This window comes from Dipodomys merriami, unplaced genomic scaffold (genome assembly GCF_024711535.1).
Source record: "Dipodomys merriami isolate MVZ:Mamm:240054 unplaced genomic scaffold, mDipMer1.0.p SCAF_16, whole genome shotgun sequence".
In the NCBI taxonomy this organism is placed as follows: domain Eukaryota; kingdom Metazoa; phylum Chordata; class Mammalia; order Rodentia; family Heteromyidae; genus Dipodomys; species Dipodomys merriami.
Genome location: NW_027202937.1, coordinates 21,506,436 through 21,567,383, shown reverse-complemented (window position 1 = coordinate 21,567,383; position 60,948 = coordinate 21,506,436). Strand labels below are relative to the sequence as shown.

At 40.7% G+C, this 60,948-nt stretch overlaps 2 long non-coding RNA genes across 2 annotated transcripts; both read left to right on the top strand.

Moving 5' to 3' along the window:
• The first annotated feature begins 355 nt into the window (after positions 1–355).
• On the top strand, positions 356–7,310 carry LOC138827866 (uncharacterized). Its single transcript, XR_011372184.1, has 3 exons — positions 356–453; positions 1,492–1,631; positions 7,225–7,310. It is a non-coding gene; the product is annotated as an uncharacterized lncRNA (long non-coding RNA).
• Positions 7,311–8,971: 1,661 nt separating this feature from the next.
• Positions 8,972–35,974, top strand: LOC138827865 (uncharacterized). The gene is made up of 7 exons (XR_011372183.1): positions 8,972–9,096; positions 9,708–9,793; positions 10,468–10,569; positions 14,943–15,059; positions 21,395–21,549; positions 34,737–34,904; positions 35,904–35,974. It is a non-coding gene; the product is annotated as an uncharacterized lncRNA (long non-coding RNA).
• Positions 35,975–60,948: the final 24,974 nt, after the last annotated feature.

The following is a 60,948-nucleotide window of genomic DNA, read 5'->3' as shown; positions in this document are numbered from 1 at the left end:
ATCCTCAGATCTCACCTTCCTGAGTAGCTAGGATTACAGGCGTGAGCCACCGGTGCCCGGCTTTATTTATACCCTTTATATATAATTTTTTTTAAATGCAAGATAGGAAGTAGAGATGAAAAGAGCAGGTTGTTTTATTCTCTGTGTTGAATATCTTCCTCTTCTTTTCTTGAGGCCATTGGCTAGTGAGGAGAGAAAATGAGTTCTTTCTTTGGATTAGACATGAGACATTGGAAAGACTGGAAATAAACTCAGAAGTTGGAGGGGGTCTGTATTGCTGGGGACTGAGGAAAGAGTGAATGTGAATGATCAGCCTTATCAAGATGTATTTCTCTCTCCATAGGAAAATGGGAGTGAGAGATGCTCTTCCCAAAGAACTCATAGAACACTGAGAAGAGAGGCACTGTCAAATGCGCAGCAAGGACAGAGAGCACTGGGGAGAGTATCAAGCCAGTAAGCAATGTTACCCTAAATTCCTTGTCTCCTTCCCATTCCTCCAACCAACTCTGAGGTTTTGTGAATCACCATCAGAAAGTTAGGGGAAGGAAATGAGGAAAGAGAGAGGCTACATAGTATTCCCCTATCCCAATGTATAAGTCTGAGCTGGAGCGGGGAGAAGCCTAACTTCAAAACCAAATTTGATGCTTTACTGTCACATGGATTTACATATTTCAGCTTCTGACATTTCACTGGACATGACCAGAGGAATGCAATTTGTTCTAAATTTCATGTAAGAGCAAGTGTTAAATCTGTACAATAAATCTGAAGTGTTGTTTTTATGATTTATTACTTCCCATGAGTCATAATTGTTCAATGGAATAGTTACATAACAATTCCCAAATGCTATTAAGCAGAACAGTACTCGGTGCCTTCTATATATTTTTTCCTTTATGAAGTTACTTCCTCTCTGTCAGAAAAGTGGAAAATTGTATATCAACTTGTTGTCATGGAGAATTTTTGTAATTTTTACTTATTGTGCATTAGCACTTATGAGAAATCTAAAAAAATGTATATGTTTTGTATGCATTAGGTGCTTGATTAATGTCGAATTAATAAACAAATGAGCAGGAAGTGAAGATGAAGTATATATGAATAGGCTTCTTTTTTTTTTTTTTTTTTTTTTACAAATCTGTGCTATTCAAAAATCCCTTTCTGCTAGAATAAAAAATAACCCAAGCTTGTGATTTCTAAGAAATTCCTAAAAGATTTTATGTTCTCTTTACATAAACTATAAACCTTCAGTATCAAATAGAAACTTAGGGGGTAATATTAGCCAATTACAGCATTAGCCCAGTGTCTTAATTTTATAGCTAAAAACCTAAAGAGACTAAATAATTTGATCAACCTCACTTTTTTTTTCTTTGATATGTGTCAGTATCAGGCCGGGCAACTAGTGTTTGCTTGATATAGAGCTTGCTTGGTTTCTGAGCCTCCTGCTAGCTTGGCTTTGAGTAACAGCTTAAACTCTCACTACTTTTCTCACCCATACAGAAAATCATCGCACCAAATCTGCATCTAATAATAAACACACACATTGCAAAGTTAACAGAATACTGTCTGAAGTCTTAGAAACTAAAAACCACAATCCTAAATATTCTAGGATCAAAGAGGAAATCTCAACGGAAACCAAGGTATCAAACTGAATGAACAGTAAAATTGTGGATGAAGCTAAAGCGGTACTGAGAGGAACATTTATAGCACTAAAATGTATATATTAGAATAGGTAGTGCTATAATTTGAGTGTGTCCTTTCAGAATTCTGGTGTTAGGAGGTGAGCTCTTTTAGTAGTATTGAAGATTAAATGAGATCATGAGTGTGGAGCCCCCATGATGGCATTGGTGGCTTTATGAGGAGGGAAGAGGTCTAGCTAGCAAATTTTAGCCGTATAGAATACTTTACCAGAAGGACTCAGCCAATGCAGAGTGGATGCTAGCACCAAGCTTTTAGATTTTAGAACCTACAGAACCAAGAGCCAAATAGACTTTTACTCTTTTTAAATTACCCCATTCTGGTATTTTATTATAAATGGACAAAGGAGAAATCTTTTTTTTTGGGGGGGGGGTCCAGTCATGGGGCCTGAACTCTGGGCCTGGGCACTGTCCCTCAGCTCTTCAGCTCAAGGCTAGCGCTCTATTACTACTTGAGCCACAGCGCCACTTCTGGCTTTTTTCTTTTTTGCTTATGTGGTGCTGAGGAATCAAACCCAGGGCCTCATGCATGCAAGGCAAGCGCTCTACCACTGAGCCACCTTCCCAGCCCCCAAAGGAGAAATCTTAAATCACGAATCTGGGGTTTCACCACAAAGAGGGAAAAAAGAAAGAAGCACATAAAACCAAATCAAGCGGTAGAGAGAAAATATTGAAAATAGGAACAGAGTCAATTAAATTAACCACCGAATCACAATGATACGCACAGCTTTGACTTCAAAAGCAGCAATAAAATCAATAAACGTGTCACACTTCTAGTGAAACTAATGAAGGGAAAAGGAGAGAACACATAAATGATCAACATCGGGAATGAAACATGAGCCATCACTACACACCCTGCAGACATCAGAAGACAATGGAGGAATACTACAAAAAAAATTGCACATACTAATTTGACAGTGCAGTTGAGAAGGCTCAGTTCTCAAACAAAAAAAAAAGCAGAAGCTGGTGGCTCAGTGGTAGAGCTCTTGCCTTGCTTGCATGAGGCCCTGGGTTCGATTCCTCAGTACCACATAAGCAAAAAGAAAAAGCCGGAAGTGGTGCTGTGGCTCAGTGGTAGAGTGCTAGCCTTGGGCTGAAGAGCTGAGGGACAGCGCCCAGGCCCAGAGTTCAGGCCCCACGACTGAACCCCCCCCCCAAAAAAAAGCAGAAGCTAGCTGTGTTCTGGTGCACAAAATTATTTTAAAACATTGTATAAAGATACTGTTTTAGGTTGTGTGTTTAGGTGTACACAAAACATAAGTGAATTTTTCATTTAGACTTGAGTTTCATCCCACAATATCTTATGACATATACACAAATAGTGCAAAATCCACAGTCTGAATTATTCAGATAGTCCCAGATATTTTGGATAAGAGACACCAATAATCCAAATCTAAAGTCTGGTATGTGTCTAGTCCTAGGCATTTTGGAAAAGATACACTTAAACTTTATACAAAGCATTCTATAGGGATATCCAGGGAACTTAGCTAAACTTTAAAGGTTATAACTGTAAGATTCCATTTTTAAAACACGTTCAAGTTAAAAATTGTAGAAATAAGAACATATTAATGGGTGCTCAGATTGAGGACAGGCTAAAGGTGGGGAGAAGCTAGAGTTGTTGTGTAATAAACTATACTTCTCACTCAGTGGGAAGATTTCCTACCACCTCTATCACATGTAGTCAACTAGGTCTGAGCCTTAGTTTTCTTATTTGTCAAATGAGAAATAGGTTTCTCAAAAGTCCCTGCATTTCCTCTGGCCCTTATAATTTAGAATTATAGAATATCTTTCTCTTTTGAGCACCACCTTGAAAATTTGTCTTTGTACCAAGGCTCTTTTTTTTTTATTGTGAAAATACTGTACAGAGGGGTTACAATTACATGGGCAAGATAATGAGTGCATTTTTTATCAAGCATTGTAGCCTCCTCCTTTGTTTCCCCTTCCCATCCCTTCCCATCCTCCCCCCACCCCCCCCACCCAATCCTTCTCCCCTTCCCTCCCCTCCCCCCCACCAAAGTTTTAAAGTTTGTTTTCAACATAACGATTTGTACATCTCATTGTTGCAATGGGTCCACCTGTATCCCTGTTTAAACGGTTGTTTTTCCCCTTCCCCTCCACAAATTATACCAACATCAAATACAGTGAAAGCAGGGGTTATACCATGGGGGAGGGACATACAAAGGAACAAAGAAATAATCTTATAAATGTGTTAGAAACAATTGCATGAAAGACAAAAAAACATTTGAATCACATCTGTAACCCTAGCTATTTAGGAGGCTGAGATCTGAGGATTACAGTTCTAAGTGAGCTCAGGAGGAAAGTCTGTGAGAGTCTTATCTCTAGTAAACTACCAAAAAGCCAGAAGTGGAGCTGTGGCTTAAATAGAAGGGCACTATCATTGGGCAAAAAAGCTCAAGGGCATTATCCAGGCCCTGAGTTCAAGCCCCCGGAGGTTCTCCTGTGATGGAGGCTGTCTTGGTCGTGGTTTGCAAGGTGTTACTACTAATGTTGGAAATGTGATTAAGGCAGGGGGAATCTCTGAATGATTTCTTACAAACGCATGTGCATCTGTAAGTATCTCAAAATAACAAAGCTGAACTGAAAAGAAAAGGTTAAGGTGTTGGCTAGATCATGCCAACATGTAATGAATTCCTTGGATGCCAGCAAGATTTGAGATTTATCTATTACATGCTTTCTGCCATCCCACCTGCAAGCTATCAGTGCTTTCCAAAATGGATGGGTTGAAGCTAGAGTTTATTAAAAAGACCTCTAGTCCCTTGATACTCTGCACCAAGGAGATAGGCTCCTGGTTCTAAGGTTCTTTGTATTCCATTTATCTGAATGTCTCTAAGCCCCAGTGGCCTAGCTTTGAGACAAAGAGGCCATTATTACTAGAGATCCCAAGACAAAGGACAAATGGCCAGGGTCATTTCTTCCAGCACATCACCAGCAAAAGGCCAGACTGAACTCCTTAGCTTATGGTCAGAGTATGCAAAGCCACTCAGTGATATCAGGGATACAATGCAGAGAAGAGTAGAGGTCTATGGACAGTTAGAGTAACTTCTCTCTCTCACCCTAGGACCTGTTTGCTTTCCACAGGACTAGTGTTTACCTGCAGAGACTGAGTCAGTCTATATTAACAAGGAATTAAACTTTGAACTAGCAGTGTTTAACAGGACGGGTAACTTAACTAGAAGAGACTGAGATATTGTTATCTAAGAAATCTTGATTGTCCCTAGGACTTAAGTGACTTTGGATGTCTCTTGATGAGGGAACAGAGGCTGAGTTCTGCTCGGGAGCCTAAGGGCATGAATACTAGGACTGCCCTGAGCCATGCCTCCCTAGGTCTGCCGCACTCACGCTCAGGATATTGTATTCTAACCTCATTTTCTCCATCCCAAAGTCCCTATCAGAAAACTAAAATCACTCAGTGGGAAGATTTCCTACCACCTCCATCACATATAGTCAACTAAGTCTGAGCCTAGGTTTTCTTATTTGTCAAATGAGAAATAGGTTTCTTAAAATTCCCTGCATTTCCCTCTGGCCCTTATCATTTAGAATGATAGAATGTCCTCCTCTTTTAAGCACCACTTTGTGTTTGCACCAAGGCTCTCATCTGTAACCCTAGCTATTTGGGAGGCTGAGGTCTGAGGATTGTAGTTTCAAGCCATCTTAGGCTGTGAGATTCTTATCTCCTGTAAACTATCAAAAAACCAGACGTAGAGCTGTGGCTTAAGTGGAAGAGCACTGGCATTGGTCAAAAAAGTTCAAGGGCATTGCCCAGGCCCTGGGTTCAAGCCAGGACTAGCATACACACTCAAAAAAAAAGTATAAAGACGATCATTCATCTTACATGGGCAAAACATCTTGAAGAAGATAGCATATCAATAGGTCATTTTGTCGGGAGTATAGTCACCCCCCACAGTCTAAAAGAAGAATGCAGATTGGAGGATATGATGAATTTCTATGTGTAAGAAAATGAAGGGAAGGATATTTTTGCCCCCTTTCCTCTCCCCTAGAAGAGACAAGGAAATTTATCATTGGAAATGAGAATGAGTGAGCAACAAGGTGAACACTTAAAAGAATTCTAAAAACAGTGATGTCTCATATTCTGGCAAGATGTGCACTTTACTAGGCTGTGAACCAATCTCTGTAACATCTTCACTAATAACTGCATTTCAGAAAGGCTTTATATAACTGGTGGTGGTGGCGGCAGTGTGTGTGTGTGTGTGTGTGTGTGTGTGTGTGTGTGTGTGTGTGTGTGTGTGTGTGTGTGTGTGTGTGTGTGTGTGTGTCTACGAACTGAGAGAGGAGGCCAAATTTTGGTGAAAGGAACAAATGGATGGTGAAAGATACAGGGTAGAACAGAGAAGATGATAAAAGTGTAATGAGAATTATATGTATTCCTCTCTCATTACTACTGGAGGCAGGTTAACAATATCAAGGAAAGAGATTTATTTAGCTTATACTTTTTGTAGGCTTATCACCCAAGATTGGGTGACCTTATTGGTTGGCCTCTGGGGAAGTCCTAATATGGATGACATCACAGTGGAAATACATGTGACAAGAGTTCACTTGACCAACTAGGAAACCAAAGAACAACTCAGGGGCCAGGCTTCTCTTAAAACCACTGTTATGATAGCTCAAGCATCCAGTGAGATCTATTTTAACCTCTCCAAAGGCCTATTTAGCTCTATTAAGCCCCACTTTTTGAGTTCCTCTATCTCTCAGCACTAACACACCAGAAACCAATCTCTGCAACTTGGCTGGGGATGGGGGCAGGTGGGAAGAGGGTTATACTCCAGCCATATCCAAACGGGAGGAGGGCACTGGCTTTTCCACAGGGCCTAGAGTCTGGATTCAGGCTAGTTTTACCTAGGATTTTTGGTTGTTTTGTTGTTGTTGTTGTTGGTGGTGGTGGTGGTTGTGGTGATGGTATGTGTGTGTATGTGTGTGTGTATGGTATGTGTGTGTATGTGTGTGTGTATGTGTGTGTGTGTGTGTCCAAGAGGTTGAACTCAGGGCCTGGGCAATGTCATTGAGCTTTTTTTTTGTTCAAGACTAGTGTTCTACCACTTGAGCTACAGCTTCTGGCTTTTTGGTGGCTAATAGGAGATAAGAATTTTACAGACTGGGCTGGGAATGTGGCGTGGTAGAGTGCTTGCTTAGCATGTATGAAGCTCTGGCTTTGATTCCTCAGTGTCACATACACAGAAAAAAGCCAGAAGTGGTGCTGTGGCTCAAGTGGTAGAGAACTAGCCTCAAGCAAAAGAAGCTCAGGGACAAAAATGCCCAGGCCCCAAGTTCAAGCCCTAGGACTGGCAGAAAAAAAAATAGAATTTTACAGACTTTCCTGCCTGTGCTGTTTTGAATCTCCATCCCCACATCTTAGCCTCCTAACTAGCTAGGATACAGGCAGGAGCCACTGGTGCCCAACTCTACCTAGTTTTTTCTTTTTTTTAAATGGTGGGAGAGTCCTGCCACTGTCTATATGTCTCACACCTGTTTGTTCTGCCCTTCACCATCTTTCTCGTAGAGCTACAGTTCAAGTGGCAGAATGCCAGGCTCGTGGAAAAAAGCCAACTGAGAGCACAAGGCCATGAATCCAAGCCCCAGTACTGGCACATAACAAATATTTCTATGTAACATCTTTGTTTGCCATCTATGAAATCTTTTCTCAGTCTTTTCAAATGATGATCTACCCACATTTTAATCAACTTTGAAAGGTACTCACCTTACCTAGCCTTGATTCATATTTATTTGTATATTTGCCTTGTGTAGTCTATAGGATTAAACACTCTATTTAGAGATTCTAGCCTTAGAATGGCAAGCATCGTAAATGCTCAATAACAACTTGTTAAATGGAGTTTGCTTCTTGGCCCTCCTCCTCTTTTCTCCTCCAGGCTTTTAGTTGGAATGAGTCACAATGCTGATACATAGCAAACAACAATAATAACAATAAAGGTGACAGTCAGGGGGGATTTCTCATTTTCAAAGAATTCTCTGGAGTGCTTGCTAGTAGGAAATCATTAATATTTGATTGGGGTAGGAGGGGGAGTGAGGTTTAACCATGAGCTCTGTCACCAGAGTTTTCAGTGACAAAGATCCACATGGAATCTGCATTCATCCCCATACAAAATTGTATGGCTGCTCCAGAGAAAACTGTATGAACAAACTTTAACCTCATGACTTCTATTCTTTGGGAATAAAAGGCTTAAAACCTAATGTGAGCTTTTTTTAGATGTGAAGCTCCATGTGAGTAGTGTGCTGTTAATATCATATTAATGCAGGGTGCCAGAGGAACTCAGCTCAGAATCTAAAGAAGAAAATCAGTTTCTTGCAGCTCTGATATCTGGCAACCACATTTAACTGGATTTTAATCTTCTGGGGAAAATGACCTTCCCCTCCCACAGTAATGCAGTCATCATAGATTTTGGCACTACTAAATCACTTATAATAAGGAAACTGAAAAGAGATGCTGCTGCTTCTGCTGTTGCTGCTGTTGCTGCTGCTGCTGCTGCTGCTGCTGATGTGTGTGTGTGTGTGTGTGTGTGTGTGTGTGTGTGTGTGGTGGTATATATATAAATACAAGGCCTGGTGCTCTTAGCTTAGCTTTTTCATTTTTCATTCATGCTTGGCACTTTACCACTAGAGCCATGTCTCTACCTCTAACTTTTTGCTGGATAATCAGACTTAAAAGTATGCCCAGGCTAGTTTGAAACAGAGATCCTCAGATCTCAGCTTCCTGAGTAGTTAGGATTATAGGTGTGAGCCATGGACACCAAGCAAGAGATGATGCTTTGCTAAAATAGTGAAGCTCCTACTGACTACCAATTAGTGTTTGTACTCCATTCCCTGCTTCTCTCTACAAATGAGCTTTCCCAGCATGTACACATTTTCCTGTCTCTCTGCACTGGAATATATTAACCCATGGATATTCCCAGGCTTCAGGTATCATGAGGTAATGATCTTGTATGTTGCCATTAAGAATTGACAACATGATATTGTCTACCAACTATTGAGCTTCCTTATATAGATCATAGAGCAAAATCAAATCAAAATCTTTTCCCTAAACATGCTTCAAGTGAGTTCTCTTAATTTCTCTCAAAGACTTCATGAAATCTGCACTGTAGACACGAAATTAGAATCTTGCTCTTCCTGATTATGGGTTGTTATCAGAATTGAAGCCTCTGTAGAGTTCCTTTCTGATTGTTGTTCTTGTCCAATCACTACCATCTGTGATAACAATTATTTTCTGTTCCGTGTCTGTCTTATAGCATTTCCTTTTGTGCCACTTAATTGAATATGGGTCTGAAAATAGGCAATTTGAAAAACAGAGAGGAAGAAGAGCGGTGAGACAGAACAACTGACTTCCAGGACACCAAAGAGGGGCTACAGCAGGTCATTGGTGAGCCTCTATCCTCATTGGAAACCTTTAAGAATGGGTGGGGGGAACAGAAGAATTTTCAGCAGCGGGTGGACAACCCCTACATCAAGAAGAGTATAGGTGCATGAAGAGACCTGCACACACATACTGTGACTAACATGGGTAGCTAAGATTACAGGTATGACCACTGGCAAATGTCCATCTTAACTTTTTTAGAAGAAAAATATGCTACTTCTACTCAATCCCATGACCTCTTCCACCTCATCTGGTCAAAGCTTCCTAGGGAGCTCTGTCTGCTATCAAGACTGCTCTCTAGGTTAAGATTCTTGATGGCACATGACCTCCTAAGGGTATTCAGTGCTGAGTATTCTCTAACAAACCACATGGCTTTCTTAGCTCTTGGCTCTATTTCTACATGTAAAAGTCCATTCTCAATCCAGAATTTAGTCCTCCCCTGAACTGTTTTTCCCCCATAGAAATTTGTGACTTTGGGGCCTAATGGCTATAAGTCTTGGACCCATACAACCTTCATTCAGTTTTTAAAATTAAAGCCCGCTGCAGGGGGAGGCATGTGTGAGTGATCTGCTGATACAAATTGTTGGCTCCTTTTCGCCTCTCCTTCCATCTGTCAGCCAGAAAGCTGCAAGGCAGACACTGGGTTGAAGAAAGAGACGATGGTTTGCCAAAGATGATGTAAGGACCCAGACTGGCCTGTGTCGTGAGTATAGCTGAGAACTGTTGTGTGTAGAATACATGTTGTAATCCACCATTTTCCCTTCCTTATTCTTCTCATGTTCCCCCACACAATGTCTTCCACCAAACAAGCAGGAGCAGGTCAGTATATTGCCAACAACACTGAGTCAATATTGCATGGAGGAGAATCTATCTACCTTATGATGGTTAAAAAATTGTTTCATGTTCTTCTACTGTAAAATCTATAGAGCACTTTTTTTTTTTTTTTGCCAACATTTACCAATGTGCTACCAACTGTGAATTTTTGTGAAAAAAAACCATGTGTAGCATTTCAGGGTGATAATTCCATATTTAACATTTTGCTAAAGCCTTCAGGAAAGTTTCAATAGCCCTCAATGGATTGTTCTCTGTAAACCAAGACCTAAAGAAGAGCTTGAATGCTAGGCTGGGAATCTGAGTTCGCAGAGATCCTTGGCAACTGAGAAGACTCTAGGGTTTAAAAAAATATATTGGGTAAGAGATTTCTACAGCTTCAGAAATTCCAAAGTAACAAGAAGAGATGTACTCTGAGTGGTAGGTCAGCTGTTATATGTCTATCATTTTAAGTGGGCCTTTCAGATAAACATTGAATATTTCATTTTAGATTGGAATATGAGTTTAATTAAACACTTGTTTCCTTCCTTCCCTTTTGATAATAAGCCAAACTGATTCAACAGAGACAAATTATTCTGCTTCAAGGATCCTGAGAGAAAAGTTGCCTTTACAAACAAATTCTGCACTGTAGAAGACTCTTATCAGATGGTAATTGCTGGGAATTTACCTATTCTAAATCCAGAACAGCTGCTTTGGGAAGAAGTCTTTAGATAGATGATTCACAAGATCAGATAACTTCCCTGGTCTCAAAACTGGCTTCGAATTTTAGTGGTCAGGCACAGTGGTTGAAGTCATGTAATTCCCAATGTTTCTGCCCCTTCATCTGCTCCCTGCCACCACTACAGACACCTATGTTGCTTTTTAAAGCCACATACTGATGGCTCACTCCTGTAATACTAGTTACTTAGGAGGCTGAAATCTGAGGATCATAGTTTGAAGCCAGCCAGGGAAGGAAAGTCTATGAGACTCTTATCTCCAATGTGTCAGTGTAAAACCAGAATATTGCTGTGGTTCAAGTGGCAAAGTGCTAGCCTTTAGCAAAAAAGCTAAGGGACAGCTCCCAGGACCCCAGTTCAAACCCTATTACCAACTCTCTCTCTCTCTCTCTCTCTCTCTCTCTCTCTCTCTCTCTCTCTCTCTCTCTCTCTCTCTCTCTCTCTCTCTCTCACACACACACACACACACACACACACACACACACATACACACACACACACACACACACACTGGGTAGAAGCTAGGTTTAGCTAAGAAATGCCCATGGGATCCAAGGAACAGAGGCCAGGGAAGTGGCTGATCTGGAATTAAGCCTTACATCTGTCCCTCTGCTTCCCCTTGCTTTGCCCTGACTGAAAAGAGCACTGGTGGACTGCAGCTGAGTGCTCAGCCAGAAACCTCTTGTTCATGTTTATTACTACTTCAGCTGTCTGCAGCAGGGAGACAGGATAGAGTCCTGCTCTGATTGGCTGCCTTTCTGTGACTTAACAGCCAGCCCAGCAAATCAATAGCCTGTACTCCAAGAGCATAAAGATGAATTGTAACAGCCAAGGCCCTGGAGGAGAGAGGAGAGAGAGGAGAGAGAGAGAGGGGGGAGGCAGGGGGGATGGAGGGAGGTAGAGAGAGAGAGAGAGAGAGTGAGAGAGAGAAGCCAAGAACAACTACCACCAAAACAAAAGCATACACACAGTTTCTTACAGGATGCCCTTTCTGCCCCTCCCCCCAGGTCTGTTTGTACCCCAACTCGTTGGCATTTGGCCAAGTTCATAGCATTTTTAAAGTAGGTCATTTGAAGTCATTTCAGCGGAGGAATAGGCTGTCACCAACAGTCAGCTGAGCCGGCGAGGAGGCCCAGACCTAACAGTGCAGGCAGTGCTGGCAACAGAATTCAGAGTCGCTGGGCAAGAGGTCGCCAAGGTGAGATGCCCAAAACAACAGGCAGGGAGCTCCCTTGGCCATTTACGATTGGCCAGCAGACTAACAGTGCTGGACAAACCTCCAGAGACCTTAAAAGGATAACATGAATGAAAATTCTCTCTAAGAGGATGATGTCACCTTTATTCAGCTTTTTGTTGTAGGTGTTCAGAAAATCCATTGTAATTTATAAGATCTGCGGGGGTTTTTCCTAGGAAGGCATTGCTGGTATCCCACCCCTGGGGAAAAAGGAATGTGAATCAAAAGGTAGAGATGCATGCAAAATTAACCTGAATATTATAGCAAAGATTGCATGTATAAAACAAATGCAGGTGTCCTTAAAGTCCTCCTACTTGTTCTTAAACACATAGCACATTACTATCCATGCAGTTACTGATAAAAAGGGAAACTCCACTCTCTTGATCAAGAACATGCAAAGACACATGCCAAACAAATGCTTGCAAAGGCTAGATTGTCTTTAAAATATGACCTACCCACAAGTATCGCTTAGGTTACCTTTGCTCTGCTTTTCTTCTGTCTCTCATATCCTGTCTCTCTCCTCTTCTGGCAAATCCTACTCACCTTGTAGGACTCCTCTTAAATTCTTCCACTTTAGATAAACCTTCACTGGCTCCTGATTCTTAGTGATTATTTCTCTCCAGCCAGAACCCTTGCAGCAATAAAAGTAGCTGATACCACACACCTAGGAATAGCTTATGTACGATGTGGTTGGTCTGTAATTGTTTATTGCCCCATTACTCCTGGAAAGCAGAGGCAGTGGCTCGGATTCAATTGTACATCACACGTACTTAGCTCAACCTATTGCTTTAAGGACAGCAGGAGAAGTGGAAGGGAGGAGGACGGAAGAAACAGAACATTTATTGAATGCCTAGTAGGTACGAGCTACTGCACCAAGATTTCTATTGATTTTTCTCTTTTTCATTTAAAACTCATAACAGCTCTAGAGTAGATTTGCTCTCTTCACCATTTTAAAGATAAGCAAAGAGGGGTTTAGAACAGTTATATAACTCATCCCCAAAGCAAACAGCCAATAAGAGCAGACTCAAGAATTAAGCCCAGCTGTCTGACTCCCTGCTCTTTCTCATATCCACTGACTGTCAAGCTTGGCTGATAAGCTTTTTAAAATTCCCAATGGTAGACCATGACCCTGAAGACTTTAGTTCATATTTCTAAGGTCAAGAGAGCAGGAAGTGTTTATTATATTATCAGTTGTGGGGTTGGCTCTGTCCTAGGTGTCAGTAAAGCTTGCTGAAATGAACAAGTGACTTCAGTCTATCTAGAGCAGTGGTTCAAACGCCTACCTCTCTATTCAAATCATCTGGACAAGGTGATGCCATAAAGCCTCCTTCTAGACCCATACCGGAGAGAGAGTCTGAAGCAATTAGCATGGGGTGGGGGTGGGGGGAGGAGCTTCCTGACAGGCATACTGGTTTTCAAAAACTCCCCAGGCCTTTTCCATGTGCAGCTCAGGCTTGAAAGCATTGGCCCAGAGTGAGATCATGACATCTGCAGAGTTTTAAAAGCTCCACAGGTGATTTTGAGCAGCAGCCAGGCCCTGAGAACAACCGCCTACACATCATGCTGCCTCTCTCTGGGTTTTATAAATGGGAAAGCATTACTTTCTAAAAATACTTCTGTCAACAAGTATGGGAGTGCTCACCCATGCACAGCAGTGGACCCCATTTGAGGAATGCATTACAGAAGAAACAAATGAGGCCGCTTCCACCTGATTTCTAATCTGTAACCAGTTCCATGCTAATGTGTTCTTTGATTCTTGTCTGTCACAGGAGCTAGTTGGAGAATGATTTATGGAAGTAGCAGATGAGGGTTTTGTTTTGTAGCCAGGAGGAGGGGAATTGAAGATCTTGTCTGTTGAGCCAATGGGTGGTTTTTACTCTCCATAAGTTTTGAGGGTAAATGGGGGGGGGTGGTTCAGGCACTGATGTCTCCTTTCATTTATGAACACAGGAGGGAGAACAAATCTTAAAAGATACAGCTTCCTGAAACTTTTGAAGAATGGGCAAAAGGAGACAATCGCTGCCTATTATATGAATTTCACACGTATTTCATTATGCTTTCATGATCTGGAAGTCGAGGGAAATTATACACGATGTATACGTTTTTAGCTTTAAACATTTCTCAATGTGCATTATCTAGAATGTGTAAGAAAACAATTTCATATTAGACAGATTATTATTATTCTGGGTAATAAGCCCAACTGAAAACTGATGCTTTTGACATTTCTGGAAAAGTCTTGTTGCCATTACACAATTATTATGAGCACATCATAAATAGCAACTACTGTTTGAGTCGAGGAATGAGAACACTTTAAAGAGCAAATTATTTTAAACTTACGGGTAAGTTTTTGTATGCATCATGCAATTTGTATGCAATTAAATAATAGGTGACATTAATTGAGCCTGAACTCTGTAAGGGAGTGTTTTATACAACTTTTTGTGTTCTCTCTCTCTCTCTCTCTCTCTCTCTCTTTCACTCTCTCTCTCTCTCTCTCTCTCATTTTGGCGCTAGTTCTGGGGCTTGAACTTGGGGCCTAAGCACTGTTACTTTGCTTTTTCACTCAAGGCTAATGCTCTACCCCTTAAGCCAAAGCTCCACTTCTAGCTTTTTGGTGACTAATTGGAGATAAGATTCTCATAGACGTTCCTTCTGTGGCCTGGCTTTTAATTGTAATCCTCAGATTTCAGACTCCTTGGTACCTAGGATTACAGGTATGAGCCGTGGGTGCCCAGTCATGTTTTCTTCTTTAATGTTTACAACAAAGAAATATATTAGGTACTATAGTAACACTCTCCTGTTACAGATAAGAAAAAGGGTCACAGAGGGGCTAAGTAACTTGCTGAAGGACACAAAGCTAGTCAGTAGTACTCATATACTTGAGTCTTGCTTGAGTCAGCCTTGGGCTTGTTTGAATCTCTTAGATAACAGGTGTGCACCCTCATGCCCAGCTAGGTACTATATATTCTTGAAGTACATTACCAAATCAGTTTTGGAATTTAGCATTTGTTGTTATGGCTGTTGTCACGTTATACTTCTGGCCTTTTCTGTGACTGAAAATTGTGTTTTCCCAGGGCAGCTACTTCAGGATACTCTCACATTGCTGCCAATGGCAGTTCTTTCTTTGGAGGCTATAAATAGACAGAGATGTATTAAAGAAAGGGAAGGCCAAGCTGGGAGGCTCCCTCGAGGTAAGTTGGCTCAGTTCACTCATTTTACAGATGAGCAAACTGAGACTGAGAAAGGTTAATGGTCTCAGCCAGAGAGAATAGAAGGGGGAACTGGAGAAGAGATCTCATTCCAATTCAGAACTCTTTTCATTAACTCAGAGCTTTAAAAAACAAAAGCTTCCATTCACTGAAATTATTTTTCTCCCAATGTAGCGGAATTAAGGAGCTTTAGTCTTAGCACCTTGTTACTATTCTTGCTGTTGCCAAATTCTGCAGGTTTTGGTAGACAACATTGACCCATAAGTCTTAAAGTGGAAATTGAAATTTGTATCTTTTCTCAACACAATCCGTAGTGGATTCAGCTAATCACTATCGTGCAAAAAGTGCTCCTGAGCTTAGAAAGACCAGCATGACCTCACTAAAAGTCCACCCTAGGTTGTATCACCTCAAGGAGAAAATCTGGAAAATTGCCAAGACTATTGCAATCAAGCTGTCATTTCACAACCATGTGACTAGAATGCTATTTTACCAAACTAATCTCTCTATTGGATTGTAGGAGATGCCTTTTAAAAGTGGAAATTATAGGTTAATTTTTATCCAAGGGAGGAGACACTAGATATGCGATTCATGTACAACAAGGTCATGAGAAAAGGGGTTCATTCATGGGGCCTCCATAAATCATCCCTATGGCCTACAGAAACCAACCAATGACCACCCACCCACCCTTTTGGGGTCTGAATTTTTCCTCTGCAAGAAATCTTTTGGTTCCAAATTGGCTTATCTGATATTGAAAGTGGGATCCGCTAGATGATTAACTTAGCCATGAGAAAGAGATAACTTCTGTTACAAACCACTTATTTGACATCATGGCATATGTGTCAGTCTCCTAGGATTAGCCAGACCTTGTGAATCAGAGTAAGTCTGCAAAAGAGAGAGAGAGAGAGAGAGAGAGAGAGAGAGAGAGAGAGAGAGAGAGAGAGAGAGAGAGAGAGAGAGAGAAGGAAGGAAGAAAGGAAGGAAGGAAGGAAGGAAAGAAAGAAAGAAAGAAAGAAAGAAAGAAAGAAAGAAAGAAAGAAAGAAAGAAAGGAAGAAAGAAAGGAAGGAAGAAAGAAAGGAAAAAGAAAGGAAAAGAAAAGAAGATAAATGTCCAGAATGGCCATGTTGAAAATGATATCTTGCAATGTCTTGATTGTTAGCCACTATTGGGTAGTCAGTGGTCAGTTTTGTGTCTCCTTTCCCTAGTCTTCAACTCTATATTAGTACTCTAAGTTACAAGGAGTTGTGCACAATGATGAGAAGGGGAATCTAAATTTTAATGGGATATTTATGTCTTCTGCTACTTTCTCTATCTTCCTTGCTCAAAGACTCTGATTTGCAATTGCTTCTCAGTTTATTATGGATGGTTAAGAAGCTTCTCCTTAGCCACTGTGAAAGGAGCATAGAAGGATGGATCCACAATCTCCACCATCCTTTCCTGAAGAGCCTTTGTAATTTGTTGTGACAGGGAAAAGGCTGAGAAGCACTGGTCACCATTTTAACTCACAAGAGAAGGGGAAGTACACACATCCCACAGTTAGTTGCCTGGCCACAGCCATCCCCAAAGGAGCAGGGCAGATGGCACCAATTTTCTCCAGAATTCCTCTTGGCCTAACTCCAGAAACTCCAGCTTGGGCTTTCTTTATGCTACCCCCTATTGCAAAGTATTTGTATTTAGCTCAGCTTTCCAACTTCATTAATGAAACCACCACTCCCAGGGAGCTAAGGTAGCTAAATCATATTTTTCCAAAAGGAAACACAATTCTCTGAGTCTCTTGACTTTGCCAAAAGAGCTGTGGTATGTCACATGCCAAGAAAGACTGGGCAGGTTTGTATCTCAGCATATGTATGAGAGATCACTTGACAAAATAATCTCAATTCATGATTTTAGACAGGCATTATCTGCTTTTAAAATTGTTTCTCAAAAATGGAATGGATGAATGAATAAACAAATGATAAATAAAATCCTGGAAACTGAAATGTTATGTACATCCCATATATATGGTATATGGTGTGTGTGTGTGTGTGTGTGTGTGTGTGTGTGTGTGTGTGTGTGTGTGTGTGTGTGTGTGTATGTGTGTCCTCAGGCTTGAACTCAGAGCCTGGGCACTGTCTCTGAACTTTTTTCTCAAGGCTAGTGCTATACCATTTGAACCACAGCTCCACATTTGGCTTTTTGATGGTTAATTGCAAATACAGGTCTCACAGACTTTCCTGCCTGAGCTAGCTTTGAACTCAACCTTTTGAGTTGCTAGGGTTATAGACTTGAGCCACTGGTGCCCATTTTATAATGTTTTTATTAGACAGAATAAGTATGAGAGGCTAAAGCACACAATTTTTCTCTTGTTAAAATTGGTCTGGAAAGACCATCATCTTTTGTACAAAAAGTTAGCTGGGATCAACCACAGAGAATTAAAAAAAATAGTTACTAAAGAATAGATAATACTTGCCATTGAAAAGGGTTTTCTTTTTCATTGTTTTTAGCTCTCCATAGTAGAAGTGTATAAGGAGAATTTCTAGAAATTGCATGTATAAATTAGAACCATATAATCTAGCATTGGTACTTACGAAGCATGAAGAACCTTTGTGCTTTGAGCACTTTCTGCTATCATTTTTTAATTTGGATTGGACACCCATTATCTATTTAGTTACACTAAATATTATATGCATTTTATTTTATAGGCCATTTATAAAATGTATACTACTGTAGACTTTGCATGTGTGGGATTTCAGTAATGGCAGTCTATTTTGCATGCTATCGGGTTTAGATGCCTTCTTCCCATCCTGGGACTTGAACTCAGGCCATTGGCACTGTGCCTTAGCTTTTTTGCTAAAGTTTTGCCACTTGCGCTACAGCTCCACTTCTGGTTTTCTGGGTAGTTCATTCAAGATAAGAGTCTCATGGACTTTCCAATCAGGCTGGCTTTGAGTCATGATCCTCAAGTGAGTAGCTAGGATTATAAGAGCCACTGGTGCATGGCCATAAAAAATTAAATATGTACAAATATTTGGAAGTGTGTATATGTCAGAAATGAGTATTTTCGAGGATTCTCAGATTTTTGGAAAAAAACCCTTTCCAGACACATTGATGCAGAATTACAATCAATTCAATGAAAATGTAAAGAAAAGCACTGAGGTCATAAAGAAATACTACCAAAGCATAGAAACCCACTGTGGCACTTTCAAATCCAAGGTCACTGTTGTTTTAGAAATACGACTTCCGGCAACTCGTTAAAGTGCTCTGGGCATAATTTTCATCCTGAGCAACACAGTGTTGAGGTATAGTTTTCACTTATCTTATAAAGTTCTTGTTCATGACACATCTCTGAAGGTTGTAAAAGTGCTTTGTATTCCATGACAAGAAAGTAGTTTAAAAATGAAAATAAATGACTCTACAGCTTACTGAATATCTCCTAATGCTTGGCATTATCCTATGGGTTCGATTTTGCTTCCTTTCTTCACAATTCTACAGTCTACATTGAATTGATATTACAATCAAGGGTTTATTTAAAAGACATGAAAGAATGTGCATGAACTTTATGCAAATGCTATCCAGGTCATTATAATCCAGGTTTTGAACATCCATGGATTTGGGATGCTATAGGCTTCTCTCTCAGATACTGTGGGACAATTGTGGCTATACAACAGCCCTCCTGATCATCTTTTCCAAGTCTCTCTTTGCCTTCTTGAATGTGGCAACCCTACCTTACCTTAGTCCTCAACCTTCAGCTCTGCAGCTACTGAAGGCACCTTTGCCCTTGACTTTGTCTCTTCTGTCTCTGTTTGTGAGTGTAGCAGATTAGCTCAGCTACTGGATAAAACAAGTTGAACTAATCTTTAACTATTTGCCTTCTTACACTTTTAAATGTGCCAGGCAATGAAAACAAACTGTGACCTTTTTGTTAAAACAAAGCAAACCTGAGATGATGACACTGTCCTCCTTACAACCAGGACTGTGGGTGTATATTCTGGAATGTGCCATTTGGCTGTTCACTGTGACTTTCTCTTTCCTATGGTTGAATCTTTCCTACTGAAGAGCCTGCTCCTAACCTATGGGTGCCATGCTTGATTTTAGCTGTGTTCTAAAATATCCATGCTCTCCTAGCCAACTTGGAATCTAGGATAGAGTTTGTTCTTGGTGTTCTCCTGTCCATATCGATTGGATCAAAGGGAGATCCATCTGGAACCCAGTTAAAGCCTTTCCAGATGGTAAGCTTGCTTCCAGATGGCATGTTTAATAGCAGAGAAAAAAAAATGTCACTCACAAGTATCCTAGGTCTGGGAAGGCCTCTTGACCTTATTTTTTCCAGGACTCTTCAGGATGCAGAATGATGGTGCATACTTCAGATTTTCACAGAAAAATGTTCCTCTTCCTGATTTCAGACTGAAACTGGAGGCTGATGGAGAGTTATGGTATGATTCAGAGTCCAATGCTGATCATCCGTAACTACATGTCTGCCTGTGGTGGCTCCATTCTTCTTGTTTTCAATGCTTAGATGATTTTAGAAGCCATTCTCAAACTCCACAAGCCTCAACTCTCCAAGTGCCACCTACAGAATACGAGCTAATGTTTGTCTGATCCTCCCATTCTGCCTTGGATTTCTTTCTTTTTTTTTTTTTTTTTTTTTTTTTTTGATCAAGGCTGGTGTCCTACCACTTGAGCCATTCTTCCACTCTGTTTTAATTTTGCTGGTTAACTGTGGAAAAAGTCTCATGGATTGTTCTGCCCAGGCTGACTTTGAACCACAATCTGTATGTATCTCAGCCTCCTGAGTAGCTAAGATTACAGGTGTGAGCCATTAGCACCTGATTGGCCTGGAAATTTCTATCAGCAAAGACATAAATATATGTTCACTTACTCATGTTATCAACAGTCTGCTTGGAGCTGGGTCTAGAGCTTGAAGCTAGGGATACAGAATGATGACATTTAGGGATATTGCTAATGGAGCCTTGATATTCTAGTTCTGTATTGCTTCTCTAGCACACATTCCTGGGACATGGGCTCTACGTGGTGGAATTTGCCCCTCTGCCCTGAACTTGCCCTCACTCCTTACAAACTCAAGGCCAGTCAATACCAGGGTTATCTTGGGATAAACCACAAGCTACGTGCCCATGCTCCTGGCCCACTGACTGTCAATCAAGAAACCAGAACGAAAGGTCTGGACCTTGGCTAAAGTTCCTGTGTGAGCCTGGATCCATAGACCAGTTAGTAGGTCATTCAACTTTATTTGCTTTTCCTCTCAGCCAGTTCGATTACCGGTATTCATTTGTAGCTCAGCTGCTAGCTGCCCCATGGGCAGGGTGAAGGGGTAGTAAGTGAGAGGTTGCTGTATACTTACCAACCCTGGCTGCAAGCCCGGGGCCTCAGCATTCCTGTAGACTTCACAGTTTGGGGGTTTTCTGCTCTTAGAGATGAAGATTGTAGAAACTGAAATGGAAATGATGTTAAATGAAACTTATACTTGCAGCATCTATGAAAAACAAGGTTTACATGGATTTGTAATTCCTGCTACCCCAGACTGAGATCTAAGGATCCTGGTTTGAAGCCAGCCTTGGCAGGAAAATGTTGAGACTCTTATCTCCAATTAACTTCCCAAAGGCTGCAAGTAGAACTTTGGCTTGAGGGGGAAAAGCCCAGCACCTAAGCCCTGAGTTCAATCGCCCCTCCCCCTATCTTTGCATATCTAGCAAACCCCAAAAACAACAACACTGCAAGATTGAGGATCAGAGATATCAGATAAATGTGCACATTAATTAAGAAAATACTGTTTTTAAGAACTCTGGGATTTTCTATCAACACCTACTCAGGTACACATGATGAAAATTCATTTGTTTTTGTTTTTGAATTAAGATCCCTATATAGCCAGGGTTGGCCTTACACTGATAAATTTCCTGTTTTAGCCTCCCAAGAGCCGGGATTACCAGCATGCATTTGAAAAATCTAAGCCAATACTTCACAGATGTATTGGGCCATTTTAGTTTCTCTTATTTTATAGCTAAAAGACTGAGTTTGGTGAGTTGATTACAATAAAATCTAGCTCTTCACGGATTCTTATGGGCTCCACCCCTGTCTCCTTGCCCCATTATTCTGAAATTGATGAGATTGTACTGTAGCCACAGAGAATCAGAGCATTAGGTGTTCCTATAGCCTCTGGGCAGAGCTGTTCCTAAAACTATTTTAGCCCCATGGTGGTTGAAACCCTTATCCTGCTATCTGAATAATCGTTTCTATTAAATGATGCCATCCTACGTAAATCATGCTTTATTTTTGACAAGTGCTCTCCCCTTCATTTGAACAATCCCCTCTGCAATCCTAACAGGATGATTTCCAGCTCACCGGTGAGGAGTGCAAGATCCAGTAAGTGCCAGCTATGCATTGTAAGCTGGGAAATGGAACTCACACCCTATAGCTCTTGTGGAAAATTCACGATATTATCTCCCAGTCCTAACTACCTGCTCCTGTATGCTTCAGAGAGTGAGTATTTTCTTTTTCTCTCCTTTAAAGATGTAGAGGAAGGCCAGCCTTGTAGCTGCCCAACTGTAATCTCAGCTACTCAGAAAGGAGACTGGAAATTGGATTGCTGTTTGTCCTACCAAACGTGGGAGACCCTCATCCCAAAAGCAAAATGGGTGTGATACACCTATCCCAGATATTTGAAAGGCAGAGGTGGAAAGATAGAGGTTCAAGACCCATAGGGAAAAGTATGTGATCCTATCTGAAAAATAAAGCAGAAACAAAAGGGTTGGAATGTGATCTTATCTGCAAAGTAATGAAAGCAAAAAGGGCCTGGGCACGGCTCCAGTGGAAGAAGGCTGGCCTAGCAAGTATAAGGCCCAGTGTTCAGTCCCCAGCATGTCATGAATATATAGATAAGTAAATAATACATTCATACATACACATATATACATACATGCAGCATGGTTGACAAGCACCATTCCTTAGACATCAGGCTTAGCTTTCTTCTCAGAAAACAAGCTGAGGCTGCCCTTGGTAATGACTTCAAGGGAGCTCCACATTTTTCTAGAGATAATAAAACCAATTCTTTATTGATTGTTTATTGAATAGACACCCACTATGGAGGTCAACAATGTGTGTGTGTGTATGCATGCGTGTATGTGTGTGTGTATGTGTATGTGTGTGTGTGTGTGTGTGTGTGTGTGTGTGTGTGTGTGTGTGTGTGTGTGTGTGTGTGTGTGTACTGTAATTTGTAGAGATGGGATACAAAACAGAAAGAGGAAAATCATGTGGTTCAGCTCTCCTGGCCTGGGTACCTGTTAACTGTAAATATAAATCATGGCCAGTGCATTGAACTTCCTCTCCTAAGAACCTGGGAGCAATGCCACAAGAGACTTGGGTACCTTAGGCTAGACACTATAGCTTATTCTTGTAATCCCAGTTATTCAGGAGGTAGAGATAGGAGAATCGTGGTTCCTGTCTGTTAGTGATAAACCCCATCTGAAAATGAAAGTACACACAAAAAGATTGGGGACATGGCTCATCGTGGTAGAATGAGGCCCTGAGTTCAATCCTCAATACTATGAGAGGAGGGAGAGAGAGAGAGAGAGAGAGAGAGAGAGAGAGAGAGAGAGAGAGAGAGAGAGAGAGAGAGAGAGAGAGAGAGAGACTCAGGTAGCCAACTCCTTAGGCTGGTACAGGTGAGGCCCTACATATCAAGAGTCCATATGCCCAATCAGATAAAACTGCACAAGGTAAGTTGTGCATTATGGAAGCCTCTGTTACCATTTGTAGTTTTGAGTCTGAAGCCTTGGCTAGGCATAGTATATCTTTCCAGCATTCTTGGAAATGATTTTTTTTTCCACAGTAGGGATTGAACTATTGAACTCAGGGCCCACACCTGCCTAGGAGCACTTTTGTCATGTCTGTTGGCAGAACTTGGAATTACGCATTTCCCAGTCTGAATAGGATTGCCAAAGTCCAACCTTACCAAAAGTCAACGCCCCACCCTTTTGAGTTGTGATTCATCTGCTCAGGAACAATTACTATGTGAACACCAACTTCGCTGTGCACACAGCTGAGCAGTGCAGAGTCAGAATATGACACTTGCTCCTGCTCTCAGGGAGTGGGTAGTACAAGACAGGGACTGGCAGTGGCCTGTCTTGTGCATAAAGTTTTATTGGCACATAGCCATGCTTGTCTGTTTTCGTAATGCCAGTGGCAACTGAGCTGTGCAGTTGTGATTGTAAGTCCTGCAAAATCTTAAACATTTATTATGTGGTCCTTTACAGAAAGCCTTTGCCAACTCCTGTCCAAGAATCAAAATGGCTTATCATTTATTTATTTATTTTAGTTATTATTTTTTTGGAGACAGAATCTCAATGCACCTGCCTCAGTTTCCCAAGCACTACACCCAGCCCCGAAATCTATTTTTCCACAATTATTTATTAATCTATCACTTTTTTATTGTTATTATAAAGGTGATATACAGGGAGAGGGGTTACAGTTACAAGAGTTAAGCCATGAGTACATTTCCTTCTGAACAGTGTTACCATTTCCCTTGTTTTCTCCCATTTTTTCACTCCTAACCTCCCTCACCTCTTAGTTGCATGGTTCATTTTCAACATAGTGACTAGTGCGTATCACGGCTGCATTTGTTCAACCTATGTCCTAGCATTTCTGTGCTCCTCCTTACCCTCCCCCAAAGGGATATACGTACATACAAGACAAAAGCTACAGACATCAAAGCAATGACAAAGGAGGGGGGAAAAAGAAAACTAACAAAAAAACCTATCTTGTTTTCATTTCTTGGAGTTCATTTCGATAAACATCATGTTATATGATCACATGAACGTAGCTATTGAGTCTTTGTCATCCTCTCCTAAGAATAGCCTCCTTTGGTCTCACTGCCAGCATTGGTTTTGAATTCAGGGCTTTAATCTTGCTTAGCTTGGGTGCTACCAATTGAGTCAAGCCTCAAGTCCTGCTTTCTATAAGGGAATAAGAATCTCTCAGACTTCTCTGCTCAGGCTAGCTTTGCATTGAGATCCTTAGATCTTAACCTCCTGAGTAGCTAGGATTATAGATGTGAGCCACTGGTGCCCTGCACAAGTGTTTGCTACCTACTAGGCAGTATTCCAAGCAAGGTACATGTTTCACTTTTGTTTATCTTTATCTTATTTTATATGCTAGGTACTGAGGATTGAACTCAAGGCCTTTTCACATGCTCTACCATTGAACTTTACTCCCAACCCCAGTGACCCCATTTTTTTCCACTGGGAACTCATTAGGCAACTGGGACAAAGTGCCCAGCTGAAGTTTGGCCATGGACTCTGGCCCTCTCACTTCTCCACTACTCTGAATTGGAAGAGATGGAGGGTGTGAGCTCTGTTCAAGCAGATGAAAAAAAGAGAAGAAAGTCCATCTACAAAGTGACCAGGATAGCTGGGCTTAATTTTAACTCTAGGAAAATTCTAGATCAAGAATAATCTACATTCAGATGATCTGCTGAGGAAGGGAAGGCCCTGCTGCATCTCCTTACCTCTCTTGGAGCTTCCTTGTAACTTAAGTGCTTCTCCAATGGAGATGTTCTTAATGTCTCCCCAGATAATTGTCAGTGGATAGAAGATGCCAAAAGCAAACATGCATTAGTTCATTTCATCAGAAAAAGGAAATAATAAGGAAATACCAAGTAAGCCTTCATTCCTGTACCACTTTCCTGGAGATTTTCAAGAGCTTTCTGCATGGGTATGCTCTTTTTTTGGTTCCCTACCACTTCCTTCTTCTCTTATGACCCTATCATCAACCAAGTCTCTCTTCGGGCTCTTGATACCTAATACCAGGAGCACAACTCTACCCCTAGTGTGTAACTTTCCCATCTCACTGGGGATGGCTAGTGTACTGTGATCCAGACCCATATAGAGAAACCACATGATACATACTTTCCCACTGACCATGAAGGCATGCCTCCAAATCACCTACACTTGAAAAAAGTTGATTACCTTTACAATTATCTTGAAGTAGTTGTACAAAGGAGTTGCCATTCAACAAAGTTTATGAATAGAATGCATCTGGATCACAGTCACCTTTCAACATTGACCCCTTTCTTAATTTTGTAGGATATGCATTGAACTTTTGACTGCATTCTTAATCTTGTAGGGTATACATTGAATTTTTTACTGCATATATATATGTATATATATATATGGTCCTTGCATACATATATACATACATATATATATATACATACACATACACACACACACACACACACACACACACACACACACGCACACACATATGGTCCTTTGCCTCCTCCCCCTTAGAGCGTGTTCCTAGGCTGATTGGTCCATGAGTAGACAAGTGCTGTGGGGAATCTCTTGATTGGTTCAGAGCATGAACTTGCCCTATGATTGGATTTCCCCATCTCAGGCACAAGTACCAAAGGGGTTCTTGTTAGGATGGAGGCTGGGGAGGAACAGGCACTTGACTATGGCTGAGAAGGATGAGAGCATATGTGTTTGGGATCTGGCACCCCCTGGGCCTAATGAATACTTCGTGCTGACTTTTCCCTTCTGCTATATTGGAGCTGGTCCCTGCTGCCACCTTCTATCCCTAACTACCTTGCAGAGGAGGCTTAATTTTACCTCAGAACCACAGTGAGGCACAGTACAGACTGTGTCTTCTGATAGCCAAAGATCCTGTACTACAGGTCCCTACAGTGAGACCGTCCAGATGAGCTTTCTAATGGTTACTGTTCTTTGCTTGCATTTTGGTTATGGCCTCCAAGGACTTAGCAGTCCCACAAGCAAATGTACCCAGCCTGTGAATCTGTATGCCGCTCTAGGGGCTTTGTAAAATCTTTGGGCGACCTGTCTGTTTCATATGTAAGCCTACCAGCATGGTGTTTCTGGAACATTTAAATAATCTCTCTCTATAGAATTAGCTAGACAGCCAGGGCTGGAGAAACTCGGGATAATTATGTCTTCCATAAAGCAACGTTCTGCTCTAAGAAGGGAATATGCCAGGTATATTTTTTTCTTTCTCTTTGTATCTTGGCCATCCATTCCAAACCAACCTTTTGTTCAGGCTTCTCTTTCATGAGATAACTTTATTCTCTGAGCTTGCTAGTAACTTTCACATGGAAAATACACATTTAGTTTTATCTAGGGCATACATCAGGGCTCACGTACAATCAGCCACTTGCCAAAAAAAAAAAAAAGTTTAGTTTGCAATAATATAATGATCTTGTTATCTGCTGTTCTTTTTTTTTAGTTAAAAATAATCAAACTAAACTAGGTGCTGGAAGCTCATGCCTGTAATCCTAGCTATGAAGGAGGCTGAGACTTCAGAATCACAATTTGAAGCCAGCCCTGGAAGGAAAGTCCCTGAGATTCCTATTTCCAATTAACTACCAAAAAGTCAAAAGTGGAACTGTGGCTCAAGTGAGAGTAATCAGAGCAATACAAGCCTTGAGCACAAAAGCTCAGGGACAGCACCCAGGTCCTGAATTCAAGTCCTAGGACCAGCGCGAGCATGCGCGCACACTCCCCCCACCCCCCCCCACACTTTCTCTCTCTCTTCCCTCTCTCATCATCATCATCATCATCATTATCATCATCACCACCACCATCATCATCATCATCATCATCATCATCATCATCATCATCATCATCATCATCATCATCTAACTGGCAGAAAAGACTCAAGCTTCTTGTTTAAGGATTTTTTTGTTTGTTTTGGTCTTTCCCTTTTTGGAACTGAAGATTAACCTGGACCCAGGGCATTGCACATGTTAGGCAAGTTCTTTACCACTTTTCTTTGGTTGAAGATTTCAAGTTTAAACATATGCCAAATTGATTCAAAGTTTAAAATATTTTTAAAGGTTATTTAATTAAATCTCAAATGGCTTGGGCTAATATTGAGCCTCATTTCTGATACCAGCTACCCTGTCAGTCTTTGAGAAATTAAAGCACCAGGGAATAAGAAGGTAAGAGGGAAGATAACATTCTCTCTTATTAGAATTAATAGAAGCTGAATTAAACACATGCTCTTTGTGTAGTGTCTTTAATTTATTAGGCATTTTATATCAACTATGGAACAGAAAAAGGTGCTATGTAGAAGAAGTATTTCTGACACCCATTATTACATCTGTTGTAACAGCTTTCATCCAGTACTCCCATGCACAGCACAGTGGTTCAGCTGGAGCATTGAGCAACTCTATGAGCAACTCTATTGTCATAAGTGTGTGGATCTTATCTGGCTCTTAACCCTGGTTTGAGTGTTCACTCCCTAGTTAGGACTTACCACACAATCCTGCCACTGCTCCCTGTTATAGAAGAGAGGGAGGAGGAGGAGGAAGAGGAAGAAGAAGGAGGAGGAGGACCGGTCTTCGGTCAAGGGTATACGAGTAGCTGAGCTCTCCTGCTAGAACCTCCAAACAAGCTCTCAAGATTTTTGATTTTTCCTCGAGAGATGTCTTTTTTTCCAATCCTTTTGCATGACATAGCCGATTAATATACTTTATTCATTCCCCAAATATTAATCAGGTACCTGGTCTGTAACTAGCACTATGCTAGGCTTAAAGATAAAGAGGTAAGCAGAACTCATTCCCTCCCCTAAGGAGTAAGGGAGACAGGCATACAATGCAAATCCCAGGTCCACGAAACAGATACACAAATAGGATGATGTGTCAGTGTGGTGAAATGGTCTTGGGGCCGAGAGTGTGATGAAATGCTGAGCCTCAGGTTGAGCTCATCAGGCCTCCATGTCCCTGAGATGTGAAGTTGCAAGTTTCCATTCAATACTGTTGGCCATTACAGCCTTGACTGATCTCTGAAAAGGCAATGTGACTACAGGAGGGCAGAGAAGGATTGTCTCACCATAGTGTGGTGGGCAGGGCACTAGGAATTTACCACCTATTACAAAGGTTTCAAAAGAGAAGTAAGATTCAAGCGGGGAGAGGTTAAAAAATGGGGAGATCCTCAAGGTTAGGTGGCAATCCATGGAACTGAGTGAGGACGGGAAGAGGGAAGAACTAGCTCACAAGGAAGCTTCTCTTGAGAGGAGTGAGTTCAAATTGGTGGGCAAAGAGCTGATCCCTTTCCATGTGGCTCCATTCTGTTAGGCTTTGGAGAATGCTCACTTCATAGATTTATCTATTTGAAACAGATGATAGGGACCCAACTTCTCCTTGAGACACTGGGACAGTAGTTAATTATTGTCAGGGTATGGTTAAATACCTGGCTACTGATAAGTCCTTGTTACCAGCACTCTTTAAAAGTTACTTTTTCCTTTCAATGTGCTGAGAGGTTTGAGGCTAGGAAGAGACTTCTGGATAGGCAGCTGGATTACCCTTATGCCAACACTAGGTGCTTTGTCCCAAAGCATGACTCCAGCCCCATCCAGTAACTTCTACCAGACTCATGTCATCTGGATAGGACTTGTGTATCATCTGAGCCTTCTCCCAAGTTCAGCCCAGACAGGCATGCGTTTCCAGATCTTGTCTAGGTTAAAAAAGGAAGGGGACAATGGTAAGCTCTGAGGAAGAATCAACCAAGCAACTACCATCATCAGTCAGGCCAAAGAGGTAGCAGCCAATGTTGGCCTTCTATCAGTGCAAGGGGAAACTTTCCCTTCCTTCCAGTTCTTATACTTGGACTAGGCATAAGCCATCACCCTAGAGAGTAGAAAAAGAGCCTGGCAAAATCAGAGCAACCCCCCCTCCACTCACAGAGGTCCTGCATCCTTTGAACAGGCCTTGAACAGTCCCAGGTACAGGCCCTTAAGTCATCATGTCACCATGGCCTTGAGTTCTTGCACATCATAGCCCACTGCCCCTGGAAGACTTGCATGTGAACAGTGGGTTGATTGGCTTCCAGAGGGTTGAATTGGAATGAGCAGTCAGTCAAAAGGAGTAAATGATGCCCAGAGAGTTCATGCAGACTGTGTGGAACCTTTGGTTGGGTCTGGAGACTGAAATGGCTCACAGGCTGCCCAATGATCTTAACAGTCATGTAGCTCTTTCTTTCTTAGAGACACTTTAACTTATGCACAATGCACCCAAGGTAATGTGCCCTTCCTTGGGGTCCCTTCTGTCTAGTAGAGCTCTGTTTATCTTTTAATCAATAAATCTTTGCTGTTGGCTTCTCACTCTGTCTGGAGACTCATTCTTTGAGACCATGAAGACCTAAGACTCAGTCCAGGTGTTGTAGATTTCCTATGTCAGCCTCAGCCTAGCTCCACAGGACTCAGAACTCCAGTGTCATCATCTATACCTGGAAAAGGCCCAAGGTCAGCTGCTGTCATTCACTGCCATGGCTTGCCAATGAGCTAGAATAATTGGAGGAGCTCCTCCTTCGTTACCTTCATTTTCTGTCTGGGTAAAGCAGAAGAAGTCTGTCTAGTTAGACTCCATCCAGCTAGACTGGGACATATTGAGGAACTCAGAGCTAAATGGGCTCTTAGGAGGTGAGGCTATTTGGAGGAATTAGGTCACTGAGACTTTCTCCCTTGCTCTCATCCTCCACTTCCTGGCTGCCATGAGGTAAGCAACTTCAGTGCCAAGTGATTCCCACCAGGATCTTCTGCCTCTCCCACCCCTTGATCCTGCTAACCATGGCTGGAAACCTCCTGAAACTGTGAGCCAACACAAATTCTCCCTCTACAACTTCTTTCTCTCAGGTACTTAGGAGTGGTGATGAAAAGCTGTCCATTTTCTAACCTTATCTGGATTGAGAAGATGAAGGGAGTAGCCAGGAACCTTCAGGGTAGATGACCTTCAGGGGGTCACTAGCACGCCAAGAGAGAGCCTTAACATTTAAGGATGCTGCGGCCAGCTAGAGCAGATGTCAGAAACACAGAAAATCCAGGCCTTTAAAGATCACCCTGGGAAGAAATGCCAAGTTGTGAGCATGAAGGGAAGAGCTGAGGCTATGAGATGCTCTAGAGAGGGGCACTGTAAGATCACTGGGCGTCGGCACTTACTGGGCAATTGATGACATTTGGTAAGTGGCTGAATAAAAGAAAACTTCACACAAAAAAGAAACCAAAGTGAAATTTCAGGTTTATTCAGAATCTTAAATTCTGAATTTAAGTGTGAGAATGACTTGTGAAGCAATGCTCTCATTTCTCTAGCATTTCCAACAATTTGCTGACCCTCCCCCTGGGCACACGATATTCCTCTTTAAGTCATGCCCAAGGGACTTAATATTTAAACGAGAAGAAAAGAGCCAGTTGTTATATGGACTGAATATTTTTCTTGAGTATTTTCTCTAAAGGAGTGGCATCAATCTTTCAGCAAAATTGTCCAGTGGACAAAAATCTCCCTTACATATGTCTCAGGTTTCTGTTGCATCTGAAGAGGAGTTTAGATTGTTGTGAGCTTCTCCATTGTTCTGAGTACCTGCTGTGCTACCTTCACTGGTTTTATCCCTTCTTTCCTGCTTCTCCTCATAAGAGGTGGAATCTTTCTGGATCTCTACAAACCTTAGAAGTACAGCTCCTGGACATGTGGTAAGAACGTGGGCTAGGATGTTAAGGGAAAGGGTGTATATTTTCACCTAAGGAAATATTGCTGATAGTCTAATGGATGATAGTTAGAGGAAACACTTTGGCTTAAGAGTTTTTCTAGTATTTGTAAACCCACACTTAACAACTCCTCACACTGGAAATGAGTTGTATTAGTCAGTTTTCTATTCTTGCTATAACAACTGTTGGACACTATCAGCTTACAAAATGAAAAGGATTCCTCTGGCTCATAATTTTGGAAGTTCTAGTTTGTAATTGTTTGGCCCCATAATGTTGGGCTAGTGTGGCTAAGACACATGTAGGGAATCAAAACCACTTACCTCTTGGCTACAAAGCAAAAGAGATTGGAGAAGGGGGCTGGGACCCACAGTCCCCTTCAAAGGCCTGCTTCCAATGGCTCAAAGGCCTTGCTCTAGGTTTCATTTCCTAAAGATTCCATTGCCTCTCAGTGGCACCATCCAGGATCAAGCCTTAAAAATAGAGATGGTTGGGGGAAGGGGGAGTGTTAATTTTAGACCCAGACTATGGCATGAGTTGAGCAAATTCTAAGTCCAAATGTATTATATCTATTATAAGTTCCACCAGGAAAGTAGTTCAGTGAAGCAACGATAGTCTTGGAAAAATAATTTAGTTAATAAAAAATGGCACATCCAGGATAGGAAAAAGAAGACCAGAGAAGAGGAATTAATAGTAGCTTAAAGTATGTCTAACATAGAAGTTGTCTAAGTGAAACAGAATGTGAACTGCTACAAGTAATTTCAAGTTTTCTAGTAGTGTTGGAAATAGAAACAGATAAAATTTATTTTAAGAATATATTTAATTTAACTCGGTATTTCCAAAATGTGATTTCACTCTCCAATCAAATACAATTTATTTATTTATTTATTAACATACTTATTTATGCTAGCACTAGGGCTTGAACTCAAGGCCTGGTCACTGTCCTTGAGCTTTTTTTCATCAAAAGGCTTGTGCACTACCAATTGAGTCACACTTCTGTATTTCTGTTGGTTAATTGGACATAAAGGTCTCATGGACTTTCCTGCTTGGGCTGGCTTTGACCAGAAATCCTCAGATCTCAGCCTCCTGAGTTGCTAGGATTATGGGCATGAACCACTGGTGCCGGGCAAATACAATTATTCTAATTTGCATTCATAGTAACCCTTAGAAGCTCATGCTGTAGTTTCTACTTGATATGCATTTGCATTTGGACAAGTCCCTTGTCCAAGCTCAATAGTCAAGGGGAGCTGGAAGCTAGTTATTGAGGCTGGGCCATGAAATTGAGCTCTGAAAGGTGGGATGTGCTGAGCTGTCTAGAGTAGCTGATCTCCAGACAGAGATTGGGTCCATGAGGCAGAAGCAAGAAGCAATTGAAGCTGTGCTGATAAAGGTGGCTGAAAAAAATAACAGAGTCTTGTACGTAACCTGTTTAGAGTCTTCCTGATAGTCTCAATATGGACATGGGTAGTTCTACCTTATTAAAAGCTCTCCAGGGGATTCCAGTGTGCTGCCAGGCTGAGAACCAGGCAAAGAATTTTCTTATAGTGAGCATGTTTACACATGCAAACGAAACCCTAAGTAAGGTTCTATTGCCTGTTCTGTCCAAGTATAAGAACTGGAAGGAAGGGAAAGTTTCCCCTTGCACTGATAGAAGGCCAACATTGGCTGCTACCTCTTTGGCCTGACTGATGATGGTAGTTGCTTGGTTGATTCTTCCTCAGAGCTTACCATTGTCCCCTTCCTTTTTTAACCTAGACAAGATCTGGAAACGCATGCCTGTCTGGGCTGAACTTGGGAGAAGGCTCAGATGATACACAAGTCCTATCCAGAAACCTCTACATTATAAAGTGCCACTAGGAGCCCAGGCCGGGGACCCCTGCTGCCAGCACACATGCTGATTGCTACTCAGTAGGGAATGTCTTAATTCCTACTTGCCATCCTCCTTTCTATTTTCCAGAGGCAGAGTAAGGGTTGAGACCTGTGGATTTTTACAAATTTTATGACCCCTAATTTGCAGGGCTATTGCATTTTCACATGTTCTTCCTAACACAATGGGCAATTTCTGTCAGCAAGTTAAATATTTAGAAATCCCAAGACATCTTCTTAAACTCCCACAATGCCTTTGTGCAGGATAGTGAGGTATTCTCTTTTGCCAGCTCGTATTTCTAAAAGCGGGTCACTCATGCTCCAGAGCTTGCCTTTTGGTTTCTGGAGACGTTTTTTTCTGCTGCCTTCTTTGCTCTTGCTTTGCAGTTCTGCTGAAAGAGAAGAAAAGAGACAGAGACACAGAGACTAGCCACTTAGGTCATAGAAGAGCAGAAGTTTTGTTCTTTACCCCTAATGGCTTTGAAATGGATTTGTACGGGACTAAGCTTTGTGCAGAAAGTCACAGGGATAGCTTTTTATTCCCTGATTCTAATAGATCTATTAAGTAAGATTCTTAAGAATCATTTCTAAACTCTTAAAAAAAAAAGAACTGCCACCCCTCAGTAATTACTGTTTGGCCCTCTTTCTTTTCTGAGGATCCCAGAGGAGATTTACTGCTCATGAATGCCTGAACCCCAGCACAGAACAAATCGGTCTCATAAGCAGCAAGTGACAGAGTGGCAGCCTTTCTTCCTTCATTAGGAAACTAAAAATAGCCCAGATCATTGCAGGCTGGTTTTGCTTTCAGCCTTCTGCCACTTCTAGTCGTCGGTTTCATTCAGGGTTTCTGCATGTCTATGACACTGTGATACTATCTCACACTAAAAGTGCATTGAAGAAATGTGTTCACATCCCACCCCTTCCACGCTCTCTCCAGATCCCCACAACTGTCCCACACTGTTGCCTATGGGGGAACTCACAGGAATCTTCCGGCATTCTTGCTTTCCCCATCTGTTGCCTTTATTTTTTATTTTTGTGAAAAATAAACACCATCCACATTGCTAGCAAGAATCTACAATTATTAGGCGATTTTTTTTAATCCGAGGAAATGTTCACTACACACATACTTTTTGATGGAAGGCTTGTGAAATGTTGAGTACAACCCTTTCCAGCGGATGTGGAATTTTACTAAATTTTCCACTCTTAGTTGAGATATAGACATGTATTTTTCTTTTCAGTAACTGGCTAGATCTGTGGCCACTGGCAAAGTCAGTTTCCTTTCTAACTATGAAAGTAACAGCAGAAATACATTGGGAGGAGTGGCTTCTATGTGAGTATGTGAGTCCATAGATATCTAGGAGAAATCTAGTTGCTTTGCCTTTTCTGCATCCTTTCCTAACTTGCCTCCTATGAGTGTGTGTGTGTGTGTGTGTGTGTGTGTGTGTAACAAGCATCACACTCTCCCTTGGCTTGTTTGATCAAGGTTGTCACTCTACCACTGTGAGGCTGTCTTGAGACTTCACTCCTTACATCTCAGCCTCCTGAGTAGCTAAAATTACAGGCATAAATCACCAGCACCTGGCTCTGAAATTGGTTTTGTACTCTCTTTGGAGGGGGCACCATGATTGTAGCAAGGTGAGTTCCTTCTGTAGTTTATAGCAGCCTGACATCATTATCCTTTCCACCCTCAGCATCCAGGGGAGTGAGGAAACAGAACATTAAAGAAGGAAAAGCTGGAGGAAGAACAAAAGAAATCAACCCGCTGTTTAACACCATCCATTTACCCAATGTACTTTCATGAAACTCACATTCTAACCCATAATAGAAATCATTTATAATTAAAATATGGAAAATAAACCTCAACCTTACATTCAACCACCCTGTATATACACTGGCAGATATAAAAGTATGAATTTAATGGCTTTAATAGGTCTGAAAATCCTAAGGATGAGAGCTAATGTTGCTATGGAAACTTTTGCATGTCTTGACTGCAGAACTCTTAGTTTAAATTTGCAAACTTAGTATCACATTAGCTTTTTTTCACATTGGATTTCTGGTTGGTCTTTTCAGAAGATAAAAGAAGAAAAACAACATGTCATACTAGTTCTTCTTGTAATATTCATAGCTAGAGGAGATGGTAGTTTGTGATCACTTGGCATATACACTTATGTATGTTATTTCTTTCTTTTTTTCTGAATAAGGGAATTTCCATGGAGGAACTTACATAAGGGCTATGCAGGGTGAAGATTTTGTAGCCAAGCTTGATTAATTCAGTTCCAAAAATTTCAAAATTTGAATGCTATTTTTTTCCTCAGGGAATCAGATGTCCAAAGAATGAATCGACAGCTAGAAAGATCATGGATTCAAAACTCCTTCTCCATTTCCCTTCCTTTGCTCTCACCCTGCCTCTTCATTGACAGAAGAACCAGCTCTCAATTTTTGGAGTCCAGGCAGGCTGTGAGGTGACCTTTGCTCTGCCATGGGTATGTCATAAAACCAAGCTGCAGGGTACCACTAAAGGAGACAATGATGCTAAGCCATGTGGATGTTGGAAGCAATGATTGAAGTAACACACGAAGCCTGGGGACTGTACCTGTCTCCCTCTAGGTGGAAAATATTCCTTGTTCTCAGAGCCTTTGGAGGCTTGAAGGGACAAACTGGATTCAGGTTGTGTCTGCCATCTTTTGAAAAGACATTCTCTCCTTCCATCTTTCAGTTACGACATTTTCAAAAAAATCTTTTCGTCTAAATTCTTTAACCTATTCTCTCATTTATTAGTCCAACAAGGCTTAATCTTCTTTCCTACCATATAACTCGGTGGCTAGAATAAGGCCTGACAGAATAATACTTGTTGGATGCGGGGGTGAGAGGTGGGGGAGAATGAGACACAGAGTTTTACGGGGCTATTATTTAAGAACTTAAAAAAAAAAATGAAATGCAATGCAGGGCTTAACCAGGGGACCATGCCAGTGAGTTGCCTCGCAGCTGAAGCTTTAGGTGCTTCAGACTAAGTCTACTTTTGTCTGAAGAAAAGAACATGATGTTGAGTAATTTCTAATGTATGATCATCTGTCTTTCACTGCGATTTTGAACCGCACTAAGCTCAGCCCATAGTTCAGTCCTATAATGATTCAGCTTAGATATCTGTTACTTGAGGTGCAGGTTGAGTAATGTGAGAAACCATTATCTTTACAAGGCATGTCTAGGAAGGTGGAAGGAGACAGTAATGTGTCATAGGATAAAATGAGCAATATGCCAGGGCTACCATAGCTGACTATTGTAGACTGGGTGGCTTAAAAACTATTAACTTCACAGAGTTATTGGAGCTTGGAAGTTCATGGTCAAGGTCCTGGTCCATTCAGTTTCTGGTGAGGGGCTCTTACTGGCTTGTAGTTGGCTCCCACATCATGGTGCCCCAAATGGCCTTTCTTCTGCATACACAGAAGGAGTAAGAAGATTCTCTTTCCTCCTCTTGCCATTAGGTCACCAGGCCTACAACATTAAAGCCCTACCATCCCTTACAACCTCATATAACCTTCATTTCTTACTGAAGATGCCACAAGAAGGTCCTTACTTGATGCCAGGCAAATGTGGGCCCTGTGCCCTTGGACTTCCCAATCTCTAGATCTGTGAGCCAAATAAACTTCTTTATAAATTACCCAGCCTCGGGTATTTTGTGACAGACACAGAAAATGGATTAAAACATGGGGGTAATATTAGTGCCAGGTGGGATTCCAGAAAGGGGAAGTAAAATAGCACTATATACACAGAGCTTCCCAATAAACACATGTGCCAAAGGGAAGCGATTTCCTTAGTCTCTGACACAGCCTTGCTTCCTTCCTTTCCTTACTCTTTCTCATTAACGTATGGTTCCTCTATTTTCTTCCTTCTTTTCTTTTTTTTTCTTCTTTTCTCCCTCCACTTTCAGTGGTAACAGGCAGATGCAATGGTTCCTGGTAATGGGGCTCTTTGTCCACTTTTGATTTTGACCATTTGAAAGGTTGGCTTATGGGTAGGGAACAGGAAAGCAGCAGAGCAGCATAGCTTGGGGAGGGGTGATAAAAAGTAAGCATCAGTTCAGTGTGGGATGAAAGACACCATTTTGCCACACCAGGGCCGGAAGGCAATAGCCCTGTTGGATTCAGGCTCCACCTATACAGAATAAGAATCACCCCATGTGACAGCTCTGGGTCTTAATTGAAAGCTGCTGTAGAAAATCTCCCCCAGGTGCCTCCAATCTCTAATGTCCAATACCCTTAGTACCTCTTTCTGCCTTGCCTTCTTGGGAAAGTGGCATTGACAAATGAAAGTCTTTGTGTGCCTTGTAAGAAAATCATTATGTAAATTCAAAGTATTGCTCAAATTAATTCTAATGAGGTTGGGGAGGGGGAAACAAGTAACAACCCAAACTCTTTAATAAAGTGTTCTAAAAAGAAAAAAAAAAATAAGAGAGAATTATCGCCCACTTCTGCACTTCCTGCTTTTGGCAGGGACTAGAAGTGGAAATCTGAAAACACTGTGAGACAGTCTGTTCTCATGGTATTTCTAGCTGAGAACAGGAAGGAGGGGAAATCTCATAGGAGTGAGAGAGCCTGTTTTGCAGTGATTAGCAGGCCAAAGAAGTTTCACTGGGCAATCAAGCTTGACAGCGTCTCTGAAAGTTTCACCTGGGTTTGGGTCAGCTAGCAGATTTTCCTAGAAGCATCAAAACAATCACCCAGGAGGCAATGTGCACCCATCATCGGTATTGAGAAGCCACTTCTATATGGCTGGAGCTGGGGGGCTGGAGACCTAGCTCAGAGCCACACGGCCCCTCCCCTCCTGAGCTGTATAACAAAGTTGGAAGGATAAGATATCTATATATGAAAAAGAATTGTAATTCAAAACAACTTAACTTGGGAGCTAAACTAGCTGTGCAGACAATGCTGGAAAGGCGCCATCCACCGGCTGCCCAGGACTCAGGAATTCACACTGGGTCTCTGCCTCACCTCTGTGCGTCCTCATTCATGGCTGGAATATTCTGAGCCTCCAGGCAAAGCTTGTTTCTTGACTCCCTTTCACTCCTGCCCATCTTCAGTCACAACAGACTTCCCTGTGTGTGATTCGGGTGAGTCACAGAGGCTGAGTCACGTTCACAATCAGCATGGGATGATTAATGCATATTGATTGGCTGAGCGTGCTGGAACCAGAAAAACCCAAAGTCTAGACTAGATTGCAGGGACCCTAATCACCTGCCTTAGGGTTACAGGAACTGCCATGTAAGGGGGTGGCAGGCATTCCAGGGAACGCCCTTGGTCACCGTGACTTTAATTAGATGGAATAAATCTTCCTAAAGCGTTTGGCTCCGGCATCTTTCCTTCGGAGGCCCATCAAGGGACCAGGTAGAGAGGTCAGCTTTTCCTCACGTACTCTCCTCCCCTCTACCCTGAAAATCTCCCCTGTGGGAATAATTCTTTCACTGATGCAGGGGGAACTTGGCTGGGGAAATATATTCCCATTTGAGCACATGTCATGAGGAGGATTGAACAAGGCATTAATGTTCAGTGCCTTATCAAAATGATCATCACTATGTTTAACTGTTTACTAATGGATGCCTGCAAAACATGTTTACTCGGTGAATAGTGAGATGCTCACTAAAAAAAAAAAAAAGAAAGCCAATTAAGCCCCTGTACAGCCCACCCCATTAATTTTGTTGTGGTGGTGGTTTTTGAGAGAGAAAAAATCTCACTCTGTACTCCAGGTTAGCTTTAAGTCTAGCCTTCTTACCTCAGCTTACCTTCTTACCTCCTAAAGAGCCAAGATTACAAGCATGCTGTACTCTGCCCAGTTTACTATGATGTGTTAACCTGGGTGGGTATTTTGTTTATCCAACCAAGTGGAAAGATAGAGGGATGTTCTCAGGATTAGGCATTAAATTTAAGATCTGTGAGGGTTAATTTTTTTTTTCTGGAGATTTGTTACAACATGAGATTGCTTCATGGTTTTTCATTTCTTTTATATTGTGAATATGAAAATGAGCAAGACACAGACAGCCATCAAAGGAGCAGGCATGTGCCAGGAAGCACAGCAAACATATATTCAAACAGCAGAAAGAGGGGGAGAGAACTCTGAAAACTGGAAGCTCAGTGTTTTGGACCTGAGAGCTGATATCAACTCATTCATTGTATTTTTAGAATAACACACTTTAATTTTTTTTTTACATTTTCATCGTAGGAAACTTAAAAAATAGACAAAGGCACAAAGATGAAAGACAGGAAGACAGGATCACCCTTAATGTCAACTAGAGAAAACTACTTTTGTCCATATCACTGTAGTCTTTCTTTAAAAAAATGCATTTGTAGATATGTTGGAATAGTAGAATCACATTACACAGTCAGTCTTCTGCAGCTCTGGGTTTACCATCCGGGTTTTAATCAACCTCAGATTGCAATGTTAGGGGAAAAAAGTTTTCTGTAGTGAAAATGTACAGTGAAAATGTACAGACCTTCCCTTTCTTATCATTATTCTCCAAACAACACAGTGTAATAAGTATTTTTAGAGCATTTACATGTGTAGTAACTGTTTTTAACTAATCTGGAGGAGAGTTAAAGTAGAGATGTAGGTTTATATGCAAATGCATGGTATCCAAAGGACTTAAGTATCCCTGAATCTGTGGGGGTCTTGGAATTAGTCTCTCATGGATACCAAGAGATGACTGGATGCTATTTTCCAACCTGTTCTCAGTTAACAGTGTGCTGTGAAATATACTGTGCTTATTCCCTGCACGACTTGCTGTCCTTCTATGTCATGATTCTTAATGGCTTTGTAATGTATTACCCTGTGGCTACATCCCACTTTATTTACCCAATCTCCTACAGTAGGACATTAAGCTTATTTTCAAGTGTTTTACTAATATGAACAATGCTGTGGTAAGCATATTCATACACAAATATTTGCACATCTCTCTGCTTTTTTTCCCCTTTAGGATAAATTCTGAGAAATGACACAACTAGATTATAGGTATGGGTATCCAAACCCAACAGTATGGTTAATACTGAAATTACAAAACAGGCAGGATGACAAAGTGATCTGTGTATTCCAAAGATACTAATGCTTTTGTTATGTGTACCTTGACAGTTCACAAACATTGATCCTAGAGAGAAATACGCTGGTTGCTCTGGGTTTAGCAGCAGAAAATTTTTCAGTAGGTTGGCTACCATTTTGTTGCCACAAGCAAACTAAATGTGACAAAATAATAGTGAGTGCTAAGTGTGACTAGCACATTTACCTGTCTCTAAGTGCTGCACACATAGACCCTTACTTATCTTGACTTTGCTTTCAATTCCTTACTGTATTATGACTCCACAGGATCAAAATTACAATTTGGGGTTGATATATAGTACAATTCAAGAGCAAAGAGTGAGTTTGAGAATAGAATAGTCCCCTGCGTCCCCATAGTTTACTTTCTATAGTTTCCATGCCTCCTGGTCTTCTGTGGTCTTGAAATAGGAAATAGAAAATTCCAGAAGAAGAGAATTCTTAATGTTAAGGGGTGAGATAGTGCCAGGCTGCTTCATCCTACCTGGGGCATGATTGACCCTCTGCCCAAGAGATCCACGCTTTATATGTTACCTGATTGTTACTAGCTCAGTGGCCTGTAGGTCATTAAATGAACTCTCACAGGATTGTATTGTTTTCCCCAATAACAGTCCTAAAAGGCCCCACAGCACAGAGGAGTGATACTGGCTAATCAGGTCTGCCAAACGGAAACCACAAAGTGCTTCCTTTAAGTGAAAAGATGAAAGTTCTTGTCTTCATAAGCAAGGACAATCTCGTGTGTGGTTATAGTACAATAAGATATTGGGAGATACCATGTTCCCATTATAGTATATTGTTATAGTTACTCGACTTTATTATGATTTGTTATTATTGATTTCTTGCTGTGCTTAAGTTATAATTAAATTTTAAGTGTTTGTGTGTGCAGACTAATTCATAGTATATAGAGAGATGGGTTCAATCCATGTTTCAAGCGTTCTTTGGGAGCTTGAAAGTATTTCACCAAACTAAGTGCCAAACTAAGTTTTATCTGAGCTATACCAAGGTGCATCACTTTTTAAAAGTGGATTGCAAATTCCACTAGAGTATACCATGTTGGCAATCACTCAGCCTAAAAATGTCACTTGGCTGTCAACTAGAGGCATTAATATTTTCATAAATAAGCTGGAAATTCTGCATCTGAACTTAAGTGGCAACTTATTGAAATGCTCCAGAGGTATACTTTCCAATTGTCAGTTTCTGATATCCATAAGTATATAGCAATGGACAGCGCATGTTTTCACTTCAAGGACCTGTAACTCTCCTTTTTGTGTATTGTTTGTTTATCCATTCATTAGATCCTTTCAACAGCTATTTCTCGACTGCCTATTTTGGACTTAGAACATGACTCAGCTAATGCCTCAAAAGCTCATAGTCTAGTACAGGAACAGATAAGCAAAACAGCTTTTAGAATGTGTTGTGATAATAGTAGGACAAAGTGGATCCTTTTTTCTCTTCTGTCCCTTTTGAGTCTTTCACCTCTGTCCTTCCTTCTCCCCAACAACATTATATATAGGAAGGGCTTAGGAATTGTGTGTGTTAAAAGGGGGCATATTGAGACTCTTGCTTAGGGTTTCTTAGAGCTGTGCATACTAGAATAGGCTCCTTTCCCTGATATAACTCTGCCCCTAACATTTGTAGAACTTGGTTCAGAGTGCCAATGGAGGCCACTCACCATCTGTTGGAATATATAAAAAGTTGTAAATTGAGTTAATAAGCTGTTAACTAGAATACAGCTTCTGATGGACAAAATTGAAAAATATGTGTAAAGCAAGTATTTAATGTGATTGGAAGTTGGACGACTATCAAGCAGTTGGGTTTAATTCTTGTTTTCTATATGAATGTTCTATGCCTGAGCTGGCAGATTCTAAGTAAGAGAAAATCATATAAACTCCTGGAAAAACAGTAACCAAGGTCTCTGGAGATGGGACCAGTGACATTAAAAAGGGTATTAAAAGTTTTTAGTTTAGGCAACAGATTTAAAAAAAAATCAATGAGGTGGTAACTTTCTTTTCTTTTTCATCTTTTTCAAATTTCTAAAATGATCATAATTCACTTAGGTACTCTGAAAGACAATATTTTTTTAAAACAAGGTCAAGATTAGAAAATCATTATAGGGTTGCAAAATATCCCATTAAATTTTATTTCTACAAAAAGATGGTGCTTAAGTTTTTAGTGATTTTATCATATCACACATAGTTAAGGAACTGAACAAAAGCTAGCACCAGCCACATTAAACATTTTTCTTAAGAGGTCATGAATGAGCCCGAAGGATGTCCAATAAGCAACATATGGAAAATAAGGAATCTATGATTCAAAACCACAATGTCTCAACCAAGAACCTATTTCTTAACACTTCTAGACCGATTAGATTTTACATATAACCAAATGGTTATTTTTCAGTGACCTTGCACACTTCAGAATCTGGATCATTCTCTAAGCTATGTATTTGTGCAGCGATTTCAGCTTTCCATAGGACTTGATGTCACTTCTCTCATTTGACTCCTATAGGGACCCAGTGAGGCAAAGAAAGTGTTATCCTCATTTTTCAGATAAAGAAAATTAAGCTTGCAACACAGTTTGGGGCCACAGGCTATAAGAACCAAAACATAGCTCTCTTGACTGTCCATTTGGTTCTGTGTGCTATTGATAAGCTTACACAATGAGTTTTCTGGAACGTTCACTCGTTCCCCAGAATTTTTTTAGAAATCTTCCATTGGTTTAATTTTTATTTTTTTAAATGAAACTTATCTTTTCACGGGCAGCCTAGGTTTCTCTATGAGCCACTGAAGAATACTCAACACCATTTTAAGAGATGCCCGACTCTCCTATAAGTAATTCTACAGATGAAGATCTTTGTAGAAAGTGCTAATTAGTGCTAAGTACCTTTAGAAATGCTTTCCAGGCTAATGTCCAAGATTCTCCACGTTGGGAGGAAATGACAATATCCTTCCCCGAAGGACTCAGCTGGTTTTCTGCCATGGTTGCCAATTACCAGACTCGTTTACTCAGTGCTTAAAAATACACACATGTAGTATAATCGTCTTATTATCAGATAAGCATTCTCCCATTGACTTAGGAAATTTCTTCAATTGGATTTACCATGTAATAGTCAATGTTTTATCTAGATCCTAAGAAGAATATACTTTTTAAAAAGGTAATTCCATCTTTGTAACACATTTTTCACCAATGAATTTTTTTTTGGGGGGGACTCTGGTCGTGGGACCTGAACTCTGGGCCTGGGCGCTGTCCCTCAGCTCTTCAGCTCAAGGCTAGCACCCTACCACTTGAGCCACAGCGCCACTTCCAGCTTTTTTCTTTTTGCTTATGTGGTACTGAGGAATCAAACCCAGGGCCTCAGGCATGCAAGGCAAGCGCTCTACCACTGAGCCACCTTCCCAGCCCACCAATGAATTTTTTAACTTTCAGATGCTTATAGTTTACTGTGTTTATAACCCAATGCATAGATTATTCAATTGTAGTTTATTCACTATTATTTTCGTGAGATAAAGAATGAAAGTCAGCCTGCCAACCTTATACCACACATAGGCAGACCAACAGGCATGAATAACAGAAACTGTTGGCCATAGAAATGAAAGAAAATTCATGGGTTAAAAAAAATGTTCAACACAACAACAATTCTCCAAATCTCTGTCTAACTTGATTTGTGCTGTTTTGACTGAATAATAGCCTTTCAGAAGGATAAGAACAGTTCTATCTAAGTCTTTCAAAGTTTTCTTAGGCATTGACTCATGAGTTATCCTCTCAGTTGATGGCAACCTGACTTTCAGCCAAGCAAAACAAAACACAAAGAGCATAAACAAAGCCAGTTCCTCCCATTTTTATCATTCAGGAATATACTTAATAATATCTATAAATTTCCATGGACATAAATCCCCCAGCATTATGTTCTGGCTTTTTATAAAACCTAAACAGGTTCAGAAATTATTCCTCTGAGCAGACTGTAAAGCTAGGCAGAGTTATTAGGAGGAAGAACAGATACCAGTTTTGGGGTAGATTTAATCATGATTGCAGCTCATAATTGCCGAAAAATAACATGAAACCTTAACCCGAAATCTGAAATCTAAATTTCAGGTGTTGTGGTTTATTAGGGCAGCCACTCCATCTGCTAGGATTGCCTTGCAAAATATGTGCAGATGTCTGATTGCTTTGCCCCTGTGTTCTGAAAATTCCAGGAAGTGGGTTTCTCACATTGGCCTGGGAGGCTAGAAGGGTTCTGCAGCCATGGCACAGACCCTACCACCACATGCTGGCTTGGCTGGAGGGGGGTCCATTCTGTTCCCAATCTATCTCAAATGAATAAACAAACAGTATGCTTGCTGGGCAAATGTAGTATTAGAAGTCTGTACCCACACTGCTTCCCTCAGCATCATTCACAAAAACATTCTGTGGTGAACAGGAAAGGTGTGTGTACAATTATTGGCATATGTCCCAAATCTTGGCCTCCACCTAGGGTTTCCTATGACATATAGCAGGCAGCAGAATAAACCAGAGATATATCCTATGTATTAGGATGAACTATGTCTAATTTCAAATTACAGCTCCCCTTTGAATGGTGGAGTTTACAGAAGGATGGAGGACAGAGCATTCCCAATATAGAGACTCAATACGGTGTATTTTGTAAATGAATTATGCAAGAGGTACAAGTAATATGCAGCTGTGGTGAGGTTAACATGCACATTTCTGTACTCAAGGAGCTCCAAAGGAGAGAGAGAGAGAGAGAGAGAGAGAGAGAGAGAGAGAGAGAGAGAGAGAGAGAGAGAGAGAGAGAGAGAGAGAGAGAGAGAGAGAGAGAGAGAGAGAGAGAGAGAGAGAGAGAGAGAGAGAGAGAGAGAGAGAGAGAGAGAGAGAGAGAGAGAGAGAGAGAGAGAACAAATAATTCTAAAGCACTCTTAGGCAGACATATATGCTGTTATAGTATCAGACAAAGGGACATCTAACTCAGGTGTGCAGAAACTGGGAAGATTTCCAGGGAAAGTTATGGAAATCAGGTTCTGAAAGATGTGTGTGTGTGTGTGTGTGTGTGTGTGTGTGTGTGTGTGTGTGTGTGTGTGTGTGTGTGTGTGTGTGTGTGTTGGTGATGATAGTGGTTGTGGGATAGGGCATCTACAGTATATACTCATTGCTTAACTAAAATTTACTGGTAAAAGGTCAGATAATGTGATGTCAGGAAAATGAACCCTTAGATATGTATTTTAATGTTTTTTTTCTTTCATACATGTGTTTCTAACGCATTTATAAGATTATCTCTTTGTTGCTTTGTATATCCCTCCCCCACAGTATAACCCTTGCTTTCACTATATTTGATGTTAGTATAACTTGTGGAGGAGATGGGGAAAAACCAGTTGTTTAAGGATACAGGTGGACCTGTTGCAACAATGAGAAGTACAAGTTGTCATGTCCAAAACGAGCTTTACAACGTCGGTGCAGGGTGGGGGGGAGGAGAAGGGGGGGAAGGAGAAGGATTGGGATGGGGGGAGGGGGGAGGCTGGGAAGGGATGTGAAGGGTAAACCAAAGGAGGAGGGTGCAATGTTTGGTAAGAAATGTACGCATTATCCTGCCCATGTAATTGTAACCCCTCTGTACAGTATGTTCACAAATAAAATTAAATTAAATTAAAAAAAAACAAGTCCTTATTTGAGAAATCAATGATCACTTTTAATCTCATGCACGATGGGATGTTAGAGTAAGATAACATTGCACAATTATTAATTGCATACTTTCCTGGGCTGACACCTTTAAACCCATTTAGAGAGCTCCTAGGGAGGTCCATGAGTAGAGATGCCTGTGTAAGCAAGAATAGTCACAGAGAGCCTTGTGAAGTCATGCAATTTGGGGGACTTTATCCCAAGAAGAATGGAGACCTCTGAAGGTCTAAACAGATCCGAGACATGACCAAATCTGGATTTAAATAAACTACTCTTCACTTGGAGTTTATTTCATATTCGTTCTTACTATTAGCCATTTTGCAAAGAATGGGTAATATAACTGAATGCATTATTGTCCACCACCTCCCAAAGGAAAAAGCCTACTAAATTAGCTGGAAAATATTTCCACCGGAATGATTTATTTCTCTAAAACTTTATAACTATGCGGCATTGACCAAACATGATCCAATAAATAATATTATTTTTTGAAAAAAAGCAAAAGAAATTACAGAACCAAAAATCTTCATTTCATATGCATTCAGCAACCAGCTCAGTTGATGTGGAGAAACTCTCGGTCCCACGTGATTATCATTTGTGTTGAAATTGTCTGATCTTCGGAGTGTTTCCCTGACCTTAATTTTGTGAAAATCTGCTTCTCTCCAAAGCAAATGGTACCCCAAAGCAAGGTCAAAGTCAATGTGCTTTATTGAAGTGATACAGAAAAAAATTAAAAATTGTTGAAAGGCAGAATGTCATTAGCTAAAGTTAAGTGGTTTTATGTGGAAAAATGGTACATCTTGAACATTCTAGGTTTTTCCTCTGAGGAATCATACCATCAGATTCCAAGGGTATCTGTAAACTGTAACTGGAAACTGGATGTCCATTTAGTCCCTTAACAGATAAGTATTGACCAGATTTAGCTAAGGAATAACAACAATGACACATGTAGATATAGTGACAGTGGAATCAATTTAGCTCAGTGAAAACAGTCCTGTGGAAAAGATGAATGAATAACTGACAAGATAAAACTTCTACTGAGAATGGAAGAGTATGACACATGGGGTAAAACAATGAATTTCCCAATGCCAGTGGACTGGGGATAGGGTCTGGACAATTATTAGATAGATATCTGATCTACCTAACCATCTTACAAGCATAAATGAGATTTTTATCTTCATTAAATAACTGAAATTATCTCCAAAACATGCTACTTTCCTTAAATAATCTGTCTGTCTATCTATCTATCTATCTATCTATCTATCTATCTATCTATCTATCTATCTATCTATCTATCTATCTATCATCTCTCTATCTGTATCTCTATTTCTATCTATCATCTTTCTCTCTCTATCTATATTTACTAGGGCATATCCCTATTTGGAAAATTTCGTATCACCTCCAAATCTCATGTGTGGTAGAGGGTTAGAGGAAACTAGCATTGTGAAATATTTGATCGCCTCCTTTTCTTGGCTGACATTTTAAACTCATACAGAGAGCCTATAACTTTCTGTTCAAGAATATTTTAGTCTAAGTAAACGAGCATATCACTGTGGTCATACTAAATAAAAGGGTTGACTCATTCCTTATCCTGGACCTAGTGTTGTATTCTTAGTTGGTGTCACCTTACAGAACCTGATGTCCTTAAAAAGAACCTTCCCCTAATTGAACTCCTGTGAACTCGCGCATCCATCCATCCCTCTGGAATCCAGAAGCCTACTAACGGCAACAATAAGAAACTAAAGAAAGCAAAGCACTTCTTAGGGAACCATTACATTGAACATCTTACTTAGAAAACAGACCTGAGCTGAAGAAGAAGATGAGGTTTCTTTTGAGGTGACTGGCTGTGCCTACAGGGGCTGAGGCCATTTATTTCAGCCCAGCTCTTGCAAGCAAGGATGGTTCTCCTGTATTGATGACTTGTCTCCTCTGCGTGCTGAGCTCTGCCTCTCCCTTCTTCAGCTCTGGTTGGAGCACAGGCCACAAATACATTCCTAACATTTAAGTGCATCTGTTGCAAAGAGAGGAGCCCAGAGGACACGGGAAATTTCAAACCAAATTTCAGGATGGAGCTCATAAAAGCATGCACCATCTGTGGAATTTTGCTCATATGTATCACTCCAAGGGAAGGAGGGCAATAGGGAAAGGGAAAAGATGGAAGGAATGCATGGAAGTTGAATTTCGAATCAAAGTCTCTCCTCGGGTTGCTTTGCAGGTGGCATTTGGGCTTTCCTCACACTGAAACCTCTGACTAGTGGAGATTTAATTGCACAGATCTGTAACTACAACTTTACTGAGTGTCTGTGTCTGACTACAGACCTTTGTGGGGGGAAATGTAATTCAGTGCTGGAGTGTTTATTTAGCAGGCATGTGTAAGGATCTGCTTACTTCAAAAAAAAAAAAAAAAGCTGGATGCCAGTGGTTCACACCTGTATTCTTAGATACTCAGGAGCCTGAGATCTGAGGACATTGGTTCAAAGCCAACCAGAGAAGGAAAGTTCATGAGACTCTTAACTTCAATTAACCAGCAACAAAGTGGAGGTGTAGCTCAAGTGGCAGAGTGCTGGCCTTGAGCAGAAAAAGATAGGACTCAAGCCCTGGGTTTAATCCCCAGAATTAGCACCCACCCACACCCACCCATACCCACCCCCCCCCACACTAAATAGATAAGTAAATAAAACATAAAATAAACAATAGCCTCTTCCACTCTACCTCACATTCAGATTCAGAACTTCCCATCTTCCTTCCTGCTGCTTTGCCACTGCCTTGAGGCTGAGCAAGAGACTAGCTCTTTCCCTCCCAGCATTCCTGTGCAAAAACCAAACGGAAACAACAACAACAACAAAAAACAACCAAACTGTGATCATTTTCCGAGTGGTGCTTTATATTTCTATAGCTCAGGAAAAGGGAAGTTCCTTCAGAGTCCCTTTATAGACAGATGATCGTTCTCATTGTCTAACAAGCATTTCATTGTTGGTGATTTTCATTTCCCTCCATAGTTCAGGACACTTTGGGAGGAAAAATCTCTATTCAGCACTTTTCCACTCATAATTCAAGAAAAAAGAGTCATGCAGTATAATAAGGATAATTAGCTCCGACTGGAAATAATAAGCTTGGCATCGCAAAGGCCCCTCCATGAGCACACGATCCATTTATCGTTTTGTGTATTCTCTGTCAAGGCTAATTACTGCTCCTGTAATTACTAACCTGTTGAAAGAACAAAAGAAGATGCAATCCTGTCCTTCATTAAATAACCCTGTTTCTTCCTGTATCTTCTCAATAAAACTCTGGCAGAAACGAATCTGTCCTTAGAATCCAATAGTGTTTGTCTTCACATTATGAGGAGCTCCTTACAGGAATGATTTTTCAGTATGTCCACATGGAGGGTGGGTTAGAGTTTCTTCAATTTTGGTTCTCGTAAAATAACGATAGCTGGGAGCGATGATCTCACGATTAATTAGATCCACATTTATGGAGCACGTTTCCCTTTCTTTAATTTGTTAACCTTGGCTCAGTGTGGGAGCAGGCGCTGTGTAAATGACCATATGCTTCCTCTGCTAATGTGTCTTAATCCAAACCAGCAGACACTTGTCTTCCCCTCAGAGGAGAGATCTGCTGATTATGCCAAGCCAAAGTGGAGAGAGTAAATACAATTCTTTCTTTCCCAAGGGTGATGCACCCTAGGAAGAATGAAAACATCCTAATGGCCATTTATTCCATTCCTCTGATGTATCTACCTGTTCCTCTTCATGCTGCTTCTGATTTTTCTCTTCTGCACATGTGCTGGACCTAGCCCGCCAGGAAACAATTCTTTTTCTTTTAGATTGTTCATGAACAAAGAAGGTTGGGGATCTTGACTTTTCAAGACCATAAACGTTTGTTTATGTGGGATCTCAGAAATAGCAGATTTGCAGAGAAAAGATTGTACCAAGCACAGTTAAGATGCATTGCTTCTTTGAACCAAGGGGTTCAAAGGTAAAAATAAAGAGAAATGTTATGAAAGAGATTGCTGAGAGTCACTCATCTCCAGAGTTATATGGAGGACAGACATGTTCCAAACATGGGCTCATTCTGATTTACAGAGTGGGAATTAAATTCTCTCCAAGGTATTAGAACAGACTATTTGAAAGAAGGAAGTGATGCCAGGAGCCAGAAGTGATTCAGTAGGAACAAATCATGTCAAAATCCATTGATTTCTTTCACTGACAATGAAGGGAAGCATGTAGGCAAGGAAATAAGCTACACTTTTGACATTTGTTCCTAGTCTGTATTATGACCTTCATTGAGAACCTCATAAAATCACTCATAATATCCTTGCAACCAAGCTTGCAGATTATTAGTACTAGGTATTATTAATAGTCATTCACTGAAGATAGGCAGAGAATAAAAAAAGAAATGATAATGAAGAATGAATAGTTACAGCATGAGAAAACATAGATGAATTGTGGGGTGGGGGGAGGGCAGAAAAGAAAAAGGTTTCTTTTAAATGGCTATGTAATTGTTTTGTGGAAGGGTGATTAGATTTCTGAATGGAAGCAATAATGAACACTTGGATTAAGTAAGCCTGGAAGAGAGATAGGGATCTAAACCATCATAACAATCCAGGGAGGGAATGGATCACCCCACAAGGTTTAGTGAACATGTCATTACTGTGCAAGTCATAGTGGAATTTAAGACCCAAATGGGTAACTGATGAAGATGATATTTTGTGACTGCTTAACAATACAACAGCATTTCTTAGTTTACAAAATCTTTACATCCTTGTCTTAAATCCTCTCTAGTCAAGCTGAAGCCTGAGGCTCTGTCTCAGACTCAGAGGCAAATCTACCAGCAGTGGGGGTCAAGGGCAGGAATCAGTAAAGAAACAGAACACTGCATCTTGGAAGCCCCCAAATCAACTGGAAGAGATCTTGTTGAATGAGGAGGATGAGGAACAGCAAGCAGAATCTATAATCTATAGTCTACAACTGATTTGGTGTGATTCATAGCTAGAGGAATGGAATGGGAGACAGAAGTCCACCTATAGAGGTCAGGGGAAAAACATATATTTCTACTTTTCAAGAGTATGCCTCAGAGAGATGGCATACACTTTTCCAAGCCATACAGCAGGCAGTGGGCAGACCCAAGTATATAGTTACTTGGATCTTCTGTCTCCCAGTGACTTCAATATGAAAATGAAGATAATGTAGCTGGGCACTGGTGGCTTACACCTGTAATCCTAGCTACTCAGGAGGCTGAGATTGGAGGATTGTAGTTTGAAGCCAGCCCAGACAGAAAAATCCATGAGACTCCTACTTCCAATAAACTACTCAGAAAAAGCTGGAAGTGGAGCAGTGGCTCAAGTGGTGGAGCATTAATCTTGAGCACAGGAAACTTAGCGACAGTACCCAAGCCCTTAGTTCAAGATCCAGGACCAGCAAAAACAGAAAGACAGAAAGACAGAAAGAAAGAAAGACAGACAGACAGAAAGAAAGAAAGAAAGAAAGAAAGAAAGAAAGAAAGAAAGAAAGAAAGAAAGAAAGAAAGAAAGAAAGAAAGAAAGAAAGAAAGAAAGAAAGAAAGAAAGAAGAAAGTAAAAAGAGAATTATCATAGATAAATGCTCTTCACTATCCTGACATATTCTGTATTCCCTTCCTCTTCCCCAGATTTCTCTAATTTCTGCACCTGTAAGAAACTATAAGGCTTTGTGGATTTTCTGTTGATCCACTTGTATTACTACTTATCAGCTCAGGTAAAATTCGTCATACTAATAATTGCATTTTGGACCCAGTCTCAAAATCAAACTATATGAACACTCATTTAAACCCTCTCTGCTTTATAATTACAGATTACAAACAATATTATCAAGAGCTCTGAGTTGGGCATTTGTAACTATTCATTATACAACTAATAGCTATCCATCTAAAAGTAAGGTAATGACTTGTTAATTAGTGTATAGCCAAACTATAGTGAAGGGTGAGCTCAAATGGTTAGAAATATTCTAAATATAACCTAGATATTATTATAATTATTTTGGGAAGAGAATGCTCCTCCATTATATTTGCATCTTTAAAAGCAAACAATTTGTGCTGGAAGGTGGCTCAGTGGTAGAGTGCTTGCCTTGCATGCATGAGGCCCTGGGTTCAATTCCTCAGCACCACATAAACAGAAAAAACCAGAAATGGTGCTGTGGCTCAATGGTAGAGCGCTGCCTTGAGCTGAAGAGCTGAGAGACAGTGCCTAGGCCAAGAGGTCAAGCCCCATGACTGACAAAAAAAATTTTAGAAAGCAAACAATTTATGAGTTTACTGATGTAATAAAATATTACCACTAAGGGCTGGGAAGGTGGCTCAGTGGTAGAGCACTTGCCTTGCATGCATGAGGCCCTGGTTTGATTCCTCAGCACCACTTAAGCAAAAAGAAAAAAGCTGGAAGTGGTGCTGTGGCTCAAATGGTAGAGCACTAGACTTGAGCTGAAGAGCTGAGGGACAGCATCCAGGCCCAGAGTTTAAGCTCCATGACCGGACCCCCCCAAAAAATTATTACCACTAAGAAAACTACTTGTTCTTTTGGTGGCACTGAATTGAACTCAGGACCTTGCACTTACTAGGAAACAATGTTTACAGCCTCCTTTTTTATTTTTATTTTTTTGTAGCATTAAGGATTGAACCCAGGACCTTTCACATTCTACGCAAGCATTCTATGACATCCAGCCTACTTATCCTCTTAAAAATTATTTTCTAAACTGGTGAAGATATTCCAACATACAGCATGCTAATAAAAGATGTAAAGTCACATGCAGGGATTAATTATTTCAAAGAAGAATCCAAATCACTCTGTGTGATAATGAGTGTGTGAAGAGTCTTTGACTTCAAAACCATTTTAAGTAGCACATTGGATTCTGGTTTGTAGTTTCTCAAAGACTTCCTAGGCTTCTGTGGAGCTAGGCGAATGAGAAAGAATGTGTGGGGCAGAACTTTCTTCTCATCTTAGTTGAGTATTATCTGGAACTATCAGAAGGACAAGAGACTGATAGAAGAGGCTCCGTATCTTAGGCCTGAGAACTTTGTTGAGATTGGTTTATGGGGTTGTAGAGGATGCAGGAAGCTTGGAAGACTCTTGGTATTGAAGTTGTCATAACTAAGTACACTATTCTAGTTATATAGGGAGGGAGCTAATTCTGCAACTCTTACACACAAAGTACATCTCAGTTTAGTTTTAATTGCACGCAGAGCAGTAAATGGGACTTCCCTTATCTTCTTCATTCTGCCTCTCTATCCCTTCTTTTTCCACTTTCATCAATCCCCACTCAACATTTATGTTCCATCTCAATTTCCAATTCACTCAGCTCTGTTTCTGATCACCCTCTAATACCCTGTTTTATGAAAATATCTCTTGGTTGCTTGATGCTGTATGGTGTGGCAGATACAGAAATATGTTTAACACAATCTTTATCCAATCAGGAGGACTATGCCTACATAGCCAACAAAGCAGTCAAACAATGCAATATTAGACAGCGGTGCCACTTGGTATAGACAATAGGAGCTATGTAAATTCCAGAGGATTCCCTTTGGGCTCTGGCAATCAGAGATGCCTTCTCAAAGATGAACACTGATTTAGATGTGAGCATTCCGGTGGCTAGAGTTCACACAGAAAGTATGTCCATGAAACTATACCGGAGTGGCTTGTATACCAGTCATACTGGAATGTGACGGTTGAGTGACAAAATACCTCAGCCTACTGCTACATACTTAGCTTACTTGTGTATCTTCAACATTCTGTGTTATTCGTTTGTGCCCAAACATGCCTAAATGAAGCCATTTATACAGTATTGTGCTAAAACTATAGTTAGACTCATATAGGAAGCCCGAAGAGGCAAAGTAAGGCAATGTAGAAATGTTACTTGGAAAGTTGATGTGGAGGGAGTTTATCTGAAAACAGTTGAGCTGTCAGGAATACACCAAAGATGGAAATTGAAACAAACAGGGAAAGATAAAACTGAGTGGATAACCTGGAATTAGTTTGCAAGGTGATGGGCACATGCATGTCTGAGAATGGAGTCCCCAGATTATACAGATCATTCCTTAAAGCCAAGGAAGAATTAGATCGGCAAGGTATGACACAAGGAAAAGTAGTTCCACCCAAGGGAGGAAATCCAGTAGACCTTTGTTACCTATAGATTCTGTATGCATGGATCCAACCAACTGCTGTTCAAAATGTTTGGGAAAATTATTGTATCTATACCAAACATGTACAGACTTTTTGTTTCCTTGTCATTATTTCAATAAAGTACACTGACTCGATAACATTAGTCACAAGATAATTTAGAGAAAATGGCAGGAGGTAGGCAGGTTGTATACCAACACTATCCCATTGCATAGAAGGAACTTGGCACCTTTGCAGATTTTGGTATCTGAAAGGGAATCCTGCAACGAAATCCTCCCTGGATATCCAAAGAGAGCCTGAGATGGGATGTCATTAAATCATGGTATGTGAAGTATATGAGATAAACCATTAAGGCTAATCTTCATACTCAACATGTGGCTTGGGGGTCTCACATAGGGTCTAGTTTGTTCTTCTGTGTGTCAGATCATGAAGCAAGAAAATAGGTAACCTATTAAAGCTTGCTGGAAAGGGGCATTTGTCATTGTGGTCCTGAGATATATTATCTAGAGCTTCCTAGGGGTGATAAGGTTTGACCTAATCAGTACCTAGGATCTCCTCCTCCTCCTCCTCCTCCTCCTCCTCCTCCTCCTCCTCCTCCTCCTCCTCCTCCTCCTCCTCCTCCTCCTCCTCCTCCTTCTCCTCTCCTCCTCCTCCTCCTCCTCCTCCTCCTCCTCCTACTACTACTACTTCTCTTCTTCTTCTTCTTCTTCTTCTTCTTCTTCTTCTTCTTCTTCTTCTTCTTCTTCTTCTTCTTCTTCTTCTTCTTCTTCTTCTTCTTCTTCTTCTTCTCCTTCTTCTTCTTCTTCTTCTTCTCCTCCTCCTCCTCCTCCTCCTCCTCCTCCTCCTCCTCCTCCTCCTCCTCCTCCTCCTCCTCCTCCTCCTCCTCCTCCTCCTCCTTCTCCTTCTCCTTCTTCTTCTTTCTTCTCCTTTTTTTCCTGCTTCTTCTTTTTGGTTGGTTGTGGGGCTTGAACTCTGGGGCTGGGCTCTGTTCTTCATCTCTTCAGCTCAAGGCAAGCACTCTACTTCTTGAGCCACTATGCCACTTCCAGTTTTCTGGTGATTAATTGGAGATAAAATCTCACAGGCTTTCCTTCCTGGGATGGCTTTGAACTGCAATCCTCAAATCTCAGCCTCCTGGTAGCTAGGATTACAGGCATGAGCCACTAGCACCCGGCAAGGTCAACTTTTCATATACCTATAATAGCAACTTTCATCTCAATGCAGGCAGACCTCATGATTTTCGATGAAAGGGCTCATGTAAGACCTTTAAAAACCAAGACCTGCGTGTTCTTCATGAAAATGTAAGAGTCCCTGACATTTAGGGTAACAGAAGGAGTCGCTCTGATATTCTTTGCTAAATTTACAAGAGTTGGCTGAAACCCCAAGCGTCTGTCCTATCACAGTATTAGTCACTCTTTGAAAGTGTCAGCTTACCGTACTCTGGTGTGTGAGTGTGTTAAATGCCATGAACTATGTGACTGGTGGGCAGATAAATGACACAGATTTGAGTAAAACAGATTTGTTTTAAAACGATCAACTACATGGAGTCATTTAGCTGAGTTGATCTAGACCTGGATGTTCAAATCTTTTGTCAGAAGAACAGACTAATAGGACGAACGTGTGATGTCCATTGGGAGTTAGAAAAGCCCGTAAAGATTGTCTATTGTAGCATTCACAAAACCTTTGCCTGTAGTCTGAATGATGCCAATTCATTATAGGAGGAAGTTTCTGAGATCAAATAATTTGAGGATACCAAGTCAAGCCAAGCCAAACAAGGAAAGCCTTCTTGGCAATGTTAATATACTCTAGTGTGCTTTAAGAATCAAGATAGCCATCAGCTTGTTTCATTAAGATCTGTTTCGTTTTGTTTTCCCCTACACATAGATATCATGTCCTAAGATAGGCTGATTTATTTTATTTTCACAAAAGACAAGCAAGACAGCGTGGTTGACATCACCAGAGTAAAAGACTACCTATGTACGAATAGGTGGAAAATGATTCATTTGAAAGATGAACTATGGTAGGATAGAGCACTGAATGGAAAATAGAAGAAAGAAAGCACAATCGCTAATATTGAAGCAACCAATGTTTCTTCAGATTTGAGGTTTTGTGTTGCATTTCAGGAAGCATGGGGATGGCAGGAAGGATCCTATATCAACCATACTAAATCAGAATACATGTTGGACTGGGTAAAGGCAGAGGCTCCAGTCCCCAGAGAACATCACCATCTACCCTCTTTGTTGACCCTCCTTTACAAGCATTAGATTTCCAGGGGGAGTTTGTGAACCACTCATTAAATAAGGGCACTAATTTCCAGGATAAAGAACATTTCTGTTTGTTTATCCATCATCTGGAAAATACATATCATGGAACATATTAGTAAGACATTTTTGTTTATTTAGAAAATTGGGCTTGAATATTTTTTTAAGCACAGTTGGAAAAACGCTGTTAGGGAGCAACTTCACTTTCCATGAGTAATTTTAGAAAAGAAAGTTTATAGTAGGATTTGTGACCCACAGATCCCTAAGTGTTACATAAATAATCCAGAAAACTGCAAAATGATCTTATGTGAAGTCACTCCACAAAATGCATGTTTAGTTAGCACCTACTAATGTAACAGATGCATCTGAAATTATTTGGGGTGACATTTACCATCCTGAACAATATGATATCAGCTCATGGGGCCAAGGGCATGCAATATAACCTGTTTTTAATTGAGCAATTTATCACCCAACAAAATAAGAGACAGATTGTGTTTTATATATTCCTGTAGTACATCGCTATCCAACAATAAATGTGAAAAAATACCGAAAAAAAACCCCAAAACCAAACTTTATTAAGAAAAAACATTTAAAGGCACAGATTTCCTTGTGTTTAGCTGTCCTTAGATTTTTATATGAAAATATGCGTATCAATACTATGCTTGCTACTTAAAAGAAAACCTTTAGTGAATTCTTCTTACTGCATCACATTATTTTCGATATATCATTGGACTATCTCTCAGATTGAGAATGGATTATGGTTTTGTTAAGAAAAAAAGCATAATGGAAGCTTTCTTTTAGTGGAAATAGATAATTTTTTCAACACACACAGAGGAATAATTGGCAAATTATGGGATAAAAATAGGCAGAGTATGTAAAGCAGGACTGTCCTTGGGAAGTTCCTGTTATCCATGCGATCCTCCTTGACTCTCTGACTTGATTAGTCACCCTTGGGTGCTAGCTCTAACATTTTTGATTAAATAAATCTCAAAGGCAATCTTGAAGAGAGGAAACCCACAGAATATTCTCAACTGAATGATAAAGATGGAAAAGGCAAAGGTCGTTTCTGTTTGCCTTGACCCCTTCCATAGCCATGGAAGACCCTTGTGTAGTTTATCTGTCCCTTAGACCTTTTTTTAAATTTATTTAAAATTCTAGGTCCAGCTGTGTCCACTCTGGACCCAGTTACTGCTTCTTCCTCTCACCTCCTCTCCCCGCCCCCTTTCTCAACCTGTCCTCCTGTTACAGCTGAGCTGCCCATGACCTCTGATTGCAGCCTCACAGTAAGCTGGAAGTGACCTTATTGTTCCTGAAGACACACAAACTAGACCTTTCCTAATATTTCTAACCTGTAAGAACAATGGATTCAGAAGCCAACAGAGAGTGCGTCCATTCCTTGAGGAAAGATTTCAGATTCCTACTGTATTCAAGGGATTGGGTGAGCTGCGGTCACATGAGACAGGCCTGCCATTGAAGAGCTGATAATGTATGAGCAGCAGAATGAGAATGTTTTACAGGATGCAGGTAAGGAAGGAGCTGGAGACAAGACTTGCAGGGGGGTGCACCCCCACCCACCTCAGCAAACAGCCTATACCTTTGAAGATAATTAGACACATGAAATCCGGGTCCAGTTGGGAGACAGTATGTTCCTGCTGTTCCCTGGTTAGCTTCAGGGCCTCTTGCTCATGTTTTTGATTGAATTTGCCCAGTGGAATTGTTAGTTCCATACCTTGTAATGGAAATTATTTATATATTTTTGTCTTGTGGTAGAAAAGGCCTTAAAGTGCATAAAGAGAGAGAGAATCTGAAGTTTATCTAAGACAACATCAATGGGTTTTAAATGCAAAATCTCCATTATGCAAAGGAGTGTGATGATGAATTGTTTTATAAAACTGAAAAATACTTTTGATATGTAGGCATTACAAGTCCAGACTTGTGTATGTTTGATTTGCCCAAATATGATATACCTATGCATATTTCATAGAGGAAAAATCCTAGCACTGGTTTTAGATTTTGTTTGCATTTTGAATTCTATATAAACTTAGATGCTGTTCTCATATCCGTTGACTCCACTTTTTCCCTGCATATTTTATTAGCTCATATTGATTGCATAATGTGGGAAGTTTTATTGTGATTTTCCATATACACATATAATTTACTTTCCTTCCTTCCTTCCTTCCTTCCTTCCTTCCTTCCTTCCTTCCTTCTCTTCTTCCTTATTTCCTTCCTCCTTTCTTTCGTCACCGAGATTTGAACTCTGGGCATCACAATTGCCAAACTGGTGCTTTACTTCTAAGTCATGCCTCAAGCCCTGCTTTTCCCTGCTTATTTTAAGGATAGGGCCTCGATTCGCACATTTGAAGCTTCTTATAGTTGCTTGGATCATAGGTGTGTGCTGCTGTATCCAGCTTTCTTCCTTCTGGAGATGAAGGCTCACAAACTTTTCTTCTCAGACTGGCCTGTAACCATGATCCTCCCAACCTCCACCTCCTACTTAGCTTGAGATGACAGACTCGATGCCACTGCACCCATTTTGCACTTGAGAAGAGATCTCCTCAGCAATCCTCAGCTCTCAGCCTCTCAAGCAGTGTTAGTCAATCTTATCCTCCTTTCTCTACCTCGTTTTAAAATCTTCCTTTCAAATTTTAAAAATGGGCTTGTTACAGTCTTTTCATACATATATACATACATACATACAATGAACTTTGATCATATTCTCCTTCCCCTTTTTGATTTTACTTTTCATTATTTCACTTCATTCACTTCATTTTACCTCTCTCCTCCTCCTTTTCCTCCTCCTCTTCTTCCTCCTCCTCCGCTCCCTTCTTCTCCTTTTCTCTTCAAAAGCTTCCACAAATCCCTTTTATAACTGGGATGGGGCTTCTATTATGAACAAATAAAACATCGACTGTCATCTTCTCTCTAAAATGCCATATATCCTTATATTTTGTATGCTGGACTTAATCCTGAGACAAAAGAACCCCATTCAGTTTGATCATACTATTGTAACTATTAAGATTATTAATGACCTTTAAAGACCTCACTAGCTGGGCTGAAGTAAGGTTCTATTTGGTTCATGAGTTATTAGCAGCCATTGTCTGTTAAAGAACAAGGCCTTTAGTGGTTCCAAACAACAAGGCACATTTTTGTTCTTGAAGACATAACTACCAAGATCTGTTGGAAGGGTGTTTCTGGTAGAACTTTTGCATACGAATATGAAAAAGAAAAACAATCCAGGCTGCCAGCTCTTCAGCCTCCTTGAACATCAGAGGCCGAGAAAACAACATTTTCAAACCTTATATGTATCAACAGAATAAAATATTTTGAAGACACAGTAGTCACATATGGTTATCCCAGAATATCACAATCCATGAATATGGGTGTTATTGTTTTTTTGTTCTGCAAGAAAGCTTCACACACTCTTTCACAGATATGCCAAGTATAGCTTGATTCATAATAGATGCATAATAGATCCTGTGAGATGAACACATGACCTGCCTGCAAAGTACTTATCCATGTTTTCCTTGTTCTTAACAAAACTACCAATATTTTCCTTGCCTTGGAGTAGGAATCAAGACATTGGACTAATGGTCTGAAAAGCTTATGAAAGGTTACACTTAATAGGCTAGGGTAGCCATGTGCTGGGGTGACTTCATTGATTTTTTTAAATCTCAAAAATCCTTCAGTAAAAAGTATAGTCATATGTCAATCATCTCTCAGGTGACTGGTTCTCAAACCTCCATGGCTCCTAAAATCTGAGGCTGTTCAAATCCCTTATATAAAATGATATAGCTGGGCACAAGTGCCTCATGTCCGTAATCTTGTTAATTGAGAGGCTTAGCTTGTGTTTTTAAGGCCAATCCAGGCAGAAAAATTTGAGGCTTCCTTCTCAATCCATTGTTGGGTAAAGTAGTACATGCCTGTCATCCCATGCTACATGAGAGGCTGAGATTGAGGTAATCATAATTCCAGGCCAGCCAGATAGAAAAGTTCACAAAAATCCATCTCCATGAAGGTAGGAGGATGCACTGGCACATGCCTGCGATTCCAGCAAGGACAGAAAGCCTAAAAAGAGGTAGATCATAGTTCAGGCTTGTGCCAGGTAAGAAAGTGAGAACTTGTCCTAAAAATAACCTGTTCTGGAGATGTGGTTGGGTGAAATTGCACTAGCCTACTAAGGGTGAGGGCTTGAGTTCAAATCCCAGTATTGTAAAGAAAGAAAAAGATGTGGTATTTACATGGAAACTAAGCATACGTCTTGCCTACACTGAGTCAGACATCTATACATTAGTTAGAATGCCTAACACAATGTAAATCTTAACAAATCTTTTCCAGCCATAGTTAGCTGAATGCATGGATGCAGGACTGCAGATATAGAAGGCTAGCTATATGCTTTTCCCTTTCAACAATGGTTTTCACACTGAAGTGTGAATGATAGAGAAGTTATACGCAAAATAATTTAGTACATTTTAAAGGATAGTGTTATAAAATGCATATAAATATGTTAAAACATATACATACATATACTCATACATACCTATATACTTATGTACGTAGGTACATACATAGACATTGCAATTTAGAAAACTCATGGTAAGACTGGGTTCCATTCTTTCCAGTCTTTGCTATTGACTAGCTGAACTTCAGTTGACCTTGGACTTCATTTTGTTCATCTGGATCATTCAGCCCAATATTCAACAGTATGCTCAAGACAGTATTCTGGATAGGGGCCACATGTAATATGTAATAAAGTCCAATGCTCTTTGAATTTAGTCATTTGACTATGAATGGAAGAGAAGCTATATACTGAAATGGAAAACAAAACAGAAAATGGGATTTGAAAGTTCAAAGTAAGCCATCTTGTAAGGCCTTTCTGAATTTGGAGGGCCCATAAAATTTTTGTCATGTCAAAAAAGACACTTTGTTCTGACAAGGCTATATCTTCAGGCATAATTTACTAATGAATATAGTGATCCTATTAGGATTGTCACAGTACATAATACAATGTCTTATAAACTGTGGTGGAGCTGGTAGAAGGGTGAAATAACTAGCATGAGCCAGACAAGGTGGCTCATACCTGTAATCCTAGCTACTTGGGAGGCTGAGATTAGGTGTGTAGCAGTTCAAGGTCTGCCAACACAAAAGGTTTGTGGACCAACCAGTACCTGGGCACATTATCTGTCATCTCAGATTGGAGGATTGTGGATCCTGGCCAGACCAGGCAAAACAGGTTCACAAGACTCCATCTCAACAGAAGAAGCTGGGTGTCACGGTGTGATCCTGTCACCCCAGCTGCAGTAGAAAGTGTAAAATAGGAGGATCATAGTCCAGGTGTGGATCAGGACAAAAAGCAATAAAAACCAATGTACAAATAGGTTA